The 60948-nt window shown below is 41.7% G+C and overlaps 1 protein-coding gene across 2 annotated transcripts; it reads left to right on the forward strand.

Moving 5' to 3' along the window:
- The first annotated feature begins 17636 nt into the window (after window positions 1-17636).
- pla2g7 (phospholipase A2, group VII (platelet-activating factor acetylhydrolase, plasma)) lies at window positions 17637-58800 on the forward strand. 2 transcript variants are annotated; one of them, XM_060917369.1, is made up of 12 exons: window positions 17637-17917; window positions 18070-18131; window positions 26296-26446; window positions 35081-35231; window positions 39718-39811; window positions 41837-41905; window positions 42733-42904; window positions 43079-43192; window positions 43334-43425; window positions 54574-54744; window positions 54882-55030; window positions 57959-58800. In XM_060917369.1, the coding sequence occupies exons 3-12, from the start codon at window positions 26348-26350 to the stop codon at window positions 58057-58059; spliced, it is 1212 nt and encodes a 403-aa protein (XP_060773352.1). In that variant the 5' UTR covers window positions 17637-17917; window positions 18070-18131; window positions 26296-26347; the 3' UTR covers window positions 58060-58800. The 2 variants fall into 2 exon arrangements, with proteins under 2 accessions (XP_060773352.1, XP_060773353.1); XM_060917370.1 differs by lacking the exon at window positions 17637-17917 and having other exon boundaries at window positions 17929-18131; window positions 54882-54925.
- Window positions 58801-60948: the final 2148 nt, after the last annotated feature.

Raw genomic sequence — 60948 nt, forward strand, 5'->3', positions numbered from 1 at the left:
GAACAGCTTACACAACAAATCTCAAAAGGTAAAGAGGACAGAGACAGTATGCAGGATGAGACAAAAGCATGTACTATACAGCAACAGTCAGATACACAGAGTCTAATAGTGGACACAGATGAATGTTAGAAGACTGTGGAAGATGTAATGACTGCAGCTTGCACAGTCGTGTGTGTTGAATAAACCAGACTGAGAGGGTTTCTGGAGTTCGCTGGTATCTTTACTGGGTACTCGCACAATGCATATACCGGTGTTCACTGCCTGTTTACTGTTCTAGTCTGCCTACGTCATCTACGTCATCACGCTCTGTGCGTTGATCATCACAATACTCCTTTTTTTTTTAACAAAGTTCCATACATTACCATTACTGTACTCGGATAACAGAACTTAGTATGAATATCTAATCTCATGAACTTTCACTTTTACTTTACTCTTACTTTACTTGTAGGCTATCAATGGCAGTGAAAATCATTTGCACTACAGAACATAACTGCACTTGCTTCACTAATGTTATAACATGTCTAAATAACTGAAAATACGATGTCAACAGAACCTGTCATCAAATGCAACCTAACCATACTTAATGGGAAGTCTAAACAGTCCCCTAATGACTTAAGGTCAATCTCAGTTCTTTAGTTATAGTCAGGTAGATAGGCAGGAGGCTGCCTGTGCTGTCTGAAAGGATATCGACGTGGCAGGGGTGCTGGTTCTGTAGCGTCGCCGTTGTCTTGATCCGGGTCCAGGTCTGAATCAAGGAGCGCCACCAGATCCTGCAGTGCATCGGGTTGGATCTTCTTGAAGAATGAACTATTTCTAGTGATGGAGTAACCATTCTGTCCTGCAGTCACCACTGGGCCTTTCACTTGTGTGACTGTGAGTGGCTCTTTGCAGTAAAGTGTGGTAAGCTTGTTTTTCTTTAGTTGACGACAGAGCACAATGTCGCCTGGCTTGATGTTGGATGGCGTGGCATGTCGTCGGATGTCGGACTGAGCTTTCATTTTGGCCTTTGCCTTGGTGTCTTTCTGGCGTACATCACTGTCAGCATGAATGGTAACAGGACTGGCTGATGGTATTTTAATGTTCATTTTTCTCTGAAAGATCAGTTCAGCAGGTGCTCTTCCTGTTGTGCTATGAGGTGTTGCTCTGTACTCACGCAGGAAGATGTTCAGCTGCTGCTTCCAGGAAGTGCCAAGCATTTGTGCAATCCGCACTGTCTTCCCTATGGTCTGCATGAACCTTTCAGCAGTCGCATTTGCTTGTTCTGGCCACAGAGGTGTTATCTTTCTGTGTTTGAATCCCATGTAGCTGGCAAACTGGGAAAACTGTGTGCCATTGAATGGAGGTCCATTGTCAGTCTTGACAACTTGTGGAATGCCGAACATAGAGAAGACAGCATCTAGACAGGGTATCACTGCGTCTGCTGCTGAGATGCAGCGAAGGACCTCAACAATGGGGTATCTTGTGTAGTCATCGACAATGACTAACAGGTACTCTCCTGACGGGACCAGGCCATAGAAATCTGCACTGACAGAGTGCCATGGTGCTTCCGGCAACTCAGTCATTCTGAGAGGCTCGGTCTTGGTGACAGGAGTATTTACCTGGCAGGCTAAGCAGTTTCTGATGAGAGCCTCGGCCTGTTGATCAATGTTAGGAAACCACACTTTCTCATGGAGGAGCACTTTGGTCTTGGCTATGCCCTGGTGGCTTTTGTGGACAAGTGCTAATACTCGCTGCTGTAGAGATAGTGGTATGACAATTCTGCAGCCTCGGAGTATGATATCTTCATCCGCAGACAGTGTGAGTTCTCTGTTAACATGTCTGTATTGCTGTAGCACAGCTGCATTTGGCATGTCATTTGTGATGGTGTGCCAGGTGTTGTTCTTGATGCATTCACTGACCTGTTGCAGAGTGGTGTCCTTTAATGTTTCAGATTTAATCTCTTCCAGCGTCATCGCCTTCGGAGTTGCCTGGAGTGAAATGAAGTTGGCGTACTCCTCTGCAACCTTGCAGGCTCTTGTCTCGGATGTCCACGTTGGACTTGGGTGTCTGGACATATAGTCAGCAGGGTTGTCAGCTCCCTTTCTGTAGACGACACGGTAATTGTAGGGCTGCAGCCTGAGACCCCATCGCTCTATTCGGGCAGGTGGCTTTGATCTTGGGTTGCTCCATATTAGCTCGAGCGGCTTGTGGTCAGTGACCAGGGTGAACGGGTGCCCATAGATATAGAGGTGAAAATGCTCGCAGCTCCATACAATTGCAAGGGCTTCACGTTCAGTCTGTGAGTATCTTCTCTCAACGTCAGTGAGCGCGCGGCTGGCATACGCTCTGACATTTCTCTCTCCCTTGTCTTTCTGAGTGAGAATGGCACCCAGTCCCACGGGACTTGCATTAACGATCAGTTCTGTCTCCTTGTTCGGGTCAAAGTAAGACATGGTGGTATTGCTTGTCAGTCTCTCCTTGAGCAGTTCTAGTGCAGCTGACTGCTCCTCACCCCACTTCCAGGGCATGCCTTTCTTGGTAAGTTCCCTGAGGGGTGCAGTGATGGTGGAGAAATCCTTGATAAACCGGGAACAGTAATTGGCCATACCTAGGAGGCTTCGTATTTTGGCCGGGTCTTTGGGTGCAGGGGCCTGATGAATGGCCGCCACCTTTTGTGGATCAGCTGAGATGCCGTCGGCGGAGAAGACAAAGCCAAAAAATTCAAGATGTTGCTTGTTGAATTCGCATTTGTTGCGGTTGAGTGTCAGGCCACACTCCTTCAATCTTGCAAACACCACTGTCAGGGCATCGTCATGTGCTTTTTGAGAGGCACCATAGACGATGATATCGTCACTGAGGTTCTTGACACCTTGGATACCGTGCAGAGCTTGACATATGGCATTTTGGAAAACTTCAGCAACCGATGAGATGCCAAAGTTCAATCACTTGTATCTTCTGAGGCCCAGGTGAGTAGTGAAGGTGGTGATATAGCGGCTATCTGGATGTAGCTCAAGCTGGTGGTATCCTGCATTCAAATCCAACTTGGAGAACACCCTCGCGCCGTTGAGCTCATGGATCACATCATCCATCGTGGGTGTGAGATGTTGCTCTTGCTGTATCGCCATATTCGCTTGGCGCATGTCAACACAAATTCTAACTTTATCAGGATCTTTTGGCTTTGGGAGCGTCACTATCAGAGACACCCAGGGTGTTGGTCCAGTGATCTTCTCAATGATGTTGTCGTTTTCTAGCTTTTGTAGCTCTGCTTCAGCCTTTTGTCGGATATGGAATGGCACTCGTCGATGCGGTTGGCACGTTGGTTGCACATCAGGATCAATGTGAAGCTTCATCTGGAAGTCTTTGAGCTTGCCTATTCCAGTGAACAACTCCGGATGACTGTCAACGAGTTGTTCTGCTACACTTGGTCTGGTGAGGTTGACAGCGTTGATGATTTGAATCAGTCCGAGCGCTTTTGCTGTTTCACAGCTGAGAAGTGAATGTCCATTCCCTTTCAGCACGTAGAACATTGCTTCTGTGCTTTTGCCCTTGGCTTGGGTGCAGCATGTGAACATACCAATAATGGGCAGAGCAGTCTTGGAGCCATATGCAAATATTTTGATCTCGGCCGGACTGAGCTTTGGAGCAGGCTTGAGAGTGTTGACTACTGTCTCACTGATTATGTTGACAGAGGCTCCAGAATCAATCAGGACTTTTATCTTGACACCATTTATCATGACATGTGTCTGTGGATGTTTCGAGCAGACCTCACTGTTGACCATAAATGCATATTCATCACTGCTAGATGAACCTTTGTGCGTGCCACACTCTGAGCACGATGCAGTTACTTGGTTTACCTTCTTGGTGCTCATCTGCTTTCTCTCAGCAGAATCTGTGTTCTTGCCTTCACGTGCTTTTCTTTGCCGGGACCTGCACACCTTGGCGAAATGATTGGGTTTCCCACAGGCATTACAGTCCTTCCCTTTGGCTGGGCAGTCTGCTTTGTGAGGATATATTCCACCACAATTCCTGCATTTTGTGTTTGCTTTATTTTTTCTTTGCATTGAAACTCATTTTGTGCTTTGTTTTTGTGTTCCAGCATGTTAACTGCAGTGGCTGTTCCTTTCTCTATGCCCTCTGCTTGCTCTTCGGATATTTCCAGTGTCCTCCCATATTCTAACAGCTTCTCTAATGTCGTTTCAGGTTCTCTGAGCGCCCTCCTGTGGAGCCTTTGCGACGTGCAGCTCTGGATTAGCTGTGCTTTGATCTCACTGTCGACATCGATGAATTCACAGTCTTTGGCTAGAGTGCGAAGTTTTGTATGATAAGTATCTAGGGACTCACCGGGTTGCTGCATTGCTTTTCTGAATTTGTACACGAGATACTGTGTGTTTTTCATTGGGGTGAAGTAGCCATCTAACTTCGTTTTTGTAGCCGCATAATCGTCCTCTTCCTCAGCGAGAGTATCATAAATATCATGCACTCGTTCCCCAGCTAAGTGCAGAAGCAGTGCCCTCTTCCTAGCGTCATTCACAATGTTCATTGCTATGAGAAAGTTTTCAAAGCATTGTATCCACTTACTCCATCTCGTGCCTACAGAGCTCGGATCTGTCTCTGTATCAAACGGTTGAATAGCGTGGCTTGCCATCGAAGAATTAAACATTTTACTTAGCTTCAGTAGTCAGGCATTTGCTGCGCTAGCTGGCTAGTTGTTTTCATGGACGTTAGCACTCGCGCGTTTCAAAGTTCCAATGCTCCGGTTTCTCTCTCCTCTCCAAAGTTTGATGAAAGCGTTGTCCGTCTTCTCCTTTATTTTCCGTTTTGAATCCTCGTCGCCACTGTAATGACTGCAGCTTGCACAGTTGTGTGTGTGTTGAATAAACCAGACTGAGAGGGTTTCTGGAGTTCGCTGGTATCTTTACTGGGTACTCGCACAATGCATATACCGGTGTTCGCTGTCTGTTCACTGTTCTAGTCTGCCTACGTCATCTATGTCATCACGCTCTGTGCATTGATCATCACAGAAGAGACAAAGAGAAAAGTCCTCCCTATGTTTAAAAGTGAGCAAGGAAAAGGACACCAGTGCACAAAAACAGATGGCTGCCATAAACCAACTGATTACAGAAAGTGCAAAACAGGCCCAAAAATGTTCAAAATTGCAATAACAAGAAAACAATTGAACAAAATAAAACCAAACAATGGGAGGAAAAACTCAGGCCCCCATGGACTGATATATTTTATCATGAATTTTTCATCTCATCTCATCTCATTATCTCTAGCCGCTTTATCCTTCTACAGGGTCGCAGGCAAGCTGGAGCCTATCCCAGCTGACTACGGGCGAAAGGCGGGGTACACCCTGGACAAGTCGCCAGGTCATCACAGGGCTGACACATAGACACACAACCATTCACACTCACATTCAGACCTACGGTCAATTTAGAGTCACCAGTTAACCTAACCTGCATGTCTTTGGACTGTGGGGGAAACCGGAGCACCCGGAGGAAACCCACGCGGACACGGGGAGAACATGCAAACTCCACACAGAAAGGCCCTTGCCGGCCCCCGAACCCAGGACCTTCTTGCTGTGAGGCGACAGCGCTAACCACTACACCACCGTGCCGCCCCATGAATTTTTGAAAAGAAAAAAAATCCATGCTGTACACTTGCTTTCAAATATGAGTATGTTAAGATGAGTGACAGCCGTAAAAAGAAATCTCAATTTTTTCATGCATCAGCACAATGCACTTTTGATGGTTGCAAAGCTGTTTATAGTTTCTCCAAAACAAACAAACAAACAAACAAACAAACAAACAAATAACTGGCCAAAATTGGTGGATAAAAACATATGTTTTAAAGTGATGCAATTTGGAGAAGTTACTCACCAAAAAAACAAAGATGATTTAGATCAGCAAAATATCTGCATAGAGGCAAGATTGCCAAAGCTCTAACCAGTGGTGTCATAATTATTATTATACTATGTTGAGAAATACACCTGTCAAAGAGATCATGGCTGGTAACATAACTGGAAAAAGAGTACAAGGCTCCATAATGACATGATGCTAGAACTCATGCTGACTCAAAAGGTAATGAAAGGAAGCAGTAGTCATGCATCATCAAGTGGATATGTTCAGCATCTTCAAATAGATCCTTTTGTAGTGCATTTACACACAGAAGTAGGAATGAAGATTTTAGCTGAACACCGAAAAAGACCATCACCCGTCATCCCCTACCTTGATGCTACGGGTGGTGTGGTACAGAACATACTTGATCGAAAGAAACAGATCTTATACTATGCTCTAGTTTTGCCAGGCATGGGCAAGGATAAGCCTCCCTTGCCTGTCACAGAGTTGATATCCAACAGCCATTCCATTCCATCTATTTCCCATTGGCTGATGGAATTCAAGGGAAAGTTGTCTTACGCAATAACAAGACAAAGTGCGCAGGTTGAGACTGATTATAGTTGGGCTCTGATAAAAAAAAGTGTGCTTATATCATTCAACCAGGAGAATATTTCAGCGTACATTGCCAGAGCATTTGCAATCGTGTCCGGTCAATGTGAACGCTTTCCCAACTTCACTGTGCTGCGTCTGTGCTCTGCCCATTTCATTAAGGCTGTGTCACAAGCATTTAGCAAGAAAACCAAAGACAGAGCCATACAGGAGTATGCATCATTCAGCTTTGCTTACCTCCTCAACTGTACAAGTATGCACATGGATCTTGAGGTTTATCATCACGTGTGCACTTTTTGATGCAGAGAGGTACACTAATTTGATAAAACAGATCAAAACATACCTTGATAAGTGTGTTTTGCAAACCCAGGACATGAAGCTGGAAGAAAGTGGATATGTGATGCAAGAGGAGGAAGACACCAGTGAAAGAACTTCTAACAGTATTGTTGGAAAGTCACAGTATTGTTGGAAAGTTGAGTGTGACATCTTATCAGATGATCCAGTTGACATAAAAAAAAATATTATCACTGTCTTGGTGTCACTGAGGGGCTGTTTAAAAACTATATGGAGATCTTCCCATTGTGGAGTGGTTTGTTGCTAGGGGATCTGTCATGGCAGAGAGAATGTACAACTTCTAAAACAGCTGGAAGAGACAAAATTAGGGATACCTACTGCCACATTGAGCTCTGGTTTGATTTGGTCAAACACTCCATCCTATTAAAGAAAACGTACCTAAGACCACCAGAATTCATATCCAAGATGTTTGCCTCAATACAAGGAAGATATGTTGTGCACATTTTACAATATTATCTGCCAATGCATATTCTGGATAAAAGCTTTCCAAGTTCTATCAGGCCAGATGATGACCAGGAAGAACAGTGGAGTAAATGGGACAGCTCTAGTGGTCATTCCAAGTCAAAGTACTTCAATCCACCAAAAACAAACAAACAAACAAACAAACAAACAACTGAAAAAGTTGTGCAGTGTTTTTACAAGATTTGCCCTTGGTGACCTTGACCTTTGACCTTGACCCACCAAAAACTAATGATGTCTTTGTGTGACCCTAGTGAGTTGTCCTGTGTATTTTGGTGAAGATTGGTCAATCACAAAGAAGCGGAAGTTATGGCCGATTAGGTGTTTTTACAAGATTTGACCTTCATGACCTTGACCTTTGGCCTTGACCCACCAAAAACTAATGATGTCTTTGTGTGACCCTAGTGAGTTGTCCTGTGCATTTTGGTGAAGATTGGTCAAGAAATGAAGACGCTAGAGCACCAACAAACAAACGGACAAATGTACAGATCAACATACTTGCAAAAATCTCAGATTTTCACAAGTAGCAAACAAAACACCAAACCCAAAGAGCCCAAATGCAACAAAGTGAAGAAAATAAAAGGGGATCAGGACCAATAAAATAAAGTTGCACAGGTAAATGTGATAACATTGGTCAAAAGACAGACGTAGGAGAAAAGACGTGAAGCAGTAGACCCTAAGATGGTTAGAAAAAATGAGGATGGAGTCAGTATGATGAGGGGAATTGGGTAAAGATTGGGGTTCTGGAAGATTTCTGAGGAATAAATGAGGTAGAAAAAGTGGAAATGAGAAACTGCCAGTTACCACATCATGAATTATGGTCTGTTTATCAAAACAGATTTTACGCTGTCTTAGATGTACAGTATAATATGCAATTTTCACATTTGTGGATTAAATTTTATTTGAATAAAGTATATACTTTTTTGTTGTGCTAAAAATAATAGGCCATAGCAGAACAAGCTTTAAAGGAACAGTCCACCGTACTTCCATAATGAAATATGCTCTTATCTGAATTGAGACGAGCTGCTCCGTACCTCTCCGAGCTTTGCGCGACCTCCCAGTCAGTCAGACGCGCTGTCACTCCTGTTAGCAATGTAGCTAGGCTCAGCATGGCCAATGGTATTTTTTGGGGCTGTAGTTAGATGCGACCAAACTCTTCCGCGTTTTTCCTGTTTACATAGGTTTATATGACCAGTGATATGAAACAAGTTCAGTTACACAAATTGAAACGTAGCGATTTTCTATGCTATGGAAAGTCCGCACTATAATGACAGGCGTACTAACACCTTCTGCGCGCATTGATACGGAGCTCAGATATCAATGCGCTGTCGAAGCGCGCAGAAAGTGTTAGTACGCCTGTCATTATAGTGCGGACTTTCCATAGCATAGAAAATCGCTACGTTTCAATTTGTGTAACTGAACTTGTTTCATATCACTGGTCATATAAACCTATGTAAACAGGAAAAATGCGGAAGAGTTTGGTCGCATCTAACTACAGCCCCAAAAAATACCATTGGCCATGCTGAGCCTAGCTACATTGCTAACAGGAGTGACAGCGCGTCTGACTGACTGGGAGGTCACGCAAAGCTCGGAGAGGTACGGAGCAGCTCGTCTCAATTCAGATTAGAGCATATTTCATTATGGAAGTATGGTGGACTGTTCCTTTGAGTAAATTTGAACTTTCTATTTCATGACTATTTATTTGAATATTACCATTGCTAATTACAGCTTTGAAAGGCCACCCAGTTCAAAAGGACAGACGCAGCTGTGTTGTTGTTGTTGTTGTTGTTGTTGTTAAGGTAAACTGAGGAAATTTAGGTTTTTTTACAACCCCAATTCCAAACAAGTTGGGATGCTCTATAAACTGTAAATAAAAACAGAATGTGATAATTCTGAAATCATGGAAACCCTACAGTACCATTCAAAAGTTTGGGGTCACCCAGACAATTTTGTGTTTTCCATGAAAAGTCACACTTTTATTTACCACCATAAGTTGTAAAATGAATAGAAAATATAGTCAAGACATTTTTCTGGCCATTTTGAGCATTTAATCGACCCCACAAATGTGATGCTCCAGAAACTCAATCTGCTCAAAGGAAGGTCAGTTTTATAGCTTCTCTAAAGAGCTCAACTGTTTTCAGCTGTGCTAACATGATTGTACAAGGGTTTTCTAATCATCCATTAGCCTTCTGAGGCAATGAGCAAACACATTGTACCATTAGAACACTGGAGTGATAGTTGCTGGAAATGGGCCTCTATACACCTATGTAGATATTTCACCAAAAACCAGACATTTGCAGCTAGAATAGTCATTTACCACATTAGCAATGTATAGAGTGTATTTCTGATTAGTTTAAAGTGATCTTCATTGAAAAGAACAGTGCTTTTCTTTCAAAAATAAGGAAATTTCAAAGTGATCCCAAACTTTTGAACGGTAGTGTATATTTGATTGAAAATAGTACAAAGACAACATATCAAATGTTGAAAACTGAGAAATGTTATTGTTTTTTGAAAAATATATGCTCATTTTGAATTTGATGTTAGCAACATGTTTCAAATTGGGACAGGGGAATGTTTGTCACACCTGCGCACACTGGCATGCCCAACAGACTTTCTCTCACATGTGCTCTGAACAGCGCGCACAATGAACTGACACTTACGCGTGCTCTGAACAGCACGTGCCCATCATGACTGACACCTTCCTCGGATTCAGGTGCAATCAGCATGCTCATTTATGGACACTGAGTACTCACTCACTTGGTGAAGTATTGTGTTGCGAGTCACCATTACCAAACCTTGTTATTGTGTTGTTTTCCTGGGTTCCTGATTCCTGTTCTGTGTCTTTGATTATGACATTGTCTAGCCCTGTTTAGCCTGTTTGTGCCTCACCTAACCTTTTGCCTGTTCCTCGATATGATTGCAGCCTGCTGTTTTGGCTTGGATGCTTATTTCCTGTTTCTTTTATAATAAAGACTTTCTTCTGCAAATACATCCACCTCCTATTTATCTGCATCCTCCTGACAGTATACTTCACTTGACTGATAGTTTAACACTGTGTTGCTTCATCTCTACTTTTAACAACACAATGTAAATGTTTGAGAACTGAGGAGACAAACTGCTGTAGTTTTAAAAGAGAAATGTTGTCCCATTCTTGCCTGAAATACAATTTCAGTTACTCAACAGTTCGGGGTCTCCTTTGTTGTATTCTATGCTTCATAATGCACCAAATGTTTTAAATGGGAGAAAGAACTGGACTGCAGGCAGGCCAGTTTAGCAGCTGGACTCTCTTACTAGGGAGCCATGCAGTTTTAATATGTGCAGACAGTGGTTTGGCATTCTCTTACTGAAAGAAGGAAGGCCTTCCCTTAAAAAGATTTTGTCTGGATGACAGCATATTGCTCTGAAACATATAGATATCATTCAACGTTAATGATGCCTTCCCAGATGTACAAACTACCCATATCATGTGCACTAATGCACCCTCATACCATCACAAATGCTGGCTTTTGAACTGTGCACTGATAACAAGCCAGATGGTCCCCCTCCTCTTTAACCTGGATTACGTGATGTCTGTGATTTCTAACAATAATTTCTACTTTTGATTCATCAGACCTCAGGAAATTTTCCACTTTGCCTCAGTCCATCATAAAAGAGCTCAGGCCCAGAGAAGGTGGCAGTGTTTCTGGATATTGTTTATATCTGGTTTTAACTTGCCTTTGTGGATGCAGTAATGAACTGTTTTCATAGACGATGGCTTTCTGAAGTGTTCCTGAGCCCATACGGTGATTTCCACTACAGACATGTGTCTGCTTTTAATAATTGCAGTGTCGCCTGAGGGCCTGAAGATCACAGGCATCCAATGTCAGTTTTCAGCCTTGTCTCTTGCATACAGAGATTTCTCCAGATTCTCTGAATCTTTTCATGATATTATGTACCATAGATGATGTGATCCCCAAATTCTTTGCAATTTTACATTGAGGAACGTTATTCTTAAATTGTTGCACTGTTTACCCATGCAGTCTTTCACAGAGCAGTGAACCCCTCCCCATCTTTACTTCTGAGAGACTCAGCCTTCCTGGGATGCTCGTTTAATAACCAATCATGTTACTGACCTGTTGCCAATTAACCAATTTTTTTTTAGCATTACACAACTTTTTCAGTCTTTTGTTGCCCCGTCCCAACTTTTCTGAAATGTGTTGCTGAGCATATATTTTTCAAAAAACAAAATTTCTCAGTTTCAACATTTGAGATACTGTCTTTGTGCAATTTTTGATGAAATATAGAGTTTCCATGATTTGCAAATCGTCATATTCTATTTTTATTTATGCTTTGCACAGTGTCCAAACTTTTTTGGAATTGGGGTTGTATCATGCAATGTGAGAATGTATGTTTTGTGTAAGAAAGGCAATATAATTTGAACCATCTCATCTCATCTCATTATCTCTAGCTGCTTTATCCTTCTACAGGGTCGCAGGCAAGCTGGAGCCTATCCCAGCTGACTACGGGCGAAAGGCGGGGTACACCCTGGACAAGTCGCCAGGTCATCACAGGGCTGACACATAGACACAGACAACCATTCACATTCACACCTACGGTCAATTTAGAGTCACCAGTTAACCTAACCTGCATGTCTTTGGACTGTGGGGGAAACCGGAGCACCCGGAGGAAACCCACGCGGACACGGGGAGAACATGCAAACTCCGCACAGAAAGGCCCTCGCCGGCCCCGGGGCTCGAACCCAGGACCTTCTTGCTGTGAGGCGACAGCGCTAACCACTACACCACCGTGCCGCCCCAATTTGAACCAATTTAAATAAATATGCATTACAATGTGAATAGAAATTAGGATTCTGTTCAAAGTTTTGGGAGGCATTCTAGTCATTGGTGGCTGTTTGTATAATGCATCTTCCATGCTTATGTTGAATTTGGCTTAAACAGAGGATTCTTCCATCACGGCACATCTGTTATTAGTAGCTGTGGTATTTCTATCCAAAGAAGAAGAAATACCCTCTGTAACAGGAGTGTTGTTTGTGTAGATATTCAAAGCATTGATGGAGGCCTTCCCTCTGTTCCCTGAAATGGACTTTAAAACTTCTAAAAAGGCCATGAAAATGGAGAGGAGAGATATGGCTCTTCAAATCCTGAGGCATCATGCACATGTGCAGTAAATCATGCAGACAGTATACCTAGAATGCATCATGTAAAAACCTTAACAGTATATGTTGTTTCAGTTTTTAATGAGCACGCTTGTGCAATGTGTGCAGCTGCTAGGCCACCAGGATCTGGACTTCCCATTACAGACTGGGTAAGTTGTTGTGAATCAAATTCCAATGTGGAATTGGTAATATAAACAGAATATCACTCAAAGAGTTCAGACCTCTGCCAGGGACAATAGTTTATACTTCTATGATGTGCAAATCTTCAACTGGAACCATGATATACACTCATTGGGTACTTTAATAGGAACTTGTTCTTGATTCTGAGATTCCAGTTCTTGGCTGGCAGGAGTGGAGCCCACTGTGGTCTTCTATTGTTGCATGCTGAGATGCTTTTCTGCTCACCATGGTTGTAAAGAGTTGCTATATCCTTCCTAGCAGCTTGAACCAATCTGGCCATTTTCCTCTGACCTCTCTTATCAACAAGATGTTTCCACCCACAGAAATGTCACTCACTCAATGCTTTTTTTTGTTTTTCGCACCATTCTGTGTAAACTCTAGAGACTGTTGTTTGTGAAAACCCCAGGAGATCCCAGTTTCTGAAATACTCAAACCAGTCCACCTGGCACCAACACCCACACCATCATGAAAGTGACAGAAATCATGATGGGCCGTCTGAAGCTGAGGCTCAGAAGCGTGTATCAAGTATAAGGGGGCATGTCAAATGAAGCCTCACTTCAAGGTATGTATCGTTTAGCAGAAAACCACGTGAGTGATAACAGAACCACGTGAGTGATAACAGATGAGGCCTCAGTTTGTTTGGTTCACATCAGCATTTCATCCTGAGTGTGTGAGAAAAGGTGAAAAAATAAGTGTTCCCCTAAATGTTACTCCGACTCCAATGGCCCTCACAATCCCATTATACACACACAAACGTTACCCCTCTTTATGTACACCTTTTTATTGTGCAGACACAATTATACTAAGCATAAATGCACACTGTGTGTGTGTGTGTGTGTGTGTGTGTGTGTGTGTGTGTGTGTGTGTGTGTGTGTGTGTGTGAAAATAGAAGACACCAAATAACAAAAAGACACTTTAAAAAAACGTATTACACAAGTTATTTTAAAATGGAACATTGTGCAAAGTCCATGCAAATAATAATGCAAAGTGGCAGAACACTGATGTGATGTAGAAATCACAACATGCTGTACATTTCTCTTAGCAGTAGGTGTCACTAGTGAACTCTGTGGAATGAGAATTCGAGTAATTAAACTTTTAGTGACTCACAACCGAGGCCTCACCTGTCATCGGTCACATGGTTTTCTGCTGTACAGTACACGGCCTGAAGTGGGGCTTCACTTATACCCTATACTCAATACATGCTTCAGAACGTCATTTGGCCATCATGACATCCATCCATTATCTGTAGCTGCTTATCCTGTTCTACAGCTGACTATGGGCGAGAGGCGGGGTACACCCTGGACAAGTCGCCAAGTTATCACAGAGCTGACACAGAGACAAACAATTTAGAGCCACTAATTAGCCTAACCTGCATGTCTTTGGACTGTGGGGGAAACCGGAGCACCCGGAGGAAACCCACACAGACACGGGGAGAACATGCAAACTCCACACAGAAAGGCCCTTGCCGGCCGCTGGGTTCGAACCCATGTATGTCTGTATATATTTTCATTCCTTGATATGGATCTGCTCCAAAATTGTATAGTTTCTTCTTTGGCTCTTACACCACTTTTCTACCAATTTTTGTGTAAATCAGTTGAGTAGTTTACAAGAAACTGATAAACAAAAATCCGCAAATTTGCCCTAGCTTGCAATGTTAATCTCATCTCATTATCTCTAGCCGCTTTATCCTTCTACAGGGTTGCAGGCAAGCTGGAGCCTATCCCAGCTGACTACGGGCGAAAGGCGGGGCACACTCTGGACAAGTCGCCAGGTCATCACAGGGCCTGGATCCTGGATTTTGTGAAAATCCTTTGAGCTGTTTTTGCATAATCCAGCTGACAGACAGACAAACTGCCCCCAAAACATAACCGCTTTTGCGGCGGTAACAAGTACACTTGTGTACGGCTTCCAACTAAGCATGTACTATTATACACCTTGGGATATAATAACTGAATAATAAAATATATATAAGCAAATCAATATTTTGTTTGTAACTTAAACAGATCCAGTGCATAGGTGTTACCATGCTCAGTGTTTGCCCATGGACACCAAACAACTCCAAAAGGTAAAAAAAAAAAAAAAAAAGGCTATGTATTTTGTGTAAATAAACATTTGTTGTATGCTCAGTGTTGTGGGGGAAAAATTTCTTTGAAGCCACCCAGTGATAGTAGAAGAATGTTGTTTGTCTGAATTTTCATTAAAATATTCATATAAAACAGAAAGTGCACTAAAATCCCAAAACACGAGTTGTGTCTCGTTCTTTGAGGTCACTTCTCCATTTCGGCATTAGTTTGGCGTTACTGAGTCACATGACTTGAAGGATTTTGTTTTATTTGTCACTTGTACAGTAATTTATTGACGGTCCCTCAGTGAAACGGGTGTGTTTTAGAGCGAGGGTGAGCGAACCGTCCTCTCAATGTCCAATCTAAAACTGTTTTTACCTCGGTATCAGGTTTTACATATTTTCCAGATTATCTGTCCAAATAATAAAGAAAAAACGTGGCCCATCCTGTCTCTCAACTGAAAAGAGCGTTTAGCAAAACAAACTGTGGCAGTGGGGGCGTGGTCAAGCGTCGGTCTGTGACCGGAGGGCGGAGTCAGGGAAGGTAAGTGGCAGAATCACGACACCTGAGGTGAATTAACCTGCGTTCCCAGGAGCCGCGCCCTATTTAAGGAAGAGAGCGAGCGCAGAGCGGACTCTCTCCCGACCAGAACACGTGTGTGTGGCGTGTGCGCGCGTTTATGTCAAACGTGTAGAAGCTGAAAAGCTAATAATAAAAGAGTTAGTGAGAACTCAGTATACTGGCCTGCCGTGCTTCTGTGCTCCACCCACCTAAACACTTATACACAAACCCATAGCAATAAACTAAAATTAGAACCCAGTCACATAAACCTAAACAAGTGTACTGTTCTCTTCGCAACTCGAGGACGATTACTAAAACCCGGGACGGGACAGGACATATTATCGCTCACGGTCACCGTCCCGTCACGGACCGGAATCACCCACGTGCAATGAACCGGTGCTACAGGTGCTCTAGCCCCTGCCCCTTTTCTGTTTGCTGTCCAAAGTGCCCTTTTCATAGGGACTGTTTTTTTTTTTTTTTAATATTTGTAAAAGATAAGTTAGCTCCAACATCAATATTCTCTACAATTTGACAATAATATATGAAATTATAGATTTATAAAATAACGTTTTTATATGTAAATACGGACATCAATCCGTGACGTCATGCATTCAGTGCGCCTCCGTGCAGAAAGCGCATGCAGGCGGTTGGCAGTGGGAGACAGTGCGAGGAACGGCATGGTGAGGTCACACTGAAAGTCTCCTTTCATTTCTTATCTGAACATGCTGCAATATTGTGCAGCTTAGAACACAACAGTAAATGCGTAGGGTTGTTTATCATTGAATGAAGCCGCCTAGGCTATATTTAAACCGTTTGCTCCATCCATTTCATTAACTTGGAAGATTCGGAAACTTTAGTTTGAACGACGGCGTTAATAACATATTCTAGCAGCTTCGAAAACTTAAGGCTGAATGACGACGTCCACAACATATTCTAGGCTGTCAGACCTTCTTCTGCTGGCAATTGAGAAAGATATCCATATTGAATACAGTGTTGTCACAGACATTAGAACATGGCAAACCGAAGACTGCTGCTTTGAAGAATACTGCAAGCATTTAGACGGATCTCTCACACACACACACACACACACACACACACACACACAATGTTCAGTGGCAATTGAAATTTAGTTTTGAATAAAGTTAACTTGTGTGAAAAATTTGTTCCAAGTGCCCTTTTTTGAAGGTTGAGCCCCTGCCCCTCCAAAGGTCTTTGCACGGCCCTGACCGGAATAATTGTCACGGACATATTATCGCTCACGGACATTGAACTCTTGTCACGATCTTACCTTATCTGTCCTGTCTCGTCCCAGCTGGGATCTTACCTTATCTGTCCCGTCCCGTCCCGGGGGATCTTACCTTAGCTGTCCCGTCCCGTCCCGGGGGATCTTACCTTATCTGTCCCGTCCCGTCCCGGGGGATCTTACCTTAGCTGTCCTGTCCCGTCCCGTGGGATCTTACCTTATCTGTCCCGTCCCGTCCCGGGGGATCTTACCTTAGCTGTCCTGTCCCGTCCCGTGGGATCTTACCTTATCTGTCCCGTCCCGTCCCGGGGGATCTTACCTTAGCTGTCCTGTCCCGTCCCGTGGGATCTTACCTTATCTGTCCCGTCCCGGGGGATCTTACCTTAGTTGTCCTGTCCCGTCCCGGGGGATCTTACCTTAGCTGTCCTGTCCCGTCCCGTGGGATCTTACCTTATCTGTCCCGTCCCGGGGGATCTTACCTTAGTTGTCCTGTCCCGTCCCGGGGGATCTTACCTTAGTTGTCCTGTCCCGTCCCGGGGGATCTTACCTTATCTGTCCTGTCCCGTCCCGGGGGATCTTACCTTAGTTGTCCTGTCCTGTCCCGGGGGATCTTACCTTATCTGTCCTGTCCCGTCCCAGGGGATCTTACCTTAGTTGTCCTGTCCCGTCCTGGGGGATCTTACCTTAGTTGTCCTGTCCTGTCCCGGGGGAGTTGTCCTGTCCCGTCCTGGGGGATCTTACCTTAGTTGTCCTGTCCCGTCCCGGGGGATCTTACCTTAGTTGTCCTGTCCCGTCCCGGGGGATCTTACCTTAGCTGTCCTGTCACGTGTCATGGTGTAGTTTGGATAACATACTCTAGTTAGTTAAGAATAATCAAAAGAAATAAAAAAGAAGAAAGAAATAAACAAATTAGTGTGTATGTGTTAATATTTATTTCTTCTTTGGTCTTCCACATTTGCTCTGACATTTGATACATTTTAAATTCTTTGCTTTGTCAATTTCATCCTGGGTTTTATGCTCCAGTCCTTCACATGATGGATGATACCACTGTTTACATTTAGTACAACTGAAATACAATTCACTATCCTCTGGCATACGGACAATAAAGTAGGGTCCGTCCCGTCGCATCCCGGCCCGTGTCACGGGTTTTAGCAATAACCCAACTCGAGTTCAGGAACTGACGTCAAATCAAGATGGCTGCGCACATCAACATTAAACACAATCGCATTCCTTACCTTTCAGTGCATATATGTTTGCTTTAGCTCATTCAACACAGAGACATATTCTCTTGTTAAATCGACTACACAGTTCCCTATTTTTAAGGAGGAAAACATACATTATCATCACAGTTAGCTAACAGAAGACGAACATGGAGGCGTTTATGGTTTTTCGTCATTCCGAGCTCCGACTTCCAAGGAGTTCAGTCGAACACGGTAGAATGAGCGCCTGACAGTGTAAAGTTCGGGAAACATACAAGGTAGGTCAACCTGCTCATTGTTGAAAAATACCACTGCTGTTTTCCTTCCCTGTATCGACTTCCGCTGAGCAAACCCAGGCGTTTGAAAAGAATCTGATCACCAGCGAGCACCTGAGTTTCGGGGTAGTGACTGTAGTCCTCTGTCCTTGTAGTAGATTTCCCCAAAAGTGCCGGCGATCAAGAAAATACAAGACTGGGTTCATTTCAGCATCAGGTAACTTTTTAAACGTTTATCTTACATGACAAACAGTCTGGAGGATGATGGCTAAACCCTAAAGTTGACTAAACTTCACTTGTGAAAAGGGAAACCTTTATTGTCTTACTTTTTATAGCCTAATTAACAGTTCTGGTTTTAATATTGTTCACACAGTCCGGGGGAAAAAGAACATGGTGTTTTCGCTGAGTCATTTCGTGACGTTCACATTTATTTATTTACTTAAGGGTTGTTTTACAATCAGGGTACGCAAGCTAAAAATCACATTTAACACTTATTATCTTCAATATCAAAAGGCTTGACTAAATTAACTTGGTTGTTTATTGTAGCCCTGTGATAGCTCTATTTACCATGCAAAAAAAAAATTTGGTGATAACGTTATTTTTGGTGACTGTATGGCAATATATATCATATTTAGCGAAATTACTCGTGTCATTTAGAAAAAGTGCTTTTTTGACCACAGGTAGCTCCAAAAGGGATGCACTTCAATCATTCTTTATACCATAAAACATATTTGGTTCCATATAATTGGAAACATAGTTAAGTTTTAATGTTGAATGCCAGTAAGTTTTCAGACTATTTTGATCAAATTAGTATGTAATTGTGTCAAAATAATGTCCTCTCCGAGACAGCTAATTTTTCAATATAAAATAACATATCTAAAATGATTTTCATCCTAAAATGTGGTCATGATATTGGGACATAAATATTATAGACAACTAACACAAAGCTTACAGCCTTATATTTAAAAGCACTATGGAAGTAGTGGATCCTGAATTGTCAAAAAAAACATGTCCTCTCTGAGAATCACTTCATTTGTTTCTCCCGTCTTATAGCAGATTACACAAAACTACCATACACACGTCAAAAAATTACCTGAAATCTGTTCTTTAACTTGTCCTTCACTTAAAAACTGGTACAAGAACCAGTTTGAATCAATTTGAATTTTGGACCCCTGCGACACAAACTTTGTACCCTGATTGTAAAACCCTTTGATACAAAACACATGCGCACCCCTTCTAATGCACAACATGGGTCAAAAATGACCCGCATTCATTTTCCAGGTTATTTCATGCTGATTGAGTTTTTCTTTGCTCTATCTTTTGAAATCAGTTTATTTTATGGTTGAATATTCCAAGTATTCTTTAAATATCTTGTTTGAATTACCACATCATTAATTTAATTTTTTCTTTCCTACTTTATGAACAAAAATAATTTTTATATTACTACACGTGGGTCATCAAAGTGTGACTTAAAATTAAATGTCTTAATACTATAATAATAATTTGTTTCAAGTAATTACTTTAGCAGTGAATGGGGCCAGTTATTTATTTATTAACTATGTAGTTAGCTAAGCCAACTACAATAAAATTAGCTAACTAAAGTAGAATATGTCAACAGCTCGGTAGCTAATAGTAATTACTTGTAACTTTCTGACAAGTAATCTACTCACTCTCAAGGTAACCTAAACATCATCAATTTTTTTCTAAGGTAATGTTAGAACAATTTTAAAACATTACTTGCATGTATTAGATGGGCAAAGGGCGCTGTGCTGAGCTGTGAAATGTCTGACACAAGCACAATTCACAGTTCCCACCAAACGCTGTAGTAAATGCATGCGGGTCGTTTCTGACCCATGTGTGTAAACTTGATGTAGAATTACAAAAGCTGTGCTTGTTCATAACTTAAGAAAATAAAAATAAAAATGATGATTTGTGCTAAACAAAAACAAGATATTTACTGCATATTTACTGCATATCATATTACTCCTTTTCTATTTAGACTTCACTGGCTTCCGATTAGTTATCGCATCCAGTTTAAGATTTTATTACTAGTTTACAAAACTGCGAATGGTCTTTCTCCTTTGTCTCGTCTCGTCTCGTCTTCTTCCGCTTATCCAGGACCGGGTCGCGGAGGCAGCAGTCTAAGCATGGAAGCCCAAACTTCCCTTTCCCCAGACACCTCGGCCAGCTCCTCGGGAAGAACACCGAGGCGTTCCCAGGCCAGCCGAGAGACACAGTCCCTCCAGCGTGTCCTGGGTCTTCCCCGGGGCCTCCTCCCGGGGGGACATGCCTGGAACACCTCCCCAGGGAGGCGTCCAGGAGGCATCCGAAAAAGATGCCCGAGCCACCTCAGCTGGTTCCTCTCGATGTGGAGGAGCAGCGGCTCTACTCCGAGCTCCTCCCGAGTGACTGTGCTTCTCACCCTATCTCTAAGGGAGCGCCCAGCCACCCTGCGAAGGAAACTCATTTCAGCCGCTTGTATCCGCGATCTTGTTCTTTCTGTCATTACCCAAAGCTCATGACCATAGTAAACTTAAACTCCTCCACTTGAGGCAGGACTTCTCCACCAACCTGGAGAGGGCAAGCCACCCTTTTCCGGTCGAGAACCATGGCCTCGGACTTGGAGGTGCTGATTCTCATCCCAGCCGCTTCACACTCGACTGCAAACCGCCCCAGTGCATGCTGAAGGTCCTGGTTTGAAGAAGCCAACAGGACAACATCATCCGCAAAAAGCAGAGATGAAATCCTGTGGTTCCCAAACAGGATTCCTTCCGGCCCCTGGCTGCGCCTAGAAATTCTGTCCATAAAAATTATGAACAGAACCGGTGACAAAGGGCAGCCCTGACGGAGTCCAACATGCACTGGGAACAGGTCTGACTTACTGCCGGCAATGCGAACCAGACTCCTGCTCCGTTCGTACAGGGACCGGACAGCCCTTAGCAAAGAGCCCTGAACCCCATACTCCCGAAGCACCCCCCACAGAATACCACGGGGGACACGGTCGAATGCCTTCTCCAGATCCACAAAGCACATGTGGACTGGTTGGGCAAACTCCCATGAACCCTCGAGCACCCTATGAAGGGTATAGAGCTGGTCCAGTGTTCCGCGACCAGGACGAAAACCGCATTGTTCCTCCTGGATCCGAGGTTCGACTATCGGTCGAATTCTCCTCTCCAGTACCCTGGAGTAAACTTTCCCTGGGAGGCTGAGAAGTGTGATTCCCCTATAATTGGAGCACACTCTCCGGTCCCCTTTCTTAAAAAGAGGGACCACCACCCCAGTCTGCCACTCCAGAGGCACTGTCCCCGACCGCCACGCGATGTTGCAGAGGCGTGTCAACCAAGACAGCCCCACAACATCCAGAGACTTGAGATACTCAGGGCGGATCTCATCCACCCCCGGTGCCTTGCCACCGAGGAGCTTGCAAACCACCTCAGTGACTTCGGCTTGGGTAATGGACGAGTCCACCTCTGAGTCATCAGCCTCAGTCTCCTCAGTGGAAGACATGACGGTGGGATTGAGGAGATCCTCAAAGTATTCCTTCCACCGCCCGACAATGTCCCCAGTCGAGGTCAACAGCTCCCCACCCGCACTGTAAACAGTGTTGGCAGAGTACTGCTTCCCCCTCCTGAGGCGCCGGACGGTTTGCCAGAATTTCTTCGAGGCCGACCGATAGTCCTTCTCCATGGCCTCCCCGAACTCCTCCCAGTTCCGAGTTTTTGCCTCCGCAACTGCCCGAGCTGCAGCACGCCTGGCCTGCCGATACCCGTCGGCTGCCTCAGGAGTCCCGGAGGTCAACATGGCCCGATAGGACTCCTTCTTCAGCTTGACGGCATAGACCTTTGTATTTATCTGAACTTATAGAATTTAAGATAATTACTAGATATAATTTGAGATCTACTTCAGATACGCTTCTGCTAAAGCAACCTAGTTTTAAAAGTCTGAAAACTCTAGGTGACCGCACATTTATAATTGCGGCACCAAAACTTTGGAACACTCTTCCAATAGAAATAAGAGCTACAGACAATCTAAATACATTTAAACGCCTCCTGAAAACCCATCTGTTTAAAGAGGCGTATAACTGCTAAGCGATAGAATATTATAGAGCTTTTGTCTTCATTTAGGTTTTAAATTATAATTAGTTATTTTTCGTTTTATTATCAAATATAGTGATGATTTCGTAATTTATTATCAGTTAGTTATTGTTCACTAAGAATGTAAGATTTATAAATATTCATAGAATGTAATTAGATTTTCATACTTGACATTTTTCCGATATTGTAATGCGCCTGTGAGCATTTTTTATGTAACAGGCGCAATATAAGTAGTTAAATTATTATTATTATTATTATTTATTATTATTATTATTATAATATTTGGAAAAGTAAATGGCAAAATGAATTTATTTCAAAAGTATATCATAGAAACACTCAGCCATACATGAAATAACCTGGAAAATGAATGCAGGTCGTTTTTGACCCATGTTGTGCATTAGAAGGGTAGTGATACAAAAAGGGTTTTTATTCAAAAAGTAAGAAAGGAAAAAATAAAATAAGGATGTATGATGATCAAAAACAAGTTAATTGAGGAATACCTTGAATGCTGAATGATGGAATTAATTTATTGCAAAGATATAGAAGATAAAAACTCAGCCGGGTAACTTTTGCCCCATGTTTTGCATCAAAGGGTTAAATAAACGTAATGCGGTGTGTGATCTAATCTGAGATGCTGTGTGATGTATTGTTGCTCCCAGGGATGTCAGAAGCATTTTTAATGTGGGGGGGACACACTGGGGGGGTCCTCTCCCAGAAAATTTTTAATTAATTAGATGCCATTTCCTGCATTCTGGTGTGTTTTTAACAGGTTGTTAAACACCTAATTTTACCTACAAAAGTCACTTAATTCAATGACTATTTTAGAGACTCAACAATAAATCCTCATTCAACTAGTCCATATATTCATCAGCCTGTTTTTAAACCCACTGCTACGCCTAAGATAATGAGATGAATGTGACACAATTTATCACCAACAATGACTTTATGGGTGCATTTTATTTTTTATTTTGTGTTTCCTTTTTTATTTAGTTTTAGATGTAACACAACATGCCACTGGGCCAAGCAATAGTGACACAACTGTATGTTTAAAAATAAGAATATTCATAATTTCACACAATGAACAGGCATGACATGGCATCATGCAAACTTCATAACAAAATCACACTGTGTCAAGCAACGGTGACACATAAAAAATAACTTCACACAATGAACAGGTGCAATTTTGTTAACCACCAACAGTGACTTTAGTGGGTGCATTTGACTTTTTTCCGATTTAGCGATGTAACAAAAATGACATGGCATCATGCAGTCTTCATAACACAAAATTACACAGTGTCAAGAAATGACATATATAAAAGAGAACTTCACACAATGAACAAGTGCAGTTTTGTCAACCTACATGCAATGGTGGTACTACAGTAACATTTACAGATTAGTATAACAAAGAGATTTATAGATATAACTCCTTCTTACATTGGTGCCACCACAATTTCTACCACTTCATAACTTTTATCCCCCTTTCCTTCACAATCCACCTGGAATAATATCCGTCTCTCTCCATTGCTTTCCTTTCTACTATTCCTTCCCCATACACTGATTTCCCATGTTACTTTCCAGAAAACTGGCAAAGACCAGACAAAACAAGTTCTTCAAATCACAACAGGGAATCAATAAATATTATCAGAGCAGACTTGACCTCATTCTTGGCATTACAATAAGGCAGGCCTACTGGGTTTGAATTAAATGATGGCTAATATTAAGCTAGCTGATACATCTCCTAACATTGACTAGCCAGCTAACTGCACTAACATTTCTATTGGGACAAAAACAAAACCCTGTCCTGTGGGGAAATTTTGACTTACTTTCTGCTTCTTTGTAAAGAATTTCCTTATGTCCATTGTGTCTGGGCAAGGCAAGTTTATTTATATAGCACATTTCATACACAGTGGCAGTTCAATGTGCTTTACAGAAGTAAAAGCAAAACAGTAAACAATAGAAAATAAAATTACATAAAATAAATGGGGGAAAAAATAAGAATTAAACAATAGTAGCAATAAAATAATAAAATGAAGTAAAAATTCAGTAAAAAAAACAGCAGAATAAAATAGAATAAAAGTTAAGTAAAGTTTAAAACATGCAGAGACTGTAAAAGTTAAGAAAGTTCAAAACATGTAAAGATGACAATATTAATCAGTTAGCAGAAAGCATCTGAAAACAGCTTGGTCTTTAGTCTAGATTTATAGACTGGGGAGGGAGCAAATATTGCAAACAATTCATCATCAACCAAGAATACCCCATTAGGCTAAACTTATTTCATTGTTTAGTTGAACATTAATTTAACGTGTCCTAAGGTTAATTTTGAGGGCATATAACAAAAGAATAAGATTTTAGCAAAAGCTAGACATTGTGAGGTGGCAATGGGGCTGATGTTACCTCCTCCACTTTCGAGCAGCTGCACCTTGCACCAAAATGTCTCTGCTTGCACTGAGATTCACTTCACTTGCATGCAGCGAGTTGTTGTAGGTCATGCCCGGAAAACCCAGAGTGGATTTTCAGTGGTATGTGTATTCTCTTATCGATCAAGTGGAATGGATTCTTTCACGAAGCAATAGAAACGGTGCTCGGTGAACTAATATTTTATGTTAAATGTGTGTGTGGGGGGGGGGGGGGGGGGGTCCAAACGAAGAATTGTGAAGGGTGGCGACGCCCATGGTTGCTCCCAAACTGTAATCATTACTGTCTGGAAAGACAGGTTTAACAGGTCTATATGAACCCAGCGCTGTATCTTTTTACAAATGAGATAAACAAACAACCTAAACTCAAGTACAACATGTCACATTTAGGCCTAATTGACATCATCCAAAGCAGTGCAAGATTAGGTTTTGCTCTCTGGAATAATTAGGCTCAATAACAGTTGTAGAAAAGGTTTGACTGATTTACTCGTACAACATAAAACATGACAGCATAATACATGCAGCTGATGTTGATGAGAGGAGACCAGGTTGTGTTAGCCAGTACGTGTTTAAATGAATGAATCATGTCTTCATTCATTCATTCATTCATTCATTCATTCATCTTTGGTCAGGGTGATAGTGGATCCAGAGCTAATAGTGCAGAGTGTTAAAACACGTGTTCATTGCAGGGAAAATTTATCATAGCCTTAGGCCCAATTCTAATTTCTACCCCTACCCCTCCCCCTCCGCCTTCCCCTTGGCCCTTCCCCTTGAAACTGAGCTACAAGGGATAGGGCTTGAAATTCAACCCTTACGTATTGGGATAGCCCTTCAACGATCGCATACGTCATCGGGTACCTCCGTCAGCGTTTACGTTAGCAAAACGCAACCAAATGCGTCATTGGCTGCGACCAGCCGCTACAGTCAGAGCCAGAAATCTCTGCTGGCAGGGTGTGATTTGTTAACTAACACCACTGAATGGGAGATCTTTGGCGCTTCGTGCACCACATCCGACAGAATGAGGTGTCAGAACACTCATGTAAACAATAAAAGCGAGAATAACAGAACAAAACGTACGCAGTAAAGCAACCGAAAACAATACTCACTCCCAAAGCTTTTTAGCAGCAGCTTGGATTTCAGAAATCGCTGCTCATTCTCAGCTCGAAAGCGAATCAAGCGGCGTGTTTCCTCTGGATAACAACTTAAAACACGTAAATAATGGAGAAAATACATTTATGACAATCTTTCGCCGCGGGAACCGCCATCTTTCTGAAATCCGCATGAAATCTCGCTGAAATCCGCATGGCATTGTGGGAAATCACTCAAACCCCTTCGTTCGGAGTCTGCTCCAGGAAAATCTCCGTTTGGAGGGGTACAGAAGCCCTCCCCCTTCCCCTACCCCTCCGCGTTAACTGGGATTGGGATACCCCTACCCCTTCACGTGAACGCGCAAAATGGAGGGGAAGGGCCAAGGGGTTGGTCCAAGGGGTGAAATGGGATTCGGCCTTAGAATATGGGAAGAAACCAGAGAACTGGGGGGGGCAAAACATATGGGCACAGGGGGAACATGTGAAACTGCACAGGCAGTAACTCGTACTCAGGATTGAAGCACCAACAATATCTGTTGTGCCAAAATGCTTATAATCCCATATATTCAAACCTCAAAATGACACCAAAAAGTGTGGCCCGGATAATACTGGCACTATATGACACGATTACCGTACACCAAGCAGCCTTAAAAACAAGTAAATTATGGTCAGTGTTTGATCAGGGATGCATTGATCAATCAATTATCATAAATAACCTGGTTTAATATGGCTCAATCTCAATATATTTGATGTTGTGTAATAACTCTGTTTTCTTGTGATGATAGAAAATCACGTTGGGCAAATTTGAGGAAGTGGAACCAGCCAACGTTTGCTTAAATGGGAAATTTAGTAGGGCAGAACAGCTTGGGAATTCCTCGAGGAAAAGGACCACACCAGGTTGGATGCACAGACTTAATGGTGGGACACACAATACAGGTACGTAAGTAAGTGAATAACTCTCTCACTTCCTCCTTTAAAATGCAAATGAGTTCTGAATAGGGTTGGACAAGCAGGTATAATAGTTTCATTTAGGAAGCAACCCATTCATTCAGTTGCTCGCGCTCTCATTTGTTCCTTTGTGAGATTTTTGGCTGACCTCACTAATGCTGTTTTGGCTATGGGCCCGGTCCCACAACACTGATAACTATACCTATAACTACAGCTATGACTATACCTATGCCTGAATTTAGTTCCAGTCTGGAGCGGTCACACCACAACTATAATCCTGACTATAATATCGGTTAGTCCTGCCACTCAGGTAAATACTGTAAATGCATGCAACTTAGGAATAGTCATGGACGTTTTTTTCCAAGTAGTAGCACATTATTCTGGATCATACTGTACAGCTTGGACTTCAAAACAACCCATGCACATACTCTGGGGGTTGACAAAACACGCATAGGTCATAGACTATAGATCACGAAAATATAATAATAAAAAAGGATATAAAATACAGAGTGGTTAAGGATTTTAATACAGATGCATCACTGATGCTAATAATTTACAGATTGGTCACAGATGTTTCAGAATATTACAGATCAGTTACCGATTTCATACAGATGATACATCACGGATAAAAAAAAAATTAAGAAGTCTAAAACAATTGAATGTTTGGACTGCTGAAGTTCATTATTAAAATATCTTACCTGCATTTCTATGTTTACTTTATAAATTTATTGGTATTTCATGGAAAATCAGATCCATGAATAAAAAAACCTGTGCTTTGTATTATCTCATCATCTCTAGCCACTTTATCCTGTTCTACAGGGTCGCAGGCAAGCTGGAGCCTATCCCAGCTGACTACGGGCGAAAGGTGGGGTACACCCTGGACAAGTCGCCAGGTCATCACAGAGCTGACACATACAGTGTGTTTACATGCACATAGAGAAAATCGAATTTCTGCCGTAGCTCGACTGAAATCGAAGTTCTAAATGCCATGGAAACACCTTAGCTCGGCTGAAATCGAACCGAACTGGATTTCTCGTAATCGAGCTACGCGACCTAGATTATGCGATTGTAGCAGATCTACTTGGTGCATGTAAACCCTATCGAGCTACGTAGTCAAGCTACTTACTTCAGCACTGCCCCTTCCGGAAGTGACGAGTGACGAGACCACAAGCGGGAAACACAACAGCCTCGGTCGGCATGACAACAGTAGTAGAAATGTGCACTTCTGGAGCAATGAGGAGATAGAGTTCATGCTCATTCAGCTTAAGGAGTTGAAATAATATATATATATATATATATATATATATATATATATATATATATATATATATATATATATATCTTGATGTTGCTGTCCTCGTCATCATTCTTCTTGTCAACACGGAACTCAAGTGGTTAATGGATCCAGTTACGGTAGAATCTGCCATATGATAAACACACACAAATACAGGTTACTGACATGAGAAAAGACATAAACAAGATCCTCCATGGCTTGTCCCCAGAATGTGACTCAGACAGTGCAAGCTCTACTTCTGCCAGTACTGACTTGTATGCCGTTGTGCATCCTGACCCTGACTCTAGTGTGGTTGCTAGTAGTGATGATGATTCAGACTCAGCTGTGAGTGATGAGGCAGAGTAAACTAAATGATAGTTTGGCATGACCCTGACACATTGGTGCAGTTAGGTTTCTGACATTCAGATGTTCTCTGTTGTTCAGTTTTTGATTAAGGATTGAAATTGAGTGATGAGTTTGTTATTGTGAATAACTCTGTGTATTGTAATGTTCACTGTAACAGTTACTGTATTTGCGGCAGGCTTTTGAAGACGTTGTCCTCGGCTCCATTCTTCAGTTGTTGACTTGATTAAGGAGTGAAATAAAGTGATAATGAGTTTGATGGTGTGTGTAAGTATGTGTATTTTAATTACTGTAACTGGTACTGTATTTGTGGTTTGAGGGCTGAGTTGGAGGCCAATTGACTGCCTGTGAAAATTCAAACTCATACACACAGTCACAACAAACGCAAAAGTTGTTGAAATAATTTTATTGGATTCTCAGGATTCTCGCAAAACGGTTTTGCGAGAATCCAAACAGATTCCTGCAAATTTTCACGAAATTCTAGCCCTGGGGGTGATCTTTACATTGTGTCTTCTTCCAAGTTTCAAAATCAGCAGGGTTATCAGTGTTTCTGCTCTCGATATACTCATCATATGCACTGCAAAGAAAGGCATATAAAGCACACTCACTCACTTGATGGGCATAACGAGTGCTAGTGATGTGGGAAGCTTTAAAGTGCCATTCCACCATTGGATGTATTTTTTGGCATAAAATACAATATATTTTATGACAACATGACTAAACAGAGAAATCTTTTAGCTTCAAAATGATATATCAAACATAATTTTTTGACAACGACAAGCATATTAATTTTGCCACCAAAGTCACCTACCCTTTTAATTTCCGCGCGGTAGTGAAACGTGATGTCATCGGCAGGTTCCCCTTCTTGTGTACCACGTGTCGGTCTATTTTTAGACCAGGAAACCCCCAAAGTGAGAGAGTCATTTCTCCTCGTATATGGGGGCCAAAAAAATTGCGAAAAATTTTGAGTTAATCTTTCAGTTAGCTAGATTTATTGGTATTATTTTTATCGCGTTCTATCCACCATTGCTGATAATATGTGCCACGTCACACGTCACGTGGTACACAAGAAGGGGAACCTGCCGATGACATCACGCGCGAAAATTAAAAGGGTAGGTGACTTTGGTCGCAAAATTAATATACTTGTCGTTGTCAAATTATATTTGATATATCATTTTGAAGCTAAAAGATTTCTCTATCTAGTGATACCATTTATATATGTTGTCAAAATATATTGTATTTTATGCCAAAGAATACATCCAATGGTGGAATGGCACTTTAAGAATACCATCAGCTCTTCCGTCTCTTGTAACGTCTCCTTGAACCAGTGCATTGTCCCATCCACTATTGTTCAGCCATTGTCTGATCATGTTGAATAACGCCATTTCTGTGTGCAAACCACCCATCATAACCACATATTTGTCTTCTCCATACAAATCTGCTGTATGCCGTTGTGTTTGCTTGGCAAGTGCAAATAACGGCTGATCCGTCACAATCACCGGTGCTTGTTCAGGGTTGAGATGTGCGGTTGACTGCTTGGCTATTTTCATTGAGTGTTGAATCATTGCCATTGTATGAACATTTTCATCAAAAAGTGGTAAGAGTGAAGTAATAGCTTGGGCTCTCAGTGCTTGGGTCTGCAGCAATGCGAAATGAGCAGACCAAAATGGGTATTCAGCTTCTTCTAGTTTTTCTTTTTCTCACAGCCTTTCAACTTTATCAAGCCATTGATACTCAGACATCATGCTTCCACTGATAAGTTTAGATAAAAGATTAAAAACAAAGAAAATATCTAAGGTACGGGGAGGAAAGAAGGAAAAAAGATACATTTAGATTTCCTTCAAATTCTAATTGTGAGCCTGCAGTACAAGACTGCTGAGCATCTAGAAAATCACTTTCTTTATAGCGTTAGAGGTAAGATTCCAAAGGGGTCTTGCTTTTATATGCATCTAGTAATTAAAAGCTTTATTTACTGAAAATTTCATGCTTGTATCACAAATTACACAATATTGTGTGGGTTTTTTTTTTTTTGGTCTCTTAACCACCGGACTATTTTTGGGAGGTGGGAGGAAAATGGAGAACCCATCTGTAATTACAGATGATATAACTGTAGGTGCTGCTGTTATTGGTTTACTGGTAATTTAACTTTTTACCTGTTACACAATCATTTATTTTGCTTGCTTTCCTTTGCTTCATACTAGCAAAGAAAATTTAGCTCTTATTGTTTTATGTACATTGTGTAAAGCATGTATAAATATGTATTGCATGTGCCACAGTGTTACTTCATATTTATATATCATGTCATCAGTTATGTTTACCAAAGACCTAAGAGTACAAAGCAGTTGTGAGTGGGTGGGGGTGTTTTGGTCTTGTAGAGCAGTCTTTATTATGCTGAGCTAGTGTGAACATGAACCATTTGGTCCAGTACAGCCTCGAGTCAGATTAGTAATCATTCATACACCTCTGTTACAAGTGGGAACATGTGCTAACATTGCTTTCTTTGTGAGAGTCCTAGTTTCTCTCACACAGGGATGAGAGTTTTCCGCTTTTCGGCGGATTTCCGCTTTTTCTGAGCGAAAATCAATATTATGCCAAATCCGTTGAGATTTTTTTTCATTGAGGGGGGTTGGGGTATGTTCCTTCGTGATGCTCAAGCGTACGACGATGTTACATGTTTACATTTTCGCCATCTTTAGTCTCGCTAAGTCTCGCGGTAGAATACGTGTTATCTACAATGTAATTGGCCAAAACATCGCTGGCGAGAGCATGATAGCCAATCATAACAGTTGTTACAAGAGCGTGAGAGAGAACAAAAGCCAATCATAACAGTTCTTACAAAAGTACCCGCATCTGCTCTATTTTATCGAAACTTGCACATGTTCATCGTCGCTGCGCTTCAAAAATACGTTTCTCTTTCGTATCGTTTTTTTTACTCAAAATGCCAAATACAATTGACAAGCAAGACGAAGCGAAGGTACGTGAAATCAATGCTGGTATAAAAAACAGAGAGGACTGACAAGCTTTTGTCTTTGGCCAAAAGGCTGAAGAAGTCGAAATGATTAAATGAAAATGAGAAGTGACTGTGAACTATAAATAATTGTATAAAGTGTACACAGACATTATCCCATAAACTTGGCATTCGTTTGATTTAATACATTGAACATGTATATGATGGTCAGTAAATCTGAATTTAATGCTGACCATTTTGAAAACTTAAATATTTCAAAAGACTTTTTGAAATCATATGCAACTAATGAGGACATAGGGTGACTGACCTTTTCTCCCTAAGAAATTTTATTTAATATATGAACATTTTGATAATTAATAAAACTTACGTTTAATGTGAATTTAGTTTGTCATTTTTGTTGATCATAAATTATAACCATACCCTTGAATGTAGAATGTGATTTTATTTTGAATTCAAACAATACTCCTATTGATTTGAAACATATTTTCATGTAAATATATAAAAAAGACAACAGATTTTTTTTATCTACTACAGCTCAGATTGCAGGAAAAGTGGTTTGTAAGGCCTTATTTTTCAAAATTTTCCTGGGGAGGGGGGTATCCCTCCCAGACCCCCGGCTTCGGGCGCCATCTTGTTTTCTACTTTTTTGGTGACCACCCACTCTCATCCCTGCTCACACCAAATGGGCAGTGGTAGCTCAATGGTTAAGGCTGAGTGTTCGTTAATAGATCACTAACCCCCACGTGGGGTTGCTTGATTTACAAATGGGGTCTTGAGAGGGGAAAAAACACACATTCTTCTCTTTTGTTTTATTCATTTGTTTGACTTTTTATTATTAGAAATATTAATAATTTAACATTAGTTGTAAAGCATTAGATTTGGCACTTCTAGATTAGTAAATGCATTTCAATGTAAAATTGTAAAAGTTTAGATTTGAGATGCAGCTCATGACAACCTTAGGCTTTAAAGACAGCTTTAAACAGAGCTTGTTGCTGTCCTTGTTACTTGGCTCTAACATGCCATCAATAGAGATCTTGCAGTCACGTGACCGGAAAGTACACAACCGCCATCATGTCGGTCAAAAACACCGCTGAATACTGCTGCACTCGTGTACAGAATGGATCAATTTCAACCGACGGACTACACGGCTCATTTTTCTAATGAACAGATAACTAGATATATGTCTAAAATAAACGATCTACAGATTTGTGACCCTTATGGCTTTCCGGATGGAGTTTTCACGACCGGATTTTGAACTGCCAGCGGAATACCTGGACGGAATACCTGAATCAACTTTTTCTCGCTGTTCAGTGGTGAAGCACTGCGTGCTTATAAATCTCTGGACAGTTTTCTTTACAGAAATTCAGGATTTGTCAGCGACTCAGATGTGGCATCTTGTAAACAAGAAAATGATCCTCACTGGATGGGTAAGTCACTTAAGTATTGAGTATAGCACTGACCAGCCGATTATAGAATAAGGTAATTCCAAATTGTCCGTGTTGTTTACATGGGTCTGGCGTTGGAGAGGTAGAGGCTTGGCAGTGGAGGTTTGAGTAGCTGTTTTCTGAGCTTAGTCAACAGGCCGGCTCTGCCTGTAGCCTCGCTTTTGCTTCGGCTCCCGGCGCTGCCCCCTTCGCTTTGCTTCCAATAACAATCCACGGAGACCCCGCTGGTCTCGCAATCTGGTCTCGTCCGGAATGTTTTTTTTTTTTCTCGTCCAGAATGTTGTGCATGCGATGGAAATCGCTACAAACCGTCATTTTCTGCTGGAAACCAATGTCCAGTAAGTCCATACGGTTGTAGTGGATATTGAAGTCCGGTACAGACGAACAACACGCAAAAATACACACAAAAAACATAAAAAAATGTGCACAGGTAGGGAGAGCTTGTAGCCGCAGCCGTTGTAGTAGAATTGCATATAGTAGGGTTTTCCAGAAGAAAAGGTAGAAGTAAAAGTAGAAGTAGAAGGCGGAATATGGCGTTTGACCGACACGACGGCGTCTGTCACAATCTGGATCGGCTGTGACGTCACATGCAAGATCTCTATAGTGTGTGAATTTTTAATCTTCCAGAGGTTGATAAAGTACACAGAGTATGTGAACCTTGCAATGCTCTTATTTCTGGCCCATGTCACACCATCCCAGCATGAATTATTACCTCCGCCAAGGAGGTTATGTTTTCGGTAGCATTGGTTTGTTTGTTTGTTTGTTGGTTCGTCTGTTAGCAACATTACGGAAAAAGTTATGAACGGATTGCTCTGAAATTTTTTCCAGAGGTGTGACTGGGCACAAGTAACAAGCCATTAAATTTTGGCGGTGATCCAGATCACCTTCTGGATCCCGGATTTATTTAAAGGATTCTTGGCGGAGGTCTGTGCTCTCCGAGTGCTTTTCTAGTTCCTTATATATTGGTTGAAATGGATTGTGACGAGTGGAAAGAGATGTGCCCTTATCAAAGCTATGTCAAGACATGTAAGCTCACCTTTCGCACTAGACAGTAAGCCTGAGCAAGGACCATTCCTTTTGGCTTTTGTCTCTCACATTACTGACACAATAAAATCTACAAATGTTACAGCAAATATGAAATTATAAATAAAGCAGAATGTAGGGTGGTCAAGGTTTGGGGTCGTAGAAAATTCATAATATGCATTTGGGGTTGTTTGGGAACCCTTTAATGAAATGTTGAGTTCAAACTCCAGAGAGCTATTGTTGAACAATTCCCCTAAACCCTCAACTATATCTGGGTCACCATATATGGCAAAAGTACATGGACAACTGGCCATCATTATGTGGGCCTCAAATTGTTAATTGTCTAGAATGTTTTGTATGCTGTAAGATTTCCCTTCACTGAAACTAAGGCCAAAAGCTGTTCCAGCATGACAATACCCCTATGCACAAAGGTGGTGTTTACATTAGACCGTATCCGTCTCGTTTTCGTCGCGGATGCACTGTCCATGCGCATTAAAATGCCGGGAAATGACTCCACAGGCGGAACAACTTGAATCCACCAGGGCCCATGTATTCAACCCAGTTCGTATCTGATCCGGTGCTGTGTAAACATTGAGGAACGAGGAAACGCTGTGCTGAGCTCTAGCTGACGTCGTCATTGGACAACGTCACTGTGACATCCACCTTCCTGATTCGCTGGCGTTGGGATCACACACACACAGCAGCTCAGTCCCGAATCACTGCTCGTGCGCTTCACTCACGTGCTCTGTGAGCTGTGCAGGGCCGGAGTGCGCACCCTCCAGAGGGCACTCGCTGTTCAGGGCGGAGTGATTTGGAGCGCAGGAGGAAGCGCTGAGCTGCACTGAGGTTTATTTACACATTTCAACTTATTTACCTCCTTCAGGCGCTTAAACTCAGTGAGAACATGAACATCACAGCCAGGTGTGTTTATCTGCTGGAGAAGGTGTTCGCTTGCCATCCTTCCACTTGCAAGTGGTGAGTGACTTGCGCATGCCCGATATGCACTGAGATCATGTGACGTGCCGTCTAATTAGTCATGTGATTAGCGTATCTGTGTATTGGCGTTGCTGTGTGCACGCGAATCGTGTATTGGCGTTGCTGTGTGCACGCGAATCGTTTTAAAAACGTTAATCTGATGATCCGCTGATACGGTCTAATGTAAACACCACCAAAGTGAGCTCCATGAAGACATGATGTGTTAATGCTGGAGTGGAAGAACTTGAGTGTCCTGCACAGAGCCCTGACTGAACTCAACCCCACTGAACACCTTTGGGATGAACTGGAGCCTCCTCACCACATCAGTGCCTGATCCCACTATTGCTGTTGTAGCTGAATGAACACGCACCTCTATAGCCACACCCCAAAATCTAGTGGAAAGCCTTCACAGAGGAGTGGAACTTTTATTATAATATCAAATTGGGGTTACAAGTTTGGAATGACTCGAGTTCAACAAGCACTTGTTGGCATGATGGTCAGGTGTCCACATACTTTTGGCTATATAGTGTATGTGACTGGATTGCTGTTCAAAACAGAAATTCATGCATTTACAGGGAATCTTCTTCAGACTTTACTATCCATGCCAAGCACCAGAGGGTTCTGATGAGCCACACTGGATCCCATGCAGAGAATACTTCAATGGCCTTGCTGACTTCATGAAAATGAGCCGAGCACTGAGTGAAAGAATTTTTAACTACCTCTTTGGTAAGCTCTTTGTTCAGACACCAATAATGAATATCTTTAGCCTCTTTATGTATTGAAAAGACTTGTTACTGTGAAGTAACACCTACTGAATGTTGAGTATATATTCAGCAGCTGTTCTATTGTACTTAAGTGATAGGTGTGTGTGTGTACACAGTATTTATAAGCTTATACTCTATGTATTCAACATTTAACCGATATACCTAGATTGTGAGACAGAGATTTTGACATTGCTGGTTAAAAGTTTGGACACCACTGCTTATAAAAGGCGTTTCTTCATTCTTACTATTTTTTTTTTCGTTTTCTAATGGAATTATGCTGTAGCCATGGATAAGAATTATTTTTGATTTTAAAGACTATCTATTATGCACTGCAGTTCTTTCATGAGCGCTTATATACCAGCCACTTTAAGAAGAACACCCCTGCACGTTCAGTGCAGTTATCTTATCAACACACGTATTTTCACACAACACTTTAGAGTTTGCACAGAATGGTATGCATCCTGTGAGCAGCAAAGACTTAATGAGCAGCATGTAGAAATGCCTTACTGATCAGAGAGTTCAGTAGATAAGAGTGGTTTAAAGCTAACAGGAAGGCTACAGTAACTTAAAGGAGATACGCAGAACCATGGCCTCACTTTTTGTTTATAAATGCCTTGAGACCTCAAGAATGGCATAGGAATAGTTTTAAGCATTAACAATAAATCTGATATAGTAATTTTTACGATTAAAGTGGTTTTATATAGGTAGCAGTCTGAGTGAATGACCTTTGACATCTGTGACGTCACAGCAGGAAGGCTATCGGTCTCATCACCATTTTCACTATACTAAAACACAGAGCTAACTGCAACTTCGATCCTACATATTGAGCTAATTTATCACCATGCCGCGTAGATGTGTTGCTGGCGGGTGCAGCAACACAACAGAAGGTGGATTTACGGTGCCTTCATGGCCCAAGAATGTTCAAACTGCAAAGATTTGGATGCGTTTTGCGAGAAATTCATGGATTGAGCACCTATGAAGTGGTCTGTCTGCTCTGCACATTTTACTGAGGACCCATACGAAACCTCTGATCTGTTGAGGAGCGTTGGCTATAAGCCCGTGTTGAAAGAGGGTGCAGTACCAACAATTAAAGGAAAAGAAAACTACAAGAAAGGGAAAGTAAGTTCAGTTGCACCAGTTCTCCCGGTGTGTGAGCCGGGCAGTAATGGCGGAGTACTCAGTATGGAGAAAATGGAGAATGAGTGGACCAGTCGTCAGATTTCTCTGCTGGATATGCTTGCCTCAGCAGCAATATCTCACCCTTACATGGAAGAAGCGGATGAACGAAGAACTGAAAGTCAGATTGTTTCAAAACAATCGGCCACAAGCTCAGCCTTCAGGAAGTGAGAACGCAGACTGGTAAGATGAGACTCTCATTTGGTTACATAACAAAAACAACATTTGTTGTTTACCTGCATTTAGATTAATACATGTAACTTGTATTGTGTGTTTAAGTTACCGGTATAAGATTATTTAATTTGCTTCAGAATGTGATTGTCTCAGTTCATCGGATTTATTTAATTAGCCTTTTATGTTTTATCAGTGAAAACGCATGCATGTACATGTATGTTGCATAAGTTATAACACCTATCCTGTTTTAATGAGAGTCACATGAGACTGTCAGTTCAATTCCATCCAATTCTCTAGGCGGCTTTGTTCTCTGGCTTTATTTCATAAGGTGGGGGCCTCCATGGCCGATGTGTTACTATTCGCTTTCCGATGGTTCAAACTGATACAGTTCTATGTGTATAGCAGTAGCATGTGTACACACTCTAATTTCAGGACTATCACAGTCAGATGTATTACTATCCGAGGAATCTGAAGAATCTCCAATAAATCCAAACGAAGAGACCATTGCAATCACTCTCGCCTGCCAAGTCTGGCTTTGGTCTATAGCACCAGTTCCCGCTGTGACGTCACCCACCCAGGGCTGGCTGGCTTAGCGGGGCAGCTTGAATGCCAACTTTGCGGTTGATTTTAACGCTCATATACAACCTCGATTCCAAAAAAGTTGGGACAAAGTACAAATTGTAAATAAAAACGGAATGCAATAATTTACAAATCTCAAAAACTGATATTGTATTCACAAAAGAACATAGACAACATATCAAATGTCGAAAGTGAGACATTTTGAAATTTTATGACAGCTCATAATTTTATGACAGCTCAATTTTATTTGGCTCATTTTGAAATTTCATGACAGCAACACATCTCAAAAAAGTTGGGACAGGGGCAATAAGAGGCTGGAAAAGTTAAAGGTACAAAAAAGGAACAGCTGGAGGACCAAATTGCAACTCATTAGGTCAATTGGCAATAGGTCATTAACATGACTGGGTATAAAAAGAGCATCTTGGAGTGGCAGCGGCTCTTAGAATTAAAGACGGGAAGAGGATCACCAATCCCCCTAATTCTGTGCTGACAAATAGTGGAGCAATATCAGAAAGGAGTTCGATAGTGTAAAATTGCAAAGAGTTTGAACATATCATCTACAGTGCATAATATCATCAAAAGATTCAGAGAATCTGGAAGAATCTCTGTGCATAAGGGTCAAGGCCGGAAAACCGTACTGGGTGCCCGTGATCTTCGGGCCCTTAGACAGCACTGCATCACATACAGGCATGCTTCTGGATTGGAAATCACAAAATGGGCTCAGGAATATTTCCAGAGAACATTATCTGTGAACACAATTCACCGTGCCATCCGCCGTTGCCAGCTAAAACTCCTATAGTTCAAAGAAGAATCCGTATCTAAACATGATCCAGAAGCGCAGACGTCTTCTCTGGGCCAAGGCTCATTTAAAATGGACTGTGGTAAAGTGGAAAACTGTTCTGTGGTCAGACGAATCAAAATTTGAAGTTCTTTATGGAAATCGGGGACGCCGTGTCATTCGGACTAAAGAGGAGAAGGACGATCCAAGTTGTTATCAGCGCTCAGTTCAGAAGCCTGCATCTCTGATGGTATGGGGTTGCATTAGTGTGTGTGGCATGGGCAGCTTACACATCTGGAACGACACCATCAATGCTGAAAGGTATATCCAGGTTCTAGAGCAACATATGCTCCCATCCAGACCACGTCTCTTTCAGGGAAGACCTTGCATTTTCCAACATGACAATGCCAAACCACATACTGCATCAATTACAGCATCATGGCTGCGTAGAAGAAGGGTCCGGGTACTGAACTGGCCAGCCTGCAGTCCAGATCTTTCACCCATAGAAAACATTTGGCGCATCATAAAATGGAAGATACAACAAAAAAGACCTAAGACAGTTGAGCATCTAGAATCCTACATTAGACAAGAATGGGTTAACATTCCTATCCCTAAACTTGAGCAACTTGTCTCCTCAGTCCCCAGACGTTTACAGACTGTTGTAAAGAGAAAAGGGGATGTCTCACAGTGGTAAACAATGTCTTGTCCCAACTTTTTTGAGATGTGGTGTTGTCATGAAATTTAAAATCACCTAATTTTTCTCTTTAAATGATGATACATTTTCTCAGTTTAAACATTTGATATGTCATCTATGTTCTATTCTGAATAAAATGTAGAATTTTGAAACTTCCACATCATTGCATTCCGTTTTTATTCACAATTTGTACTTTGTCCCAACTTTTTTGGAATCGGGGTTGTGTGTGTGTGTGTGTGTGTGTGTGTGTGTGTGTGTGTGTGTGTGTGTGTGTGTGTGTTTAAAAATAAAGGTTCTGTGTATCTCCTTTTAAAGAACCACTCTTTATAGCTGTGGTGAGCAGAAAAGCATCTTTGAGACATTGAAAACCTGATCAGGTTTCACTCCTGTCAGTGAAAAGCAGGACTCTAAGGCTACATTGGGTACAGACTTACCCAAACTGGACAACGTTCAGGGTTCTGCATGTTGTTCATTCTGAGATGTTTTTCTGCTAACCATGGTTTTAAAGAGCGGTTATTTGACTTGCCATAGCATTCCAAATGCTTATTTCTGGATGGTTAACATAACACAAATACAGTCCAGCTGACCTGTATTCAGTATACCTTTTACAAACATTACTGTAATGCAATAATTGTGTTATTCCGATGCTCATAAAGGACAGTCATCATTGATTCCATATTTAACCACCTCAAACACCAAAGTACAGGTTTACATCAGCAGAAGGAAAAAAGCTTTATTAGATGATAAATTATTTTCCTGTATTACTTGTGTAACACTATATAACAACCATTTATCAGTAGAAATGTCATAAAGGTATTTTATTAAAATTTTATGATGCTATGACTTCGGCCTTAAAAAATGAAATGGCAGATTTGTGCCATCCCTGCTCCTTGTATTGTCTATCCACCTTAAAATGGATATTTTATTTTATGTAGTATATTTCCTTATCTGCCTCTGAAAAATTCCTGGCTATGCCACTGTGTACATGTATAATGAGTTCTTTAAAATGTTTTAACAACTTTTTGTTTTCTTCTTTGTTGTCAAAAGGCTCTTACAAAATCCCAGCAGCATGGAATGCCTCTTTTAAAACCGATGGAAAATACCCAGTAATTATTTTCTCTCATGGTCTGGGAGCATTCAGGTACATTTAATTCACAGTAGCCAAAGGTAGGCATGTGCAGGTATAGTAATTATTATAATTGCTTTGCATAAACTTATAGTATTGTGTTTAAAAATTGTCATTAAGAATGCCTCTGTCCACAGTCCTATCCAAAAGTATTGGACTGTTAAGGTTTGACACCTCTGGATGTAACGATCAGAAAATGAAAGCTGAAATTATGATCTGTTGACACATTCATGTATTGATCTCAATCCCAAATGTTTTCAGTGCATAATGAAAACAAAAGAACTGGTTTTGCCATGCCAATACTTCCAGAGAAGACTGTATATGCCTGTACCTGTCTTTTTGGGCAGCATGTTACCTGGGAAATGTAACTGTAGTATACCTTGGTTGCATCATCCTGAAGCCTTATAATTTTATATGAGGCTTTCTCTTAAAACAGGCACAGGCTTTCTCTTAAAAACATATACTAGTGCATCTCAGAAAATTAGAATACCATGAAAAAGTTCCTTTTTTTCATAATTTAATTCAAAAAGGTAAACTTTCATATATTCTATATTCATTACATGTTAGTGAAATATTTAAAGCCTTTTTTTGTTTTAATTTTGATGATTATGGCTTATAGCTCATGAAAATCAGAAATCCAGTATCTCAAATTATTAGAATATTCCCTAAGATCAATCAAAAAAAGGATTTACAATACAGAAATGTCCAACTTCTGAAAAGTATATTCATTTATACACCCAATACTTGGTTGGGGCTCCTTTACCATGAATTACTGTATCAATGCGGTGTGGCATGGAGATGATCAGTCTGTGGCACTGCTGAGGTGTTATTGAAGCCCAGGTTGCTTTGATGGTGGCCTTCAGCGTATCTGTATTTTTGGGTCGGGTGTTTCTCATCTTCTTCTTGACAATATCCCATAGATTCTCTATGGGGTTCAGGTCAGGCAAGTTGGCTGGCCAATCAAACACAGTAATATCATGGTCAGCAAACCATTTGGTAGTAGTTTTGGCACTGTGGGTAGGTGCTAAGTCCTGCTGGAAAAGGAAATCGGCATTTCCAAATAGCTCGTCAGCAGATGGAAGCATGAAGTGCTCTAAAATCTCCTGGTAGATGGCTGTGTTGACTTTGGACTTGATAAAATACAGTGGACCAACACCAGCAGATGACATGGCACCCCAAATCATCACAGACTGTGGAAACTTCACACTGGGCTTCAAACACCTTGGATTCTGTGGCTCTCCAGTCTTCCTCCAGACTCTAGAACCGTGATTTCCAAATTAAATGCAAAATGTACTTTCATCTGAAAAGAGGACTTTGGACCACTGAGCAACAGTCCATTTCTTTCTCTCCTTAGCCCAGATAAGACACTTCTGACATTGTCTCTGGCTCAGGAGTAGCTTGATATTAGGAATGTGAAAGTTGTATCCCCTTTCTTGAAGATGTCTGTTCGTGATTGGTCTTGATACACTGACACCAGCCTCAGTCCACTCCTTGTGAAGCTCTCCCAAGTTCTTGAATCAACTTTTCTTGACAATCCTCTCAAGACTGCGGCCATCCCTGTTGCTTCTGCACCTTTTCCAGCCACCCTTTTCAGCAATGACCTTTTGTGGCTTACCCTCCTTGTGGAGGGCATCAGTGATCATCTTCTGGACAACAGTCAAGTCAGCAGTCTTCCCCATGATTGTGGTTGTGTGTACTGAACTAGACTGAGAGATGCACTGTGTTCATACTGTTTTACTCAAACTCGAAATGAAATATTCTAATATTTTGAGATGGTTTTTTTGTTTGTTTGTTTTTGTACTGTATGCCATACTGATTAAAATTAAAATAGAAAAATGCTTGAAACATTTTAGTTTGTGTAATGTCTATGACATTTTCACTTTCTTAAATAACTGATGGAAAATATTGAACTTTTTCACAATATTCTAATTTTTTGAGATGCACTAGTATTTAGTGTAAAAATGCTGTGTACCAAGACAGCTGTCAGTGTCTGAACTGTGGGCTGCAGTTCCTTGTGATTTACTGTTGTGCGTTTCACAGGACACTGTATTCAGCAATATGTGTCGAGTTGGCCTCACAGGGCTTTATTGTTGCTGCAGTGGAACACAGGTAGGGTTTTTTTTTTTAAACTAGGATTGAAACACATAGACATTCTCTCCGTGGCATGCTGTTTACACCACAAAGTGTTGGGGGTTCGTGGTTTTTGTTTTTTTTTTCTGTCTGTCTCTTTTTTTTGTGTGTTCAGCGGTTTCACTGGATGTCAGGTGTAAGTGTTTCGGTCTTTTTGGGTGTGGGTTTCAGACTTGCTTTGTAAAATGTTAGTATGTTAAACCTATTTCTTGAATTTTGCATACTTTGAAACACACTTTTTTGAGAAGAAATGGATCTCTTCCAGGTTTTCTCGTACATCAAAGTGTATAAAAAAAAATTAAAAAGGGGGGGGTGGTGGATTTCAGATAGATCAGGCGCTGCAACCGGCTCTGTTCATTTAAGGTGTCTTTACATGTTTGCCAGTTGACTTAATTTATCCAGCTTCAGTATCCACTTTTATCCTGGTCAGGGTCCTGGGAATACAGGGCAAGAGGCAAGAATACACACTGGCTGAGGCACCAGTCCTTCATAGGGCACAATGCACACACTCATTTACACCTAGGGGAAATTTTAATGGTCAATCCACCTACTAGCATATTTTTGGGAGGTGGGAGGAAACCCACAGAGAGAGCATGCACAGAAATGACACACCAAATAGCCGAAACATCTGCAAGAATACTATCAGTTGCTCTTTGGCCTCCTACTTTCACCAAGGAATATTAGAATTTAAGTCCGTCCCCCCCCCCCCCCCCCCCCCCACTGAAATTTAATTAAAAACCAAATTAATTGTTTATATTCATTACACAAAGCAAAAGTTCATCCTTTTCAATTTCCCATTTTGTCAGAGACGAATCAGGTTCAGCAACCTTCTACTACAAAGAGAAGAGTGAAGGGAAACAAAGCAGTCAGGCATCATGGGAAACATTCCGGCCTGTGTCGGATAATTTGGTGGAAGAGTGGATGTACTACAGACCACCAAAAACAGGCGAGAGTGAATTTCTTCTAAGAAACAATCAAGTGAGCGACTCTCCACATTATTGCTAGTGTAAAAACCACTCTTCCCTCAACCATAATGTCCAAGCTGGTACAAGGGAAATGGTAGTTTCAGTTATAAAATGTATGATAAGTCATCAGAAAAAAAAGTACAGATGTAGACATTTTATAACAATATATTGGGTTATTTTTCTTCAGGTGAAACAAAGGGCAGATGAGTGCATTAAAGCTTTGGATCTTCTTATCAACATAAATTCAGGAAAACATGTAGAAAATGTCTTACTATCTGAATTTGACTGGTCAAAATTGAAGGTCAGTACAAATAAAGCCAGTTACCTACAGATATTAGAGCTTCATTTGACATGTTTAAGTAATGAAAGCATAAATGATGGGGGGCAGCTTGACTGGAAAGTAAAGGTCTTTTTGTACAGCACTTTGTATGCTTCTTTACAGAACTCTATGGACTTGTGTAGAATAGCAGTCATGGGCCATTCCTTTGGTGGGGCCACAGTGATCGAGTGTTTGTGTAAAGAAGTCAAATTCAAGTAAGTATTTATAATGTAAGAATATCATACAGTTGTGGTCAGAAGTTTGCATACAGTGACATGAATGTCATCTTGGATATGAATGTCATGGTAATATTTGGGCTTTCAGTCATTTCTCTGAACTGCTCTTTTTTTCTATGGCAGAATGTACAACATGCATCTTTTCATTTAAAAAAACACTAGAATTTGGTGTACAAGTTTTCTTTTTTGGGGGGTTTTCTGACAACACAGGGTCAAAAATATAAATACAGTACACCTAATATTTGGGTAAAATGTCTCTTCGCAAGATTCACCTTGACCAAACATTTGTGTTTACCATGAACAAGCTTCTGGCAGAATTCTGGTTGGATATTTCATGACTCATGGTAGAATTGGTAGAGTTCAATTTATTTTTTTCTTTTTCCTTGGCATAGTCCATATATTTTCAATAGGGTTGAAGTCATGACTTGTTTTGAGCTTAATGTTAGCCTGCTTTATCCTCCACAACCAGCTCTGATGTGTGTTTGGTTTCATTGTCCTGTTGTAAGTCCCAAGTCATGTTCAAGTTTCTGATTGTTTATGCTGAAGAATTCTAAGGTAGTCCTCCTTCATTATTCCATCCACTTTGTGCAATGAACTAGTTCCACTGGCAGCAAAACAGCCCCAGAGCATGATGATCCTACCACCACCACCAGCTGGTACAGTGTCCTTCTGTATATGGTGGTCATTGTGGCCAAACAGCTCAATCTTTGTCTCATCTGATCATACAGCTTTCCTCCAGAAGGCTTTTTCTTTGTCCGTGTGGTCAGCTTCAAACTTCAGTTAAGCTTGAAGGTGTCAATTTTGGAGCAGGGGGTTATTTCTTGGATAGCTGCTTCTTAGTGCATGGTGATCTTGAACTGTAGACAGTGATCCATCAGCTTCCAGTTCATGGCAGGGCTGTGCCATGGTGGTTCCTGACCATCCAAACCAATTTCCTTTCAGCTGAGGGTGACAGTTTGGGCTTTCCTGAAGCAAAGTGGCTTGGCAAAGTGACTACATCTCACAAAGTCTAAAGTCCTTCCCGCACTGTATGGCGCATTAGGCAGCGCTGATCTCCGTTTCTGTACCCCTCAGCCTCTCACCTATTACATAGCTAGGGTTACAGTGGGGGGCTGGTCCTCTGGTAACCAGAAGAGTTTGACTTCCCACTCACATCTGTATTGCAGCATGCCTTGCCAGACGGTAGTAGGTACTATTTTTATCATGGTCTTTGGTATGACCCGACCACGAGTAGAACTCGCGATCTCCCGATCGAGAGGCAGACACACTAACCACTAGGCCAATTCGCGGTTATCTCACAATAACTTGGATACAATTGTTTGAACTGATCTTGGAGTTGTTTAAAAATGGCTCCAAGAGACATTCTAGAGTTGTGTATATCTGCAGTCCTCTTTCTCAGATCTGCACTGAATTCCTTGGACTTTTCCATTTTACTGTGTGTTGGTCAATCCAATGAGTGCTGTAAACAAACCCTTTTTATGAAGGCACAGAGAAGCTACCAGCTGTAGTCAAGCATGATCACTAACAGAAAGTTAAGAGACCTTGGCCTTGGCAAGATAAGAGACGTTTTGGAAGTTTCAGCACTTCTGAATTAATAATCATAAGTGAGCGTATGTAAATTTTTGACCTTGTATGTAGAATTTTGATCCTGTGTTGATTTCAGAAAACTCAAAGAAAATTAAAACTTGTGCACCAAATTCTAGTGTTGTGGGGTTTTTTTTTTTTGTTTTTTGTTTTTTTTTAATTAAAGGTGTATGCTGTACAATCATTCTGCCACAGAAAAAAAAAAACAGTTCAAAGAAATGACTGAAGGCCTAAATATTGCCATGACATTCATGTCACTGTATGTAAACTTCTGACCACAACTAAGTGTTAATCAGATCATCACCATGTCATAAAATTCATAAGATGATTTTGAATGCCAGTCAAATCTCGATCATACACTTCTAGATTCTCGATGTCTGGTTTTGAAAACTGCAAAAGAAGCCCTGCCTACTTTTACAGTCCAGTCCATCAATATTTAAATATTGAACTTCTTCATTTCAACTCCAATATATTGTTATATAGCTAAAATAACTATATACCTTTTTGTTAAAATGAAGATTTTCAGCTTTAATTCTGGAATATTTATGTTGGAGCTCGGAGCGCACAGCCATAGACTGCAATTAAGCCATTAGGACTAATTACCACACACCTGTAACCAATTAGAGCTCAATCATATGTCAGGGTGGGGATTGATGAAGAGACCTGCCACTGGGGGACTGACTGTTGAAGGAAGATTTTGGTGAGGTTTAAAGGAACAGTCCACCGTACTTCCATAATGAAATATGCTCTTATCTGAATTGAGACGAGCTGCTCCGTACCTCTCCGAGCTTTGCGCGACCTCCCAGTCAGTCAGACGCAGTCAGACGTGCTGTCACTCCTGTTAGCAATGTAGCTAGGCTCAGTATGGCCAACGGTATTTTTTGGGGCTGTAGTTAGATGCGACCAAACTCCTCCGCGTTTTTCCTGTTTACATAGGTTTATATGACCAGTGATATGAAACAAGTTCAGTTACACAAATTGAAACGTAGCGATTTTCTATGCTATGGAAAGTCCACACTATAATGACAGGCGTACTAACACCTTCTGCGCGCTTCGGCAGCGCATTGATACTCCGGGAGCAAGCCGGAGCGCGCTGCTTAATTTGAGGGGGAGCAAGCCGGAGCGCGCTCCGGAACCTCGGCCGGAGCACTCCGGGAGCAAGCCGGAGTGCGCTCCGGAACCTCGGCCGGAGCACTCCGGGAGCAAGCCGGAGCGTGCTGCTTAATTTGAGGGGGAGCAAGCCGGAGCGTGCGCCGAAACCTCGGCCGGAGCACTCCGGGAGCAAGCTGGAGCGTGCTGCTTAATTTGAGGGGGAGCAAGCCGGAGCGCGCTCCGGAACCTCGGCCGGAGCAATCCGGGAGCAAGCCGGAGCGCGCTGCTTAATTTGAGGGGGAGCAAGCTGGAGTGCACTCCGGCAGCTATTTACACTGGATCCGGTGTAAATAGCTGCCAGATCATAATTACAGTAAACTAGTAAATACAGTAAAGGAAAAACTTGAGACTGAAAGGTTTTAACAGTCATCCAAATGACTGAACGTAAACATTGCTACAATAACATACTAGCTACTGTTGTTGACATTAGCTAGCTTGACCTTCAAAATGGCGGACACCGGGGCGTCACGTGACCCTGTGACGTCAGGTGAAAAACCTCAATTGCAGTGGTTTTCACTTCCTGTTTGTTCTTGGGAAGTTTTGTCTTTGGGAAGTGAACTGCAGCACCAGCAGATTCAGAGAATTCATTAGAGTAGCCAATACCGTAAGTCCTGTGTGATAGCCTTTCAACTTCATTTTGTTTGGGGATATGTCCTTACTAATGTTGGCCTGTCCCACCAAAATTTCTGGTCACAAGTAGGCTGCTGATTATCCGTATCTTCCAGAATAAATTTTTTAAAATTCTTTTACGTTTTTCAAGCTGTAAATGGCTTAGGACGCGTGTACCTCAGCACGTGACCAGAGAACTGCAAATGTCGGCCTCCTTAAAATTCCCTCTGTAAACTACACATAGTGGAGAGGCCCCCCTTTTGTTATTACTTTTGTTCAAAACTGTGGAACTCAGCAATGTTTTGAATCAAGCTCAGTAGCTTTAATTTTTTTTTTTTAAAGTGGCTAAAAATCTTTTTAATGTGGCATTTAATTGAAAGGACATACTCTGGTATTCATGGTTTCATTTATTTGTTTAATCTATTCAATTCTTATGTGTATATGTAGTTCATTTTCATTTGTGTACTTACCTATTTTTATATAAAATGTCAATTAATATTAGGTCCTGACCATCACACTGATATGAGTATGTTTTTGATATACCATTCCAAAACCATGGGTATTAATATGGAGCTGGCCCATGTTAATGTCATAAACAGCCTCCACTCTGAAATACCTGAACTCAATAATTAGGAGGGGTGTCCATATACTTTTGGTCTTGTACTGTACATTACTTGCAGAAATGCTTATATTTTCATCTTTTTAGGCTGTTTTCCAGAATTTAGATGCAGCTACATCTGCAGGTTTCCCCAGGCCACATGCACAGTTGGAGTCTGAAGTTTACATACATTCATCATGAACATTAATGTCATGGCAATATTGGGTTTTCAGTGCGTTCTTTAAATTGTTCCTTTTATATGGCAGAATGATTGTACAACATAGTGTACATCTTTTACATACACCGTGGGCGGCATGGTGGTTAGCACGGTCGACTCACAGCAAGAAGGTTCCGGGTTCGAACCCAGTGGCCGGCGAGGGCCTTTCTGTGTGGAGTTTGCATGTTCTCCCCGTGTCTGCGTGGGTTTCCTCCGGGTGCTCTGGTTTCCCCCACAGTCCAAAGACATGCAGGTTAGGTTAATATGGGACGGCCTTGGGCTGAGGTGCCCTTGAGTGAGGCACCTAACTGCTCCCCGGGTGCTGTTAGCATGGCTGCCTACTGCTCTGGGTGCGTGTGTGTTCACTGCTTCAAATGGGTTAAATGCAGAGAGGAATTTCACAAGTGTGAGATGAATAAAGTTGTGTTTACTTTTCTTTCTTTCTAATAAAAAAAAAACCTTGGTGGACAAGTTTTAATTTACTTTGGGATTTCTGAAAATCAACAAAGGATCAAAACTACAACCCCAGTTCCAAAAAAGTTGGGACAAAGTACAAATTGTAAATAAAAATGGAATGCAATAATTTACAAATCTCAAAAACTGACATTGTATTCAGAATAGAACATAGACAACATATCGAATGTCAAAAGTGAGACATTTTGAAATTTCATGCCAAATATTGGCTCATTTGAAATTTCATGACAGCAACACATCTCAAAAAAGTTGGGACAGGGGCAATAAGAGGCTCATCTCATCTCATTATCTGTAGCTGCTTTATCCTTCTACAGGGTCGCAGGCAAGCTGGAGCCTATCCCAGCTGACTACAGGCGAAAGGCGGGGTACACCCTGGACAAGTCACCAGGTCATCACAGGGCTGACACAGACAACCATTCACACTCTCATTCACACCTACGGTCAATTTAGAGTCACCAGCTAACCTAACCTGCATGTCTTTGGACTGTGGGGGAAACCGGAGCACCCGGAGGAAACCCACGCGGACACGGGGAGAACATGCAAACTCCGCACAGAAAGGCCCTCGCCGGCCACGGGGCTCGAACCCGGACCTTCTTGCTGTGAGGCGACAGCGCTAACCACTACACCACCGTGCCGCCCGCAATAAGAGGCTGGAAAAGTTAAAGGTACAAAAAAGGAACAGCTGGAGGACCAAATTGCAACTCATTAGGTCAATTGGCAATAGGTCATTAACATGACTGGGTATAAAAAGAGCATCTTGGAGTGGCAGCGGCTCTCAGAAGTAAAGATGGGAAGAGGATCACCAATCCCCCTAATTCTGCGCCGACAAATAGTGGAGCAATATCAGAAAGGAGTTCGACAGTGTAAAATTGCAAAGAGTTTGAACATATCATCATCTACAGTGCAGAATATCATCAAAAGATTCAGAGAATCTGGAAGAATCTCTGTGCGTAAGGGTCAAGGCCGGAAAACCATACTGGGTGCCCGTGATCTTCGGGCCCTTAGACGGCACTGCATCACATACAGGCATGCTTCTGTATTGGAAATCACAAAATGGGCTCAGGAATATGTCCAGAGAACATTATCTGTGAACACAATTCACCGTGCCATCCGCCGTTGCCAGCTAAAACTCTATAGTTCAAAGAAGAATCCGTATCTAAACATGATCCAGAAGCGCAGACGTCTTCTCTGGGCCAAGGCTCATTTAAAATGGACTGTGGCAAAGTGGAAAACCTGTTCTGTGGTCAGAGGAATCAAAATTTGAAGTTCTTTATGGAAATCAGGGACGCCGTGTCATTCGGACTAAAGAGGAGAAGGACGACCCAAGTTGTTATCAGCGCTCAGTTCAGAAGCCTGCATCTCTGATGGTATGGGGTTGCATTAATGCGTGTGGCGTGGGCAGCTTACACATCTGGAAAGACACCATCAATGCTGAAAGGTATATCCAGGTTCTAGAGCAACATATGCTCCCATCCAGACCACGTCTCTTTCAGGGAAGACCTTGCATTTTCCAACATGACAATGCCAAACTGCATCAATTACAGCATCATGGCTGCGTAGAAGAAGGGTCCGGGTACTGAACTGGCCAGCCTGCAGTCCAGATCTTTCACCCATAGAAAACATTTGGTGCATCATAAAACGGAAGATACGACAAAAAACACCTAAGACAGTTGAGCAACTAGAATCCTACATTAAAAAATCTATGCCAAAGCAAAGGGGTTGAAAAGCAATTGGGGTTTTGCCTTGTATTCTTCCCCTGTCACAGACTATCGCTACGTTCACACTGCAAGGCTTAATGCTCAATTCCGATTTTTTTTGTGAAATCCGATTTTTTTGTGAGGTCGTTCACATTAACAAATATATGCGACTTGTATGTGATCCTCAGTATGAACGAAAAGCGACCTAAAAGTGTTCCGCATGCGCACTGCAGGATACGACGACGTCACACGCAGTGAGCATGGCCAGTGTTTACGGAAGTAAAACCGCCCGGTTGCGGTATGACTCATCCAATCTAGCTTGAATAGCTGCATCCCCCCAAATGGAAATCAGCTCCCTAACCTCTGCGTCCCTCCATTGAGAAGATTCAGAACCTTCACAGCCCGAAGCGTCCCTCGCATTGATGTCATGCGCAGGGGCGCAGATACGTTTTTTGAACTGGGGGGGGGGGACAAAAAACTGGGGGGACAAAGCTGCCAGCAAACCAACCCCAACCCCGATATGCCTGTCAAACTTGTTGTTAGTAACCATAGCAACCAAGCTCGAGCTCGCAACCTGTGCAGTCTGCGCAGCTCAACCAACCGAATATCAGTCTTTGTTTTGTTTTATGTGATTTGTTGCAACTATGTATACACTGCTGTGCACCTCAATAAACCGAATGGTAATTAGTCTTTTGATTTTTCCGTGAGGTTTGCCTTATGCAAAGAAAGACAGCATAGACGTTTTTTCCTCCCTATAAGTAGGGGGGACCGAACGAGGTGAATTTAAATATGACTCGTCCCACCCTCTATCTGCGCCCGTGATTATGCGCCATGTTGTTGTAACTTTTTTGAGAGACCCGCCGCCTACTTCAGCGCAGAATAGTGACGTTTGTGGCTTGTTGATGACGTGTAAGTCGGATGAATGCGACCTGGCGGTTCAGACTGAAGTCGCATATGAAAAGAGCGGATAGGAATCGGAATTAGCACCACATATCCAAACGGCCTGGGTCGGATTTGAAAAAATCGGATCTGTGTCGTTCATATTGTCAATAAAAGATCGGATACAGGTCACATATGGGCGAAAAGATCGGATTTGAGTCACTTCAGCCTGCAGTGTGAACGTAGCCTAAGTGATCTATGTGACAAATTAAATACATTTAATTTTAAATTAGACAAGAATGGGTTAACATTCCTATCCCTAAACTTGAGCAACTTGTCTCCTCAGTCCCCAGACGTTTACAGACTGTTGTAAAGAGAAAAGGGGATGTCTCACAGTGGTAAACATGGCCTTGTCCCAACTTTGAGATGTGGTGTTGTCATGAAATTTAAAATCACCTAATTTTTCTCTTTAAATGATACATTTTCTCAGTTTAAACATTTGATATGTCATCTATGTTCTATTCTGAATAAAATATGGACTTTTGAAATTTCCACATCATTGCATTCTGTTTTTATTTACTTTTTTGGAATCGGGGTTGTATACACAGCACACCTAATATTTGGTTAAATGTCCTGGAGCAAGTTTCACCTTGAGCAGACGCTTTTAGTAGCCGTCAACAGAATTCAAGCAAAATTCTGGTTGGATATTTGACTGCTGTTCTTGAGAGTATTGGTAGAATTCAACAAAATGTGTCTCTCTCCTGGCATGGACTTGACTTTGAAGCACAGTCCACATATTTCCGTGAGGGTTGAGGTCAGGACTTGTTTCAAGTTTACTGCTAGCCTCCTTGATCCATTCCACAAACAGCATTGTGTGTTTAGGGTCATTGTTCTGTTGGAACACTCAATTGTGTCCAAGTTTCTGATGGTTTGAGGGAAACTTGAGAAATAAAGAATACCATGATTGAAGGAAAACAAAAGGATGAAATTATACAGAAAGTAAACCAAAAGGCCCTGTTTAGATTCCACTGCAGCAGGACAAACTGAAATAAATGCTGAAGATTTGCTTGAACAGCCTTAACGCTGCCATAAAAAAGGGCAAAATTCATTTCACTGGCTATGGATGAATCTACAGACAATGCGCAGATGATAGTCTTTGTTAGATTTTTTTTTTTTTTTTTGGATGAAGCAAAAGGAGAATTTTTTTTGAAGATGTGTTGGGTCTCACAAACGTGCATGGACACACGAGGGGAGGACATTTATGAAGCGATAATGCAGATGCTGAGTGACAGAGGGACAGACCTGTTGTGTCTATTGTTACTAATGGAGCTCCAGCCATGATTAGTGATTTAAAAATGAGAGAGGGGAGTAGTGCCGTGCTTGAAAGCTCTCATCACCCTGACCTGATAGCTTACCACTGCGTAATCCACCAGACAGTTTTGTGTGCCACTCTTGGAGAAAGGTAAGAAGTCTCATCACTGTTGTCATGACTTCTGAGCACATATTTGAAAGAATTACCTGCACTACAGCATTGCTTGCTATGTTTATTTCTGACCGACATCAGTACAACTTTTGATGAGTTGCTCCTTCACACCAATGTCAGGTGGCTCAGTTTTGGGGCCATTCAGAAAGCGCTAGAAACTTTTCTGTTGGCTCAAAAGAGCCCAAAATCTAGTTTGTGGATTTCATGCAGAACAAAGAGAAAATGGAAGTAGTTGCATTTCTAACAGATAACCGCCCATGTCGGTGATTTAAATGTTAAGCTCCAGGGCAGAGGCTACACAACGTGTGACTTTTTATATCTCAAGTCCATGCTTTCCAGAGGAAGCTGGAGGTATTCAGATGTGATCTACAGGAGAGCCTACTTCACTTCCCAAAGCTTTTGGAACAAACCAAAAGAAACATCACCATAATAATCATGTTGAATTCTTGGAGAAGTTGATTTGAAAATTTGGGAAAACAAGTTCTACTGTGCATTTGAAAATCCATTTCTAGTCAGAAATGTTGCAGAATTCTCAATGGAGGCCCAGAATATTTGTCCATTGGTTAGCGGTGCTTGTCTTCAAATGGAGCTGATTGAGCTCCAATAAAACCTTGTTTTGCAGGAAGCTCACTGTGACCGTCACTTCCTGGATTAAGATGGTGACTGCAGCAGGTTTTCCTGTCCTTCAGAAGATGGCCCTTCAAATTTTCACAATGTTTCACTTAATGTACTGTTGTGAATTGGCTCCTTCCATTATGAATATTGTGAAGGACTCGTACTGCAGTAGGACTCACTAATAAACACCTTGCATCAGTGTCTCTGCCTGGCCCTCACACCTTTTGTGCCCAAGTTCAAACAGCTGGTTACAGGAAAAAGGTGTCACTTCTCCCATTAAATCTCCAACACTTTTTGTACATAGTTTGAGAATTTGAGACTTTTAGTTCTGTTCTTGGTGGGGCTTTGATTGACTTTTCATTTTTCTGGACCTTTGACTGAATGGATATTTGGTAAGTGGAACCCTAAGACTTGCATCTGAATACCCCTGCTGTAAACAGTGTTCTAGCAGTTGCCAGTTCATGGCAGGTCTATGCCTTGGTAGTTCTTGACCATCCAAACTAATTTCCTCTCAGCTGAGGTTGACATTTTGAGTCTTCTTCCAGAAATTGTCAAGGTGGTTTCACCTCCGAATAACTTGTACTTCTGTACAATTGTTTGAATTGATTATCTTGGAATCTGTAGTGGGGGCGGCGTGGTGGTGTAGTGGTTAGCACTTTTTCCTCACAGCAAGAAGGACCTGGGTTCGAGCCCAGCGGCTGGCGAGGGCCTTTCTGTGTGGAGTTTGCATGTTCTCCCCGTGTCTGCATGGGTTTCCTCCGGGTGCTCCGGTTTCTCCCACAGTCCAAAGACCTGTAGGTTAGGTTAATTGGTGGCTCTAAATTGACAGTGTGAATGGTGGTTTGTCTCTGTGTCAGCCCTGCGACAACCTGGCAACTTGTCCAAGGTGTACCCTGCCTCTCACCCATAGTCAGCTGAGATGGGCTCCAGCTTGCCTGCGACCCTGTAGAACAGGATAAGCAGCTAGAGATAATGGATGGAATCTGTAGTTGTTTAGAAATGACTCCAAGAGACATGCCTGAGTTGTCAATCTATTATCCTTTTTCTCAGCTCAACACTGCGTTCCTTGGACTTTCTTATTGTACTGTGGGTTGGTCAATTCAGTGAGTGCTGTCAAACAACCCCTGATGTTGATTTCAGAAAACTCTAAATAAATTAAAACTTGGGCACCCTATTTTTATGCCTCCGCCACCGTAAGGTGCAGGAGGCATTATGTTTTCGGGTTGTCCATCTGTGCGTCCGTCTCGAAACCTTGTGAACGCGATATCTCAAAGGCTAATGAAAGGAATTTCACCAGACTTTCACCGTTTGTACATTTGGGGACAAAGATAAACTGATTAGATTTTGAGATCAAAAGGTCTAAGGTCACTGTGAGGTCAAATGTCTGTCCAAAAACCTTGTGAACACAATGTCTCCAAGGCTGATACAAGTAATTTCACCAGGTCACGATTACTGTGAGGTCAAATGTCCATCCCCAAATCACAACTTAAGGCGTGTAGTCTACTGGGCGGAGGCATCCCCATCGACGCCGTTGGCGTCGAGTTCTATCTAGTTGTTTTTTGTTCCCCATTAAATATGTATTTTGTGCAATAATTCTGCCACAGAAAAATAACTGTTCAAAGAAGCCACTGAAAGTCTAATATTACTATGACATTGATGTCCATGACTGGTGTATGTAAACTTCTGACCAGAACTGTAACAATGTCGTAGAGACCACATAGTCTGGAAGATTAGTTGAAGACAAACAACTGGCAAAAACATGAACGAATAAAATCCTCAAGGGTTTAGCCTTAACCATCTGAACTTGTTTCCTCTACAGGTGTGGCATTGCATTGGACACATGGATGTTTCCCCTTGAAGAGGAAATTTTTCCAAGTGTGAAACAGCCCATTTTTTTCATTAACTCTGAAAAGTTCCAGTGGGCTGGGAACATTATTCGCATGAAGAAGTTGGATTCTGCTCTCATTCCAAGAAAAATGATCACCATCATGTCAGTAATATGATTTGAATAATATATGCTCCAATATAATTTGTAGCTAGCTATACCAACTGCTACAGTATCCAAGAAAAAAAATTCTCAAATGTATAGATAAGATTTATAAATCCCCCCCGGTTTCCTCTCTGTAGGGGAGCTGTGCATCAGAGCTTCCCAGATTTCACCTTTCTCACAGGTAACTGCATTGGGAAGATCCTGGCGCTGAAGGGAGAAATTGATCCTCACATAGCAATGGATTTATGCAACAAAGCCTCATTAGCATTCCTTCAACAACACTTATGTAAGTTAGAAATGCTATCATAGAGTATACCTTTTGGCAGTTTAGCATCTTGTGCTTTTTACCTCTATGTAGCTTATCATTTAAGAAGGCGGAAAATAATTATACTTTAAGGGCACATGAACTTAATTATTCTAATGTATCACTACAACAAATCATGCTACACCATGTTGTTCATGGGTACAGAGCTTCAAATTGGATTTGGTAGATAAACAGGAGAAGAACTTGATTTTATATTTCATACACATGATCTACATTGAAAGCCATCTTCAAGTTAAGCTGAAACACAAGTAGCTTACGTGTGTGTGCACTGTGCTCACTATATAGAGTGGTGCTTTAAAATGTCTATACTGCATTAACCAGTAAAATTGAAATATGTGATCAATGTTTTCTGAGTGAGGTGTCACTGTGGGGTCAGTCACACCACCTGGTTGCAGAAACATAGTGGGATTTGAGAGTGATTTAAGTCAGAGTACCAGAGAACGCTAGCTTTGACCGAGCGGTCACTAATGTTGAGGTCATAGTCTCCAGCAGTGATGTTAGCCGCAGATCCTTCTAAATTGTGCTGTTGGGTGTTAGAAAAGTATTTAAAAAAAAAGCGCGTCCATTTTTACTGCGTAAACTAGTCAGATACTTTTCTAAGCCAAAAGAAGACAGTTATGGCTACAGGAAATTGGGGGGGGGGGGGGGGATAACTGGTCTGAAGAGCTCTGCCTTAAAGGGGCTGCCTCACCCTTCCTAGAATCCAACATGGTGTTTGTTTACATATACCGTCGGCCACTGTGTTTTGAAAGTACATGACCATTACTCTGGTCTTGCTGTAAAACCTCTGCAAATACAATGAACTTTTTAATTTGCGTAAGTGTCATATGGAAGCTCTAAACAAAATATACTTTTCTTTCCTTCATGGCTGTCTATAAGACAGCCGAGGCCGGTTCTGGTCAGTGGAATAACTATACAGAATGGTTTGCACAGCCCAGTGGTTGAGAAACACTCAGTACGTTTACATGCACATCCAAATCGAACTGCTGTCGGTAATCGAGCAAAGGGTCCCAGCAGGGGTGCCAGAGAAATCCAATCCTACATGCACACAAGGAAATCGAGCTATTGTGTGAGGTGCATTGTGCACCCAAGCCACAGGTGGCGCTACACGCCCCATCGTGTTGGTACACTTCCGGTTGTCGTCATGAAGAAGAGCTATTGCAGTGTTGCCAGATACTGCTGACGTTTTCCAGCCCAAAATATGTTCAAAACCCGCCAATCTGGCAACACTGTGAGTATAAACAAAGTTATCAGTTCCGTGTTCACAAGAAGTGTGTTTGTAGTTTGTATGTATGAACAGAAGTGTTCCTAATAAAATGGCCACTAAGTTGAAGTTGATCTGTAATGGTGAACATATTAACTGTTAGCCTGTTAACATGCTAATAACTTACCAACTAATTGGAAATGGGTGCGTACATGCCCAGACACAAGTGTTCCTAATAAAGTGGCGGCTAAGGTGAAGTGTCATGCCGACCGAGGCTGTTTTTTTTTTTTTTTTTTTTCGACCGAGGCTGTTGTGTTTCCCGCTTGTGGTCTCGTCACTCGTCACTTCCGGAAGGGGCAGTGCTGAAGTAAGCAGCTCCGAACTGCCAGCTCAATTACGTATCTCGATAGGGTATACATGCACTAAGTAGCTCGGCAAAAATTGCATAATCTAGGTCGTGTAGCCCGATTGCGAGAAATCAAGTTCGGTTCAATTTCAGCCTAGCTAAGGTGTTTCCATGCCATTTAGAGCTTCGATTTCAGTCGAGCAATGTCAGAAATTCGATTTTCTCTATGTGCATGTAAACGCACTGACTGGCCGACAGGATGCGTTTAGCTAGCAAGCATTCAGCTTGTGTTTATTGCATTTTGTTGTGATCATGACCACACCCACAAACGATGTTGGACTATTTAATAGAAAGATTGAGAGTTAAAATCCCAAAACCACCAAGCTGCCAGTGCTGAACCCTTGAGCTAGACCCATAAACCTCAACTGTTCAGTCTAAAAAAAAAAAAACACAAGTCACTCTGGATTGGATTGAGGCCAAATACCATTAACGTAATCATCCTGAATATGCCCACAATGTTATACATATCAAAAGACTTGAATGCCTTAAACCTCTCTCTAGCACGAATGCTCAGCTTTTCTCAGAGATCTGTATACAGTATACACTCCCCGTCTACTTTATTGGGAACACCTTTATGCAGTTATCCAATCAGCCAATCATGTGGCAGTATTATATCACGCAGAAACAGGACAAGAGGTTCAGGCAGCACTACAACTTTAACCTACTCTAAAGAACATTGACTAACTGGTGGGCACACACAAACACAGAGCTAACACTTAGGCTACATCCACACGACAACGGCAACGAGATTTTTTTTTTTTGCGGGTAAAATAAAATCGCGTCCACATGGGCAACGGATCAGTAAAATATCAGGTACATATGGCAACGCAACGCTTGCTGAAAACGATGCAATACACATGCCACACCTCTACGTGCGCTGTAAGACGGTCCCATCGGAGACACCAGAACAATAGAAGTAGACGCATGCGCATAAACCCCTTCTACCCGGCGTGATGACTTGTTCTAGTCATGTGGTTGTGACGTCATCGTAAACAAATCCGTTCTACTCATCCAGACGACTTCGCAACGGCGCCGTTGCCAGATTTTTCCACTCTGGAAACCGTTCTCAAAAAAATATCGTTTTGGGGCACCCAAAACGCCGGTGCCGTGTGGACGCCAGGCCGAAACGATAAATTTTATCGGATTCACCTGAATCCGTTGCCGTGTGGACAGGGCCTTAACTGATCAGGTTATGTGCTGTTTGTATTCTGCCTTATTTGCAAGTCAGTTTTATCCAAAGCCAAAAAAACACAATGTAACCAGATGTATTGTTTCACAGCTCTGGAGAGAGACTTCAATCAGTGGGCTCATTTAATTGATGGAAAAGATGACCACCTGATTCCAGGCACTAACATCACTCTGCTTCAATCCTCGATCTAATAATTTGTTAAAAAAGAAACGTCCAATGACTGGTTGTAATCTTCATATTTTTTGTTGCTATGCAGCAAACAAATGGAGAAAAGTATATTCCCAACGTATTACATTGTTGAAGTAAATTGAATTTAATTTGTATAGCTGAATTTTGACTGCATTGCATGAAAATCCACCAGGTTGGACCAAGTGAATCAAATATTTTAAAATTATTTAAATTGAGTGAATTACAGATTCTTATACAGTACATGATTAGTGTGTTTAAGTCAACCACGGAGTTATTCTGTTCAGAGCCACATACCGTCTGAGGTTCTACATTTTTCTGGCCCAGCTGGTCTTGTGCTTTGTTTCTACAGCCATGATACACAGCATTTAATTTGTTATAACAAGCCTCATATTTTCACGTTCAATATTAATTTGTGATGCTGCTGTTACTGCGAAATAAACAGTTCACAGTTTGACTGGTTGGGACTGAAGAAGTCATCGGACAGTCTGAAGATTCAGCTTTAAATGAGCTACAATGTCATCTGTGTAAAGCTTTTACACTATAAAATGCTTAATCAGAATAAAAATGTCAACTGGTTATATTTTAAATGATTTATAAAGAAACTCATTTTATTTGAAGTGTTGTCACTTGTATGAGAAGCTAAACATTGTAACACTAACACATGAAACAGCTGCATAATAATAGGGCCATTTCATGCTTGAATTTTTTTGTACAATTTATATTAAATTTTACATTAATGTCCATTTGGCGTATGGTTTACATTTACTTTTTTCTTCATTTTTACTCATGTCTTTGAAAAGGAAATAGCTGGGCAATTAAAAAAGGGGGGGAATAAAAAGTTCTTTTGTGTGCATTGTAAATCTCAAACAGCTGTGAAACTCACCTTTGTTTATTTTACTGAAACTGACGTGGCACTGTAAAAAATGAGAATCAAGTCAACATGTACAAATTTGTGCTGTAAAAAATTGAGGGAAAGTGTGAGACAGTCAACAAAAAGTGCAGCACATACAATTTTAACATTTTTTAACAAGGAAACAATACTTTAGAAGTGACACTAGTGGATCAAAACAAATTGCTCCAAATATGTCTAAATAACAGGAATACAGAACAATGAAAGGGAAGAGTAAATCTTGCAGAGAATAAAAATTTCAGGCAGAACTCAAAACCTTAAATTAGATGTTTGTGTGCAAAAATGCAACTAGAGGCACAGCAAGTGAAATGGTGCATTTAATCAAGCTGCAGCTACTGTATTCTTTACTACTGGGCTCATTCACCTTGGATGGGGAAACCTACCACTCTCTTTCACAAAGAGATTGTCAGATGTGTCCTCAATTCTAAGGGACAGATGTGTGACTGTTGAAGCTCTAAGCTCCTCTGCATCCAATGGTTTATGCAAGTCTGCACAGCACATGACAGTCATCTGCACACATTCAGAAACTGGTCATACATGTCTGCTGATGGCTTTGCAATTCATGACTGTTGAAGGAAGTTTTTGGTGGTGTGAGTCACACTCGCTCTTAAAGGAACAGTCCACCGTACTTCCATAATGAAATATGCTCTTATCTGAATTGAGACGAGCTGCTCCGTACCTCTCCGAGTTTTGCGCGACCTCCCAGTCAGTCAGACGCAGTCAGACGTGCTGTCACTCCTGTTAGCAATGTAGCTAGGCTCAGCATGGCCAATGGTATTTTTTGGGGCTGTAGTTAGATGCGACCAAACTCTTCCGCGTTTTTCCTGTTTACATAGGTTTATATGACTAGTGATATGAAAAAAGTTCAGTTACACAAATTGAAACGTGGCGATTTTCTATGCTATGGAAAGTCCGCACTATAATGACAGGCGTACTAACACCTTCTGTGCGCTTCGGCAGTGCATTGATATCTGAGCTCCGTATCAATGCGCTGCCGAAGCGCGCAGAAGGTGTTAGTACGCCTGTCATTATAGTGCGGACTTTCCATAGCACAGAAAATCGCCACGTTTCAATTTGTGTAACTGAACTTTTTTCATATCACTGGTCATATAAACCTATGTAAACAGGAAAAACGTGGAAGAGTTTGGTCGCATCTAACTACAGCCCCAAAAAATACCATTGGCCATGCTGAGCCTAGCTACATTGCTAACAGGAGTGACAGCGCGTCTGACTGACTGGGAGGTCGCGCAAAGCTCGGAGAGGTACGGAGCAGCTCGTCTCAATTCAGGTAAGAGCATATTTCATTATGGAAGTACGGTGGACTGTTCCTTTAAACCTCACCAAAATCTTCCTTCAACAGTCAGTCCCCCAGTGGCAGGTCTCTTCATCAATCCCCACCCTGACATATGATTGAGCTCTAATTGGTTACAGGTGTGTGGTAATTAGTCCTAATGGCGTAATTGCAGTCTATGGCTGTGCGCTCCAAGCTCCAACATGTGTGGACATGGAAGACGTAACCAGACAACTGTTTGCCATATCCAGTTTGATATTCAATGCTAACTCTATTGTAATTATGTAAAATGAAAGTGCTGGTTCACTACTGTCCACCAGACACCCAGCAGAGTCCCATCATAAAAGTTGTGATGGTTCTGGTGCATGGCATGCAGTGTCAAAGAAAAGAAGTATGTATTCGTAACTGTGATGCAGCTCATTATTGGTATCACTATCACGAGACAATGCATATTAATGTGAAACACACTACACAATTTGATGGTTTGTATACTATGACATTATTTTCAGGGATTTTCAGCTAGGATTTTTTTGTTGTTGTTGTTCTGGTCAAGGGACACACCTGACTTGCCATATTGGGGTCCCAAATAAATAAAATATATATCATATCTCACACCCAGAGAGTCAGAGAAGTATTTGTATGTTTTTTTTTAAACTAAAATGGTGCAAAAATGCAACCGGAGACACTGCG

Source organism: Neoarius graeffei, chromosome 3, assembly GCF_027579695.1.
Source record: "Neoarius graeffei isolate fNeoGra1 chromosome 3, fNeoGra1.pri, whole genome shotgun sequence".
Taxonomy (NCBI): domain Eukaryota; kingdom Metazoa; phylum Chordata; class Actinopteri; order Siluriformes; family Ariidae; genus Neoarius; species Neoarius graeffei.

Coding starts and splice junctions, on each gene's coding strand:
- pla2g7 (XM_060917369.1), top strand. CDS start 26,348: ATGGGAAATTTAGTAGGGCAGAACAGCTTGGGAATTCCTCGAGGAAAA. Junction 42,905..43,078: donor TTCTTCTAAGAAACAATCAA/GTGAGCGACTCT, acceptor ATTTTTCTTCAG/GTGAAACAAAGGGCAGATGA. Junction 43,193..43,333: donor TTGACTGGTCAAAATTGAAG/GTCAGTACAAAT, acceptor GCTTCTTTACAG/AACTCTATGGACTTGTGTAG.